The sequence below is a fragment of the Oryctolagus cuniculus genome, chromosome 3, assembly GCF_051225735.1.
Source record: "Oryctolagus cuniculus isolate XC-2025 breed Fujian yellow rabbit chromosome 3, ASM5122573v1, whole genome shotgun sequence".
In the NCBI taxonomy this organism is placed as follows: Eukaryota; Metazoa; Chordata; class Mammalia; order Lagomorpha; family Leporidae; genus Oryctolagus; species Oryctolagus cuniculus.
In genome coordinates this window covers 133606301-133678389 of record NC_142869.1, presented here as the reverse complement: position 1 = coordinate 133678389, position 72089 = coordinate 133606301, and the positions used below count along the sequence as shown (strand labels likewise).

Genomic DNA, 72089 nt, shown 5'->3' with positions numbered 1-72089 from the left:
GACATTAAGTGCAAGTCTTATTGAGAAAATGTGCATGTTAGTTAGGCTCCATTCTATGGATTAGGAGTTCCAGTAGTAACAAATCAACAATACATATTAAATAAGGTATTTTCAGACAGAAACACACATAATACAAGATTATGTAATGTTCTGTAATAATCAGTAGTGAAATGCTGCAACCAGAGGCTCACAAGAACGTAACTTTGAATTTCCTCTAGGAAAAACTGCTCAGCATTTGGTAATTCAATGTTCTTGGTGACTGTACAGAGCAAAAGACTCTTGGAAAATTAGAATTCAATCTATTTGGGAAAAAAGAAGCTTCCAGTAATGATACAGAAGTTATTGCAAATGTTGCACAGTGTGGAAGACTTGACTTGGGGCAAGATCCAACACTGAAAGACGGAAAAATAATAGCAAGGTCAATACTCTGTCCCTATAAAGACTTCATATATTAAAGGTGCAAGAACTACTGTTCAATCTACACCCAGAGTGAAAGGAGGGCTTATACACTCTAATAGGTTACAATATTCTAGAGCTATTTCATTGCACTGTAAAAACAAATTAGCAAGCAAAATTGCATTGGATTGTGAATATGCATAGAGGGTAAAATAAATAGCATTTTCTTCAAATCAAAGCTTGTCCAGTGCCGTGGCTCACAAGGCTAATCCTCTGCCTGCAGCGCCGGCACACTGGGTTCTAGTCCCGGTCGGGGCACCGGATTCTGTCCCGGTTGCCTCTCTTCCTGTCCAGCTCTCTTTTATGGCCCCGGGAGTGCAGTGGAGGATGGCCCAAGTGCTTGGGCCCTGCAACCGCATGGGAGACCAGGAGGAAGCACCTGGCGCCTGGCTTTGGATTAGTGCGGTGCGCTGGCCGCAGCAGCCATTGGAGGGTGAACCAATGGTAAAGGAAGACCTTTCTCTCTGTCTCTCTCTCTCACTGTCTACTCTGTCTGTCAAAAAAAAAAAAAAAGCTAACTCTATCAGAATCAACCCTTAAGGCATTTGGATTCGGCTGAAAAGCCCATGAGAGTATTTCAGGCATGGAAAGCCAAGACACTCTGGCAAAAAAAAAAAAAAAGAAACAACTAAATGAAAGATCTCTGTGTGTGAGATCCCAGTGGAAAGAACAGATCATCAAAGAAGGAGGTACCTTTCTCTGAAGGGAGGAGAGAACTTACACTTTGACTATGACCTTGTCTAAATAAGATCAGAGTCGGCAAACTCAAAAGGCCTCCATAGCCTTGGAAACTCATCACAAGAGCCTAGGGTGATTATTGATGCCATAAACAACAGTGTCAAAGAGATTTTACAAATAAGACCAGTGTAAGCAAATGATGAAGGATAGAATTAAAAGGAGAAAATGATCCTGCGGGGGAAGCAGGACACACAGCAGACTCAAAAAAAAAAAAAAAATAGAATAAAATAAACAACAGTGTCAATTTGTTAAGTCAACAACAGGAGTCACTGTGGGCTTACTCCTCATGTAGGAGCTCTGTTCTAAATGTGCTGTACATTGTGATTTAATGCTATAACTAGTACTCGAACAGTATTTTACACTTTGTGTTTCTGTGTGGGTGCAAACTGTTGAAAACTTTACTTAATAGATGCTAAATTGATCTTCTGCACATAAAGAGAATTGGAAATGAGTCTTGATGTGAATGGAAGGGGAAAGAGAGCGGGAGAGGGGAGGGTTGCAGGTGGGAGGGAGTTATGGGGGGGTGGGGGAAGCCATTGTAATCCATAAGCTGTACTTTGGAAATTTCTATTCATTAAATAAAAGTTAAAAAAATTGCTATGTCATTGAAGAAACAAATAATTGCTTGGTTTCCTTCTAAGGAATCAGTTTTTATTGGCTTCTCTATTGCCATTTGAATGGTTTCTTCTAAAGCACTTGTTTTATGTGCAGCATAGAGACTTTTTATGATAAATTGATTTTTATTTTTAAAAAAACTAATTGGTAAACACATACTACTTGTAAAAACTATACAAAATTACGTAGAAAGGTACTTTTAAATGTTCTTGTACAATGAAATTAAAAGGTTTTTATGTGCAATTTTTAAAAAAATTCCATAAAGAATTTTTTCATAATCCATGTTATCAAGAACATCCTAAAGATGGTTTCTATGCCTGAATTGATTTAAATTTTTGCACAAAATAAGCCTATATTGCACTTTCATTTTGTATGATGAACCTTTTGTACATCAGATACCTCCTTAAGTAGAATTTATCAAAAAGTATCACACTGAAGTCCAAATTTAAATGTGACCATCCATCAAGACACAGGAAATCCTGAGAAGTTGCAAGGATTGCTCATGCAGTTAGAGTGATTTCTATAAATTAATGAACCAGGAAAAGATAGAAAATAAATGCTGCAATGAAACAATAGCAACAACCAAAACCTTGAATGCATAAGGAAGAAATTGACATCTTAAGAATTAATCACTGTTTATAGCTCTTGTCCATATTCCTGAGGAACAATGGACTTTCTGTGTTTTACTTGTTGAACACTATATTTAGTAGAGCATTAACCCTGTTATTATAAAGTAAATTGAAAGTGTGTTATTGAAAATATTAATGGAAAAATAGAAAGGGAGGAGGAACCTAGGAGATGGATGCATTTATAATTCTAAATTTTATGTATAAAATACAAGAAATCTGTTATCTTTATATTGCTTTAAATAAAGAAAATGGGAAAAAATGAGCAAAATGCAAAGGTCATAGGAAAACTGACTGAATACTGGCTTCATGAAACAGGTAGTTAGCCTTTTTCTCCAGGGAAAAATGAATGCTATGAGGAGCTTGGGTGCTCCCTGCTCCACGTGGAAACAGGAAAGAAAGGAGACAAAGGCTCTTATGCACTCCAGTGTTATGCAGGCATTTGATTGCCTGGAAGAAACAAATTATACAAAATTTCAATGGACTGTGAAAATAAGTCATTAAACAAAATTCCAATTGCACAGCAGTACCAGATAGGTCCACTGAAAAAAATAATAAACATCACTCGTCATCAGGGAAATGCAAGTCAAAACCGCAATGAGATCTCACTTCACCAGTATCAGAAAGACTATTTTCAAAAATAGTTACAAATGCTGGTGAGGATGTGGAGAAAGGTAAACTCTTTTACACCGTCCGTGGTAATGAAAATTAGTGCAACCACTGTAGAAAGTGGTACAGAGATTTCTTAAAAGCCTAGAAATGCAACATTCATATGATTCAGCAATCCCACTACTTGGTATACACTCAAAAGATGCCAACTCACTGTGTCAGAGGTCCCTGTTTCACCATGTTTATCACAGCACTGTTCACAATGAGCAAGTTATGAAATCAATCAAAGTACACATCATCTGATGAATAGACACACAGCAAATGTGGTATATACAAACAGACAGTATTAAATTATAGTAAGGAATGAAAGCCTGTCATTTATAGCAAAATGGATGGAACTGTAAGATATCATCTTGAATGAAACAAGTCAGACACAGTCAAATATTGCATCATATGTAGGAGCTGAAAATTTTAAAAGATTCAATCTGAACACAGAATGTTGATTACTAGAAGTTGGAAGAAGTGGAATAAATGAAAAGAGTTTGTACTAAAAAAAAAAAAAAAACAGAGGGCTCTGGGTGTGGTTCACTAACTTTGAAAAAGATACTAAAAGGAGATGTTAATAAGAGAAATGGGGTGGGCAGAATACGGGAACTCCTTTGTATTACTACCTAGCAATTTTTTTATATTTATTCATTTATTTGAAAGGCAGAGTTACAGAGAGATGGACACAGACAGACAGACAGATAGAGTTCTTCTACCTGCAGTTTCACTTTCCGAATGGCCTAATGGCCAGTGCAGGACCAAGCTGAACCCAGGAGCCCAGAACTCTGTCCAGGTGTCCCACATGGGTGGCAGGGGCCCAATCTTTTGGGGCATTTTCTGCTGCTTTCCCAGGTGCATTAGCAAGGAGTTGAATCAGAAGTAGAGCGGCCATGGTGCAAACCACTGCTCATGGGATACCGGCATTAAACGTAGTGGCTTGACATGATACGCCAAAATATCAGCCCACAATTTGTGATTTTTAAATTAAAACTACTCCAAAAAAAGTTAAAATGAAAACATAAAGAATGATCATCTCAAACCTTAAATGTCTTAAAGTGCCAAGTCATAAATTCATCTTAGTAAAACTGATGAATAGGCTAGTTCTCATGATTCTAAAATAACAAATTCTTCTGTATTATAAGAAATCAAAATTATTATAATCTAAAAATCTATGAGAACACAGGGTGTAATGTCAATTGGTATTGTTTAGAGCTAATAAAGGGCTTTTTTTTTTAATTTAAGCTGACTAGAAATGCATACTGGAAGGAAATAGTTGTTTTTTGTTTTGTTTTGTTTTGTTTTGACTCAATTTTGTTGTCATGACTTAGAAAAAGACATGGTTGGGCACTGAAAGCTTATAAAGACCAATTATAGTCATAGCTCCCAGTTAAAAAATCCCAATGGTTGCATTTTAGCTGATAGCTCATATATATAATTAATCACTTAGAATAATAGGGTGTTTGGTTACTAGTCAGATAAGAGCCCATCACATAGGAGTGCAATTGCATGCTCACACATTTTTTTTAAATATGCCTCTGCCAATCTGATTTAGGACTTCCTAAATTCAGCCATCAGGCAGTTGCAGAGTTTTTAAACAACAATCAAAATTACATGTTTCAAATAGATTTTAAGAGCTCTGTTTATGATATCCATATTATGGTAAACATTAATACGATTTTGTCAACAACGTAGTGTGATATATGAGACACCAAAAAGTCTGTAAAAATAACCCAGACTTGACTACAAGAAATATTTTTGTTTACTAACTTCCTTTGAAAATATGATGAAGTAATTGCCCTCTTGTGCTTGAACTCTTGTTCCTTTAACTCCAAGGGAAAAATAAATAAGACAATAAGACCTAAGCCTTTCCTTTGTAATAAAACAGAGGAGAGAAAAGAAGGTCACATGAAAGCTAGTGCTGCTCCTCTGAAAAATGAAAGGAAAGCTACAGCCTAGACACAGACTAGGGCTCTTCTATTTGGACTGACATCCACCACGTTCCCAATACATTCATGACACCTGAAGTTCATCCAGCTGCTAAATATGGCAAGCAACATCACTGATACTATAGGATAATGGGCTTTTCTGGGTGAAGGGATGGGATAATGGGAAAATTAGTAGCTGATTTTATTTTCTTTGTATTCACAGTATGCTAATGTTATTTTATTTTCTTTTTTAAAAAGGCAGGTGGACAAAAAATAAAACAAAATAAAAAATAAAGCCACCATTATATGCCTAATTTCTATGATATCAACTTTCTTAGACTCCACATATGAGTGAGAACACAAAGCACTTTTCTTTCTTTGCTTGGCTTATAACAAAATGACTTACGTAACTTTAATTGAAATATTAAAATGCAGATAGCAGTCCCTCATTGCATTGTAGTAACAATTTCATGGACAAATAATCTTATAAATAACAATTTATTTCTACTCTCTCCATTCAGTCCCACTGGTGTATTTGCTTGTGGTTTAACCATACAATATTAATTTTTATATAAAATTATATATTTACTTTTTATACAATATTTACCTGTGAACATGTAATCCTTCTAATTTTTAACATCTTTAAGATCATCTTGGCCCTTAGAACTTACCTTTGAATTTTAAAATTGGATTTTTGATATAAGTAAATTATTCATGACTTATAGGAATTTGACTAGAATTATATTTTTTAGTTTAGAATTTTTTGAACTTTAATAAGATTTTTGGATTTATATATATAATAATTCACTGCATTTTAAAAAGCCAGTAATCTACAAAACATATAAATTATGCCCATCAATAAAGAAGTTAGTATCCATTTGTTTTTTTGTTTGTTTGTTTTAAAATTTTATTTAATGAATATAAATTTCCGAAGTACAGCTTATGGATTACAATGGCTCCCCCCCCCATAACTTCCCTCCCACTTGCAACCCTCCCCTTGCCCGCTCCCTCTCCCCTTCCATTCACTTCAAGATTCATTTTTAATTCTCTTTATATACAGAAGATCAGTTTAGTATATATTAAGTAAAGATTTCAACAGTTTGCACCCACATAGAAACACAAAGTGAAAAACACTGTTTGAGTACTAGTTATAGCATTAAATCACAATGTACAGCACATTAAGGACAGAGATCCTATGTGAGGAGTAAGCCCACAGTGACTCCTGTTGTTGACTTAACAAATTGACACTCTTGTTTATGGCATCAGTAATCAACCTAAGCTCTTGTCATGAGTTGCCAAGGCTATGGAAGCCTTTTGAGTTCACCAATTCTGATCATATTTAGACAAGGTCATAGTCAAAGTGTAAGTTCTCTCCTCCCTTCAGAGAAAGGTACCTCCTTCTTTGATGACCTGTTCTTTCCACTGGGATCTCACTCACAGAAATCTTTCATTTAGGTCATTTTTTTTTTTGCCAGAGTGTCTTGGCCTTCCATGCCTGAAATACTCTCATGGGCTTTTTAGTCAGATCCAAATGCCTTAAGGGCTGATTCTGAGGCCAGAGTGCTGTTTAGGATATCCGCCATTCTATGAGTCTGCTGTGTACCCGCTTCCCATGTTGGATCATTCTTTCCCTTTTTTATTCTATCGGTTAGTATTTTCAGACACTAGAATTTTGACTAGAATTATTTGGAATTCCTATTTAAAGTTTGGAAGACTTGACAAGGGTTTCTATCTAGGAAATGATTGATGGGTCCATTTATGAGATGTTTCAAAAATTCCTTCATTTTCTTTAAAGATTTATTTATTTGAAAGGGTTACAGAGAAAGAGGGAGAGGCAAGAGATATTTTCCAACCACTGGGTCACTCCAAATCTCCACAACCCCCAGGACTGGAATATGCCAAAGCTAGGAGCCTGTAACTCCAAGCAGGACTTCCAGGTGGGGGATTTTGACTATCCTCTGCTTCTTTCCCAGGCACATTATCTAGGAGCTGTATCTGAAGTGAAGTAGCTGGGACTCAAACCTGTGCTCATGTGGAATGCCAGTGGATGGCTAGTGATTCTGAGGATTTTTTTCATGTGTCAGTTGGCCATTTATATTTCATCCTTTGAAACATGCCACTCATGTCCTTTTCCCTTTTCTTAAATGGGCTGTTTGTTTTGTTGTAATTGAATTTTTTGAACACTTTATAGCTCCTGGATATTAATTCTTTATCAGCTGCATACATTACAAATATTTTTCATTCTATTGGTTTCCTCTTTACTTTGTGGAGTGTTTTCTTTGCAGTGCAGAAGCTTCTCAGTTTGATGTAACCTCATTTGTCTATTTTTTATTTGTTTGCCTATGCTTCCAGGTAAGTCTTTGATAAGTCGATATCTGGCAGAGAAATCAACACAGAAGGATAAATAGCATTGGTGTACACAAACAATGGATGAGAAAGAACTTGTAAGATCAGTACCATTCCCAATAGCTACAAAAGAAATTTGAATAACTTGGAATAAATTTAACCAGGGAAGTGAAAGATCTCTATGATGAAAATTACAATACATTAAAGAAAGAAATGTAAGAAGACAGAAATAAATAGAGAAATCTTCCATGAGTTGGTAGAATTAACATCACCAAAATGTCCATACTTCCTAATGCAATTTACAGAGTTAATATGATCCCAATCAAAACACCAAGGACATCCTTCTCAGATTTAGAAAAATATGATGCTAAAATTAATGTGGAAACGTAAGACACCACAAATAGCTAAAGCAATCTTAAACAACAAAAATAAAGCCAGAGGAATCACAAAACAGATTTCAACACATACTGCAGGGAAGTTATAATCATAATAGCCTGGCACTGACACCAAAACAGACATGTAGACTAATGCAACAGAAAGGAAGCCCTAGAAATTAATCTGCAACCAACTAATGTTTGAAAAAGGAGATAACAATCAATCTTTGGAGAAAGGACAATCTCTTCAACAGATGGTGGATTTTCACATACAGAAGTATTAAACAAGATCCCCTACCTTACATCATATACAAAAATTAACTCACAGTGGATCAAGAATCTAAATCTATGAGCTGACACCATCAAATTACTAGAAGAAAACAGCAGGGAAATTCTGCAATACATGGGCATATTTCTCTTTTTTAATATTAGTATCTTGTCATAATGCAAAAGCTACTGCTACTTGTACAATTTGAATAAAAGCAGAATTTCACTACTACAGTTGAAGGTTGTTGTGGAATGTGATAGGTAGATACATTGAGTAGAACTGCATAGAGAAGTGACTATTCTGTGATTCAATTCTTTCCCAATTACCAGGTGGGTGCTTGATAGTGTTTAAAGACATAATATTTTTGTAAAATATCCCTGGTTTTTGATTCCTGATTCTTTATGGTAAATAATGTGATTTTTAGACTCATGATTCATAATTTTCTAGACAATATTATAAAGCCTTTGGGATGTAAAATAGAGCTGGTTCATAACATAAGTGATATCTTCTCTAAGGGCTTTACAATTACTGTAACTTAGAAACTCCACATACTCTGGATCAAAGAACACCTGTAGGAGGGAAGAAAGGTTTTCAGGTTCTCCCTGGATGTCCCAATCCTCTCCTTGCTTTATCTCAGTCTTTCATTGGCTGCACCTTTGAAATTATTAGTAAAATTAGTCACTGAATAAGATTTATGTTTTCTGTATGACTTGACAATCTAATGTTACTTAATATAAAAATAGCCAGAAAGAAAGGTTGTGCTTTCAAAATTTATATTTTTAAAAAATATTTATTTATTTTATTTGAAAGGCAGAATTACAGAGAGGTAGAGGCAGAGAAAGAGAGCGAGAGAGAGAGAGAGAGAGGTCCTCTATCTGATGATTTACTTTCCAAATGGCTGCTGTGCCAATCCAAAGCCAGGAGCCAGGAGCTTCTGCTGGGTCTCCCACAAAGGAGCAGGGGCCAAAGGGGTTGGGCCATCTTTGACTGCTTTCCTAGGCCGAAGCAGAGAGCTGAATCAGAAGAGGAGCAGCCAGACTCGAATGGCACCCATATTGGATTTCAGCAGTGCAGGTGGCAGTTTTACCCACTATGCCACACACCGGCCCTCATAACATTTTTATCATAAATTTATTTTTAACCCTTTTGTAATAATAATATATTTTTCTTCTTGTATTTTGTATTTTTAAAAGATTTCTTTATTTGAAAGAATTACACAGAAAGAGAAGGAGAGGCAGAGAGAGAGAAAAAGAGTGAGAAAGAGAGAGTCTGTCTTCCTTCTGCTTGTTCACTCTCCAATTGGCCACAAAAGCCGAGCTGCACTGATCTAAAGGAGGAGCTTCTTCCAGGTCTCCCACATAGGTACAGGGGCCTAAGGACTTGGGCCATCTTCTACTGCTTTCCCAGAACACAGCAGAGAGCTAGAGCAGAAGTGAAGATGCTGGGACTCAAACCGGCGCCCATATGGGAGGTTGGCGTTTTTGACAGCGGCTTTACCCGCTATGCCAGAGCACAGGTCCTGCATTTTGTATTCAACTGAATCGTACTAAAGTGGTTTTCAATTTTAAGTTAACTTTACATTATTTTAATAAATTATATCAGTCATGATAAATGTTTTTGTGTTTTTAATGCAGCCTGATCAGCATTTATCATAAATATACATCAGGTGATAATATGTTTTGTTCTTTTGTTTTTCTTTATGTTGAATTACTCAAGTTACTTTATTGTTAATAATGATGCTGTTATTATTATTGGTTTCATTTTACTGTCTTAGTTTTACAATCTTGTATTAGTCCTTTGGTGTTTTCTGTAGATATTTTGTAGTGCAACCTTGAACTTACACAATTAATTACACTATTAATTGTAAATTTTTAATTTCAAATTTTTGCTGTATTTTACCCCATTTATAAAATTTATGTTTTATTGTTATAATCAAATATATAATTGCATTTGTATTTTAAGCTCAGAAAAGATATTATTTTGTCATTGTTTTAAACAGGCAATTATTCTGGGGAAACCTCACATTTACTCTTGCTGTCTGTATTTATTTCTTACTGCATTTCTGGTTTTTTTTAAGATTTATTTATTTATTGGGAAGTCAGAGTTCCACAGAGAGAGAAGGAGAGGGAGACAGAGAGAGAGAGAGAGAGAGAGAGAGAGATGCATCTTCCATCCATTGGTTCACTCCCCAATAGGCTGCAATGGCCGGAGCTGAGCTGATCCATAGCCAGGAGCCAGGAGCCTCCTCAGTCTCCTACGCAAGTGTAGGGGTCCAAGGTCTTCAGCCATCTTTGACTGCCTTGCCAGGCTGCAGCAGAGAGCTGGAGTGGAAGGGGAGCAGCTGGGACTCGAACTGGCACCCATATGATGCTGGCACTGTAGGCAACAGCTTTACTGGCTACGCCACAGCACCAGCTCCCTTACTGCATTTCTGTGTTTTTGTAAATCTTGTTTTCTTGATAGAATCTCTTTGATATTCAACATAGTCATATTCTTTACATACTCTAGTAGTTAGTCTTTGTGTGCAAATAGTGTTAAGGGTTGAATGCTATATGTTTAAGTGTTTTAGAGAAATAATTTCATTACCATCTACCTTTCATTGTTCATTTTGAATAATCTTCCATTAATCTTACTTTTATTTTTGGAATGTCCTGTTTCAGTTTTCCTCTGTCATGGCTTTCAAATTTTCACTATGTCTATGAGAAACGGTGACTTGATCAGCATAGCCCTGACTGTTAATGAACAACTTAATACATTATCCCTCTTAGTAGATTTTTTTTTGTCTGTTCTACTTAATATGACTGGTTTAATTCGGTAATTTATACACAGTTATTCTTAAGTGTTGAAATTTAACTGAAATGTGATCCCTGTTAAACATAAGAGTGGGGATAAGGGAGGGAAGAGATGTACAATCTGGACATGCTCAAGCTGACTTGCCCCAAATGGTAGAGTTAGAAACATACCAGGGGACTCCAATTTAATGCCATCAAGGTGGCATGTACCAATGTCATCTCACTAGTCCAAGTGATCAATTTCAGTTCACAATTGATCATAATGAAAGGACTAAGAGTCAAAGGCAGCACATAAACAAGTCTAGTACCTGCTAACACTAACCAATAGAATAAATGAAGGGGAGAGTGATCCAACATGGGAAGTGAGATACTCAGCAGACTCATAGAATGGCGGATGTCCTAAACAGCACTCTGGCCTCAGAATCAGCCCTAAAGGCATTCCAATCTGGCTGAAAAGCCCATGAGAGTATTTCAGGCATGGAAAGCCAAGACATGCTGGCAAAAAAAAAAAAAAAAAAAAAAAAAAAAAAATCTCTGTGAGTGAGATCCCAGTGGAAAGAACAGGTCTTCAAAGAAGGAAGTACTTTTCTCTGAAGGGAGGAGAGAACCTCCACTTTGACTACGACCTTGTCTAAACAAGATAAGAGTCGGAGAACTCAAAGGGCTTCCATAGACTTGGAAACTCATGACTGGTGCATAGGGAGATTACTGATGCCATAAACAGGAGTGTCAATTTGTTAAGTCAACAACAGGAGTCACTGTGCACTTACTCCTCATGTAGGATCTCTGTCCTTAATGGGCTGTACATTGAGGCTTAATGCTATAACGAGTACTCAAACAGTATATTTCACTTTGTGTTTCTATGGGGGTACAAACTGTTGAAATCTTTACTTAATGTACACTAAACTGATCTTCTGTTAAAAAAAAAAAAAGAAATTAGCAATTCCCTACTTGACTCTCGCTGGGATTAAGCATGACAATAAGTCTGATCTGATTTCATCATCATTTAAAAAATCATCTATTATTTTTCACTTTATGTTTCTGTGTGGGAGCAAACTGTTGAAATCTTTACTTAATGTATGCTAAACTGATCTTCTGTATATAAAGAGAATCGAAAATGAATCTTTTTTTTTTTTTTTTTTTGACAGGCAGAGTGGACAGTGAGAGAGAGAGACAGAGAGAGAAAGGTCTTCCTTTGCCGTTGGTTCACCCTCCAATGGCCGCCGCTGCAGCCGGCGCACCGCGCTGATCCGATGGCAGGAGCCAGGATCCAGGTGCTTTTCCTGGTCTCCCATGGGGTGCAGGGCCCAAGCACCTGGGCCATCCTCCACTGCACTCCCTGGCCATAGCAGAGAGCTGGCCTGGAAGAGGGGCAACCGGGACAGAATCCGGCGCCCCAACCGGGACTAGAACCCGGTGTGCCGGCGCCGCAAGGTGGAGGATTAGCCTATTGAGCCACGGCGCCGGCCGAAAATGAATCTTGATGTGAATGGAAGGGGAGAGGGAGTGGGAAAGGGGAGGGTTGCGGGTGGGAGGGACGTTATGGGGGGGAAGCCATTGTAATCCATAAGCCGTACTTTGGAAATTTATATTCATTAAATAAAAGTTAAAAAAAATAAAAAAAAAGAAATTCAAAAAAAAATTTTCACTATGTCTTTGTCACATGATAAACTTTGGGTGTCTATATTTGGCTTTCTTTGTATTTATTCTGCTTAGAATTTTTGGACAATATTGTAACTATTGATAGCTCTATTTTATATGTAATTAAACTGTATTCAGTTTTGGTTGTATACTATTCGCAGCAAATTCTCTTCTGCTTCTAGGTTCCCATATATACATGTGTCAGAAACAGTCATGATGTTCCATAAATGTCATACATTATTTTTAGTTGAATTACTCTACTTTTACTTTCTACTTTAGATACTTAAATATGGATATTTTATACTGACCAAACTTTATCTTTTTTTTGTTTTTGTTTTTGTTTTTGTTTTTTGTTTTGTTTTGTTTTTGACAGGCAGAGTGGACAGTGAGAGAGAGAGACAGAGAGAAAGGTCTTCCTTTGCCGTTGGTTCACCCTCCAATGGCCGCCGCGGCCGGCGGGCTGCGGCCGGCGCACCGCGCTGATCCGATGGCAGGAGCCAGGATCCAGGTGCTTTTCCTGGTCTCCCATGGGGTGCAGGGCCCAAGCACCTGGGCCATCCTCCAGTGCACTCCCTGGCCATAGCAGAGAGCTGGCCTGGAAGAGGGGCAACCGGGACAGAATCCGGCGCCCCGACCGGGACTAGAACCCGGTGTGCCGGCGCCACTAGGCGGAGGATTAGCCTAGTGAGCCGCGGCGCCGGCCCAAACTTTATCTTTTATATTCTGTTCTACCATATCTAATCTACTTTAAAACAATTTTATAAATAATTGACCACATGTACAATGCACGCTATTATTCTTGATTCTATTTAAGTGGAATAGATTTCTATCAAAAATGTTCTCCCCTTATTTTTGATATATTCATCAGTTCTATTAAGTGCCTATGTGATAACTCCAATATCTAGATTTCTTTTTTTCTTTTTTCTGTCGAATTTGCATCCTTTGGTATTGGTTATTGATAAATCTTGTAATTGTTTATTGAATTGAAAATGGCATAAGAAATATAAAGATATCTCACTAATATTACCTTATTTTAAGTAGTTATAAATTTACTTTTAACAGAGAGATAAAGAATAGGGCATCTGATATAGCTGTCCTTGCATTTTAGGCTTTCATTAGGCCATACCACTTTGACTTGCACTATTACTATTCTTTACTTTTATTCCTTCTGTTCTCTTATCTGAAATCGGGGCTATTTAATAAGATGTTTCTGTTTTGAAAGGTCTCCTGAAATTCAATAAGTATATTCCTAATATTTTTATCTTTTAATATATCTGATCAGATCTTTATCTGTCTACCTGCTGCTTCTTATTTGTATTTTGAGTATGTTTTTGCATATGCAAGAAAACAACACATATGCCTGGAGAGAGAGAATCAGAGGCAGACACACCCACACACACACACACACACACACACTCAGTGAAAGAGAGAGACAATGAGAGGGGGAGAGAGAGAGAATGAATCTTCTACTGCTTCGCTTCCCAAATGCCTGCAACAGCTAGGACTGGACAAGCTTAAAACCAAGCCATTGTAATCCATATTCTGTACTTTGGAAATTTATATTCATTAAATAAAAGTTAAAAAAAAAAAAAAACAGGAGGCAAGAATTCCACATACCTCTCGCATGTGCATGGCAGGGGCTCAAATATTTGCAGAATCTTCTGGCTTTCTAGGTGCACTAGAAGGCAGCTGGATCGGAAGTGGAGCAGCTAGTGGATGCCAGTATCGTAAGTGTCAGTTTAGCCTGATGTGTCACAATGTCAGCCTCCAGTTTATTTTTAAATGGTTTCCTCCCTTTCAGAATGCAGTGCCTGAAATTCTGGTGGCTTTACTGCCTGGAAATCCATTTTTTGCTTCCTCTGACGAGTAACTATACCTTAGACCCTAAACATCCTTTTGGAGTCCTTTACTCCCTGGATTAAAAATTATAGTTTTTCTCAGGGAAAAGAACATGTGAATGTGAGGATCACTCATATGTTTCTCACTTCTTTAGTAGAGCAGAATCCAATCCCCACAAGTGTTGGCTTTCCTTAGTCATCCTCTTATGATTTGAAGCAGTTCTTTTATATTTTATATCCTGCTGTCTGCATTTCTCTTTGTGAAAGACTGAGTCAGATACAAACTGTTCTTCCATGTCTGCAATTAGAAGTTCTTACTATGATACTTTTAATGTCAAGTTTATCTACACAATAAAACAAACTCTGACTTCAAATTTATTTAATAAAATTAAATCATAAAAACCTATGTATTCAAAGGCAGAAATGTGGAAAGTGATAATTTCAATTTTTACAAATTTTTACTATTTTTATGCTCTATAATTTCCCAATTATCCAAATTAAGTTCATACCTCTGATTTTAGGAAAGGATATACAAATAAAATGTAAGTTGTATCACTAGTCATGACTACTTCAATAACAAAATTTGGAAGCATATGAAATAGTCTGCTATCTTTTGAAATTTTGGAGGAATTATGCATTTATATCTTCAGCTTTCACTAAAATGTATTTGGAGCATTTTAAGGCATTTCCTTTGTACATCAGATTTGGATTCTAATCACTAGGAGGAATTTTCTTTACAACCTTTATATTCTCCTTATTTACCCATTGAGACTGTTTCAACTGTTTTTCTGCTTGATGCCACTCATTGATTTGTGACCAGTATGGCCAATATGATAAAATTTAATGTTCAAAGCATGTTTAGGAAAAGTATTTTCTGAAATTACACTCTATAGATTACTAGAGAGGAGAAAAGAACCACTATATATTTATAAATATAAAAATAAACAAAATGAATCTGTTAAAATATGATCAGTTTGTTTTTGACAAAAATATGAAGACCATTCAATGATGGAAGGATAGTCCTGTGCTTGCAATGGTGGCATCCCATAGTAGAGTGTGAGTTTGAGTCCCAGCAACACTTCTTGCAATCCAGCTACCTGCTCATTTCCCTGGGGAGGCCTGCAGGACACCACAAGTACTTTGGCCTCTGAACCTTATTTTGGAAACCTGGATGGAGTTCTGGTCTCCTGGCTTTAGCCTGGATTAACTTCAGCCATTGAGGCCACCTGGAAATCAAATCAGCAGATGGAATCATCTGTCTCTCTCTCTTTCTGTCTCTCTCTCTCAAATAATAAAGAAATATTTTTTAAAAATCTTTCCAACATAAGGCATAGGAGCAATTGGATATCAATGAACAAATAATGGAAGTAGATCTCTACCTACCTCATAACACATACAAAACATTAATTCCAAATTGCATTTACTGTCTATTCAGCAACCCACATATGTGAGGTAAAACCATAAAACTCTTAGAGGAAAACTTAAGGGTAATTCAGATCTTGGATTTGGAATGAAATATTTGATACTAAAAGCATGTGCAGCAAAAAAAGAAAAAAACTAAGTTGTATTTCATGTATGTTTAATAATTTTTAAACATCAAAAGATATTATTAAGAAGGTGAACAGGAACATATAAAATTGGAGACATTATTGACGAATTATATACATGACAAGACTATTTTCTCTAGAATATGCAAAGAATTCCCACAACTCAACCAGTCTCCACGCCCTGCACAAAAATATGGACAAATATCTTGAACAGATACATTTTTATAGGCAGAGAAGCATGTGAGAAAGTTCTCAACATCATTAGTTGTTAAGGAAATGCACACTAAAAATAAAATTATGTACCATTGACATCTAGTAAAAGAGTGATAAATAAATGAATAAATAAGAGTATTGATAAGGATTTGTAATCCCCCATTCTTTGCTAGTGTAAAATGATACTGTGGGAAAATTTGAGAATTATGCAAAGAAATAGATATAGAATTACTACATGTCTTAGAAATTCCATTCCCAGATATGAAAAATAGGTACCCAAACAAATATATATACAAAAAATTTCACAGTAGCACTATTTATAATTGCCAAAGATAGAGTAATCTTAATGTACATCAATCGATAAATGAGTAAACAAATTGAAGTTGTCATATACACATACATGGGGATGCATACATTTTATATGTATGAATAAAACAGAATATTATACATCCATAAAGTAAATGAAGACTAATACATGCTACAGCATACATAATCTTCAAAAACATACTTAGTGAAAGAATCCCGAACCAAACATTACATGTTGTATGGTTTGGTTTGCATTAAATATACAAGATAGGTAAATCCATAGAGAAAAAGAGACTGGGCTTATATGAGAGTGAAGTAGGGAATAACTACTTAATTAATATGGTGTTCTATTCAGAGATGACAAGGATGTTTTAAATAAAATATATTTGGTGGTTTCATTACATTGGTAATGTACTTAATGACACTGACCTGGTCATTGTAATTGGCTTAATGCAATGGGAATTTAATATTAAAATAGTTTTACTTACAGAATTATATTAAGGTTGTTATTACTTTAAACAGTTAATAAAATTTTTGAGAAGTAATAATAGTCAATATGAACAAACACTGAGAAGCCACACTAATCCTAGAACTTCTATACAGGGCCCCGTGCTGTGGCATGGTGGGTAAAAAAGGTGCAACCTGCAGTGCTGGCATCCCATATGGGCACTGGGTCGCGATCCGGCTGCTCCACTTCCAATCCAGCTCTCTGCTATGGCCTGGGAAAGCAGTAGAAGATGGCGCAAGTGTTTGGGTCCCTGCACCTGCATGGGAGACCTGAAAAAAGCACCTGGCTCCTGGCTTCAAATCGGCTCAGCTCTGGTGGTTGCAGCCATTTAGGGAGTGAACCAGTAGATGGAAGATCTTTCACTCTCTGCCTCTGCTACTCTGTAACTCTGTCTTTCAAGTAAATAAACAGGCCGGCGTCACGGCTCACTAGGCTAATCCTCCACCTGTGGTGCCAGCACCCCAGGTTCTATTCCCGGTTGGGGTGCCGGATTGTGTCCTGGTTGCTTCTCTTCCAATCCAGCTCTCTGCTGTGGCCCGGGAGTGCAGTGGAGAATGTCCCAGGTCCTTGAGCCCTGTACCCCATGGGAGACCAGGGGGAAGCACCTGGCTCCTGGATTCGGATCAGCGCGGTGCACCGGCCACAGTGCACTCTCCGCGGCGGCCACTGGGAGCTGAACCAACGGAAAAAGGAAGACCTTTCTCTCTGTCTCTCACTGTCCACTCTGCCTGTCAAAAGAAAAAAAATAAAAATAAAAAAGTAAATAAATAAATCTTAAAAATATTTCATACAAACAATATACAGGAAATAATTTTTTCTAAAATGTTTATTTATTTATTTATTTGAAAGTCACAGTTATATAGAGAGAGGAAGAGACTGACAGACTGAGAAAGCTCTTCAATCTGCTGTTTCACTCTCCAGATGGCCACAGTGGCTGCAGCTGGCCCAGGCTGAAGCCAGGAGGAATGAGCTCCATCCAGTTTTCCCATGTGGATGGCAGGGGCCCAAGCACATGGCCATCTTCTGCTTCTTTGCCAGGTGCACTAACAGGGAGCTGGATCAGAAGTGGAGCAGCAAAGGTTTGAGTGGGCTCTCATATGGAATGCTGGCATTGCAGGCAGAGGCTTAACCTGCTGTGCCACAATGCCAGCCGCAGGAGAGAAATTTTAAGTATGTTTGCTTGCAAGAAAAATGCAAAGTGAATTAAGCAAAAGTATACAAGGAAGGACTCCCTGTGAGGAAACAGAAAGAATGAAGTTACCCTGCAACAGATCCTTGTGTTTGTACAACAAGATGTACATAAATAACAATATTTAATATAGTTTTGAGTTTTTTATTTTAACTTAGTATTTCTTGTAATTTATTGAGAGAGAGAGAGAGAGATTGATTTTCTCTTGATCTATCAGTTACCATACAAAATTCCTAGAAAGAAAGGATATGGCATTTGTGGATTTATCCATATGGAAAATGTTTTAGTAAAAGTGATCATGGAAAAGTAAGAAGAGTTTCATGGGGTAGGCATTGGTACAGTCAGTGATTAAACCACTGCTCGGGATGCCCACATCCCATAACAGAGTATCTGGGTTCAAATCCTGACTCCACTTTCCCCTAGCTTCTTCTCTCTCTCTCTCTCTCTCTCTCTCTCTCTGCATGTGTGTGTTTGTGTGTGTGTGTAAGTGAATAAATGAATAATATTTTAAAATAAACTATTCTATCAAAAACACCCACAACCTAGGTTCATTTTTATCTCCAAATTAAGGCCTCAGGAATTGATAATATAAGCTGCCCAAACTACGTAGTTTTTGTGAATGATTAAGTGATTTTTGCGTGTGCGTGCATGCATGATCACACGGAAACACAAGAAAGCAGCAACTTCCATCCTGTTGAAGAACCTCCTAAGCACTATACAAATTGACTACTGCATCATTTTTTTCCAAGAAAAAATATTAAGTCAACCTAGAAATTGGCACAGATGCAGATATAACAGTCAATCCAGAGACGATATATGAGAAGACTTAGGTTAACTCCTTAGAGAATTTTAGCAAGATAAATTACAGGCTTCCGCAGAATGCATTAGATATATGTCAGCCGTCTGCAGATGCTTTTAAAATGAAAGCCTTGTTCAAAATGAGGGATCTGTTTGATACTAAAAGGATGTCAAGCAATACCAGTTTGTTCTGGAATTTCAGATATCACTTTTATCTCGAGGATGGGAGCGGCTGGCTTCCTGGAAGATGAGTGTTTTTTGTCAAAAACATTGTTTAAAATTATGGAAAGAAAAAGAACAGTACAACATATTATTGTTCACCATATGACAAACCTTATGTCATTAACATTCTTCAAATCATGTCTCCAAGGAATGTTAGTAGAAAACTAATGTAGAATACTGAAGTACATTTTTAGGGGTGAGAGATCACAGAACCACAATTTTATTTGTCACTATGGTTAGAACATTCTAACAAGGGAGATCTTTTTTTCTGGTAATAATCTACCATACTAAGAATCTATTTAAAATGCTAAATATTTTCAACACACACATATACAAAAAAAAGAAAAACAGGTCTTGTCATGAATTTTAAGCTATAAAAGCAAGATTGAAAATGAAAGGAAAAGACCACCTAAAATTTAAGTCATACGTTTTTAGTCCTCATTTTTTTCAAATTCTCATTGAAGTAACTAACACAAAGTATCAGGGAGAAGTCTGCATTGCAAAGTTAAGCTAAGAAGAAGATTAACTACATTCCAAGCACAAATTACATTAGTTTGTATTGCTATGTAACAATTTACCACCAATTTAGTGGCTTAAAACAGCATTCATTTGCCATCTCACATTTCTCTAGTCCAAGCGTGACTTAATGAAATTCTGTTTTGGATTTCACAAAGCCCAAGTCAAGTTTCCAGATTCATGTATTTGGTTCAGTGCCTCAGTTGTGGTTTGGAATCCTTGAATCCCATATCTCAGTGCCTGAGTCAAGTCCTGTGTTCTATGCTTTCCATCTAGCTTCCAGCTATTGTACATCCTGGGAGACAGCAGATGATGGCTCAGGCACATGGGTCCCTGCCACCCACATGGGAGATCTGGATGGAGTTTCAGGTCGCTGGCTTTGGTCCAATGCAGCTATCACCGTTGTGGGCAATTGGGGCATGGATAAGCAAATGGAAGATTTTTATCTTTCTTTTTGTGTCTCTTTCTCTCCATCTGTCTATACAATAAAAATTAATTAATTACAATTTAAAGTTAAGATTCAAGCCGGTCTGTATTTCCTTGTGTGGCTTGTTGTCTTCTTCCAGCCTTATTCAACTAGCTAGCACAATTCAGTTCCTTGGGATTGTAGGAGTCTCAGCTCCTAACTGCCATCTGTATATCCTAGACACCCAAGCTTCTTTACAGGAAGATTCATATTGTAGCAACTTGCATTATACAAAGTCATCAGTAGAATGTACATCTTAGGCTTCACTTTCTTTCAGGGAGACCACCTGATTAGGTCAGTGCCGTGTAAATCTCTCCTTTGATGAACTCAGAGAACTGTAGCATTGTCTTACACATGATATTCCAACATATAAATAGGTCTGGTCATTCCAAGAGAAACACAGATGATTGTGTGATCTCTGTATTCTAGGGGATGGGAATTTTTGAGGCCATGTTAGAATTCTACCTGCTATAGAGGTTACTGAGAGGACAGGTGGTCAAGACAACATTTTCTTTGATTTTGAATGACTCACTGATCTTGAATCAACTGTATTTGAAAGACTGAATACAAAACATAGTGGTACCCATTAGCATTTCTATTAAAGGGCCACAAATGAGAATACTGAAGGGAAAAGGATCACTAACAAATGTACAATATGTTAGGAGTAAAATACACACAGAGATGATTCTCCAGTAGATTTCATAACTTCTTTATAATATAGAGGACATAACTAAAAAGGTGAATCATTTTAATAACACTTTTTTCTTATTTGCTTAATAATTAAAATCATCTGGGGCAAGCATTGTGATCGAGCAGGTTAAGCTCCACTTGTAACACCTGCATACCTTATAGGAGTACTGGTTCAAGTTTGGGCTGCTCTGCTTCCAATGCAACTTCCTGCTGATGTGCCTGGGAAAGCAGCAGATGATGGCCCAAGTACTGGAGCCTCCCTCTCTCACCCATGTAGGAGACACATGGAGTTCCTCTCTCCTGGCTTCAGCCTAGCTGAGCTTAGCTGATGGATTTTCTCTTTCTCTCCCATATATATGTTTCTTTAAAGAAAATTAACTACTATCATATTCCATGTGATAAAATCATTAAGTAAACTGAAAGTTGATCTTTGTAAAATTAAGAATAGGAATGGGAGAGGGAGGAGCAAGAAGGGTTGGGGGGGGGGGCGGTTCCTAAATTGGTATACATGAAATACATTAAGATTGTATAACTGAAATAAATTAAATAAATAATATTTTAAGAAAGATCCCCAGGATTATATGTCTTATTACTAATGCCCTTATTTTGACTCAAACAATGCATCTGGCAGAGAATTAAGAAAAGGAATATTTATGTTCCAATTGTATATTTTTTGTATATTATGTTGGGATTCAATGGGAGATGCAATGGTTGTATATTATGATTAACTGTAAAGAAACTTTGTATAAAATATCTTTGCAAATACTTTAAGGCTTTAAATTGTTAAAAAATTCTTTTAATTCTAAGCCTATTAAATTTGCCTCATTCTTGAATAAGATAGATCCAACTAGCTATTTTAACTATATAAATAAATAAACAGAATATCAGAACACAATATATAAACATATTTAGGGCTTAACATGACAGAGTAATAACATTTATAAAATAAGGCAGCTCCAAAAAGACAAATAGCATATGTTTTCTCTGATATGCTGTAGTTAATATAGAATACAGAAAATACATAGGAACAAAGTGAACATCTTGTGGTTGCATATGCTCCTGTGGAACAGTGGTCTTTCTGCTTTTTACTTGTTGAATATTATTATTAGAGATTCATTAAGACTGTGCTTATAGAGTGGAGTGAAATTACATTTTTGCAAAAATTTTAAAAAAAAGTAGGGGAATTGATGGAGGGAGAGAGGAAGGAGGGAACATAAATACATGAAATCTGTTCTTTTGATATTAATAAAATTTTTTAAAAAAGGCAAAATAATAAAATTCAAAACAGCAAAAAAATCAGAAATACCAAAACAAAGGTAAATTCCTCAAACTAAAGAATAAAAAAGTAAAAAATAAACATTTTAACAAAAATTATATTTGGATATGGGTAGAGTTAGAAACATTAATAAGCAAATGGGTTAATACATTTTAAAAACACATAAATCATGTTTAAATAAAACCTTTCAATCATTTCATTTGGAGAGAAATGAAGCCATCATTTCTATCATCTTACAAATCCCCTACCAGAAAACAACTATTGAATTGCCAACCATATTATATTTGTTTACAAACATCTCTTTATAAAAATTAAAATTATAGAAGGTAATAGAATAACCTTCTATTCTTTATTTCATCATATTAGAGAATCAGAACTACAATTTAGATCTAAAATAATCAAATTTCTAATTGTCAAATGTCAATTTCAAATGTCTAATTTGTTCAAAATGTCATATATCTAATTTTGTATTAGAAGAGTTAACATCAAATAATGGTAAGCTCTTCAAATGAAACCACTAGGTAAGATCCCTGCATGTATATAGATATAAAATTATCGGTATCTATTAAGATTTTCCAAAGAAAGTATTCTTAAGATATAATAATATATGTTAAAGTCAGTCAGATATATTGAAAACTGTTTATCCCAACATCTTCTGAAAAATCCATAATACAATTTGGACATGATATTGAAAAGGTATCACAGCTCAAATCTGTGAAGTGAAGTCTGATTTCTCATACGTCCCTACCAGTTTGGCCTTAACACGGAACAGCTCTCATGAGCAAGAAGAAACCAATAAGTATAAGTATAAGCCTCTAATGGCAATATAAATTTATATCCTGGGCCAGGGAGTAAAATTTTTCCAAAGTTCCCAGCCCCTTCAAGACTGTGTCTCCAAAGTCGATTCTGTGAACGCCATGGTAAGGAGGAACAGTCCCTGGTTCAGCAAACACTCTTGCACAAGCTGCAGGAATAAGCTTACAGAAGGGCCTCTCATGAAACAATTTTGCTCCTCGTAGTTTGATGGTGCCTTTGTAGTTTGTAGAATGATGACTCTGTAAGACAGAGATAAGGTCCCAGGCCACAGTTCCTTTCATCCCCAGAGGCTGCCTAGTGGCATACGGAGACGGCATTGGAAGATCATCAGTAGTAATCAAATTGGAATGATTATTTTTTACTTTATAGGAAGGCTATACTCTATTTTAATTTTCTAAGAATCTATAGGGCTTAGACAAAGTCAACTCTTCTGAAGGATTAGATTCTTTTTGTGGTTCTTTATTGAACTAATTTCAAAAGGCTGTTTGATTTCCAAGCCACAGTTTCTGTATCGTTGTTTATACGCAGAATGATTTATCAGCTGCCTTGTGCTCCTCAGATAAATTTAAAAACCTTTCCCCATAAGAAGCAGAGCCTTATTTTTAACAGAAATAATTGAAGAGGCACCAGGGGCTCCTTGAGAGCTCTGGCTGTGCCATTGCAAGAACACCATTTCCTGAATCAAGTCAATAAGAGAGCAGCATGAGAAACTGTTTCTGAGCAATATAATTTCGCACAGGAACAAGCTGATACCAGGTAATACTTAGAGTACTCTGTGATCTTCAGAAGGGGAGAGAAGTATAGAACTTGCTGTTCCTACACAAGTCCAGTTGTTTGCCAGCATTGTTTAAGGCTCTGTAGATGATTCCAATTATCATGGGAAAACAGCTAATTCCCTGCTCGTTGAACTCTCTCATGATACTACACAGTAACAGTTTAATCTATCGTGACAAATCCACAGTTAATTTATGTTATTTGATACAGCAACGATAGCTGCCTTGGTGTGGGAACTAGATGCACTAACAATAGCCGCACTCATCTTCAAATACTTGGGTGTGAATTTTGTGAATCTTTTATTGCAGCTATTCAAATGGGCAAGTATGTACTCTAAATATGACAAAGACAATCAGTTTATTTGAACAAAAATGTAATGTTTTGTAACAAATGGATCAAGGTAATGAAACTGTTTCTGTGTATTTAGTTATCTATGAGAAGGAAAAAGCACCTTGGAGACAACTGGTATTGGGAGCAAGCATAAGGAATACACGAGTAGTAGTAACATTCTAAAGCCACAGCTGGAATCACATTTGTTTTTAGTGACTCAGGTGCATAAGCATAGGCAGATCTTCCTTTCTTGAAGATCATGCCTTGCACAATTTATTTTGAAACTTGGTCCATTTCTTCAGTTCCCTTTCTTTCTTCAACCCACATTTTCTTCTTTTATTCTTGCCTATTTCACTGTAAATGTCATTGCTGAAAGCGAAGTTTGTGCAATGAAAAGTGGTTATTTTTCCTCCTCTAGGTAGAACTGTGACTTTAGAGTGGCACTATAGAAAAAATTAGAGATACCTTGTTTGAGATCAAAGAAAATTGCTTTGGAACATTTCTTAATCAGATTCATTAATAGTACAATGTATTAAGAACTAGCCTTAATACACATTTCTCAAAAGGTAGGGAGGGAAAGAGGGTAGGAGAGGGAAAGAGGATAGGAGAGAGAGAGGTGAATGGATGGTCGGAGGAAAGGATGAAAGGAATATCATTATGTTCTAAAAATTGTATCTACAAATCACATTGAATCTGCTAAAATTAAAATTAAAATATATACAAAATAAATAGCTTTTATATCTTTCTTTGCAGACAAAAGTGGTAATGAATTATAAACTTTATTTCTTTATTAACCTGTTTTTTGCACCAAAAACAACAAAATAGTTTACTAAGGAATAATGAAATTACAGCATACACACGGGATCTAAAAGTAGAAATTTCACAACTACTTCATACTAATCATCTATGAGATTACACTATGTTATCTTTTTAAATATATCAGCTAAAATTTGGACAAATGCTTATTTTATTTTAAAGTAAGATATTATTTTGCATTTTAATTGACAACACTTTGTGTTTAATTCTTTATGATAATCTCATGGATATTTTTTCATTCTTAAATAATCATATATATTTATGTACAAATAGGAACTAAAATGGATGACAGAAAACATATTGTAAAAACTCCAAAAGACTTCTTGAACATGGAAATAGAAATATGAATTAGTTTCTGACCAACACAATGATAAGTTATGTTCTTGTTTCAGAGGCCTTAGATCAAACAAACAGAATGCTCTACTTCTTCTCATACTCTTGCTTCTTCCTCATGAGCTGTATGCCTCTATATTAGAATAAAAATTAAATCATTCTGTAGATTCAAAACTTACCAAGAGAGTGACTCGGGAGAGCTCCAAGATGGCAGAATAGGGAGGGAGCTCACTGATAGTCCTGGAAAAGATAGTTTAATAAATTGGGGATAATGTAGTCTCAGGGAAGAGTTAGGGAAAAAACTGCAGAGGAAACTCCTCCAGAATTAGTGGGACACGGTGGACCTATGTGGAGGGCATGATTGCCACAGCTTTGGGACCCCAGCCACCAAGTCTACACACCAGCACTGGAAAGGGAAGTGAGGCGAAACCACAGTAGCTGAGACATTGGTAGGAAAGTGGTAGGAAGAGCCTAGAGGGAATGAGGCTTGAAGCCCTGTGGGGGAAAGTACACCAGCCTAAATAGAGGAGAGAAAAATAAATAAATAAAAGGGACCAGTAAGGACAGGATTCTCTCTCTCCACTCACATTACAAAGGAGGGAAAGACAATAGAGCAGGTGCCATTTTAGACATATGTAACAGCTGCGCCAGCTCAGGGCTGCACTTGCCCACAGCCAAGCAGAAAAACCTGACTCTGGTGGGGAGAAATAACAGGAGATTAAGACCAAGTGGATGTGTGGAGCTTATGAACCAGGGCTGTGAAAAAAAAAGAAAGAAAAAGAAACAACTGAGGGTGTGTGGAACTCATGGTGTGGCTGAGACATGAGTAGTATCAGTGGGAGACCCCACAAATTCAGGCAGCTTTGGCTACCTGATGAGAGACATTGCAGGGGAATCTGAGCTTACACTGAGGACTGCACAATCCTTTGTGTGGTCCTTGGGACAGAGCAGACAAACATTATACCCACTGGGGCTAGCGTTCAGGCACTGATTGCCATCAAGGAGAATAGCTCAGCTGAGTGGAATTAATTCCCTTCTGAATAAAGAGAGAGAGAGAGAGATTTACCACATCAGTTATAATAAAAACAGCATGGTACTGGTACAGAAACAGATGGATAGAACAATGGAACAGAATAGAAACACCAGAAATCAATCCAAACATCTACAGCCAACTTATATTTGATCAATAATCTAAAACTAATTCCTGGAGCAAGAACAGTCTATTCAATAAATGGTGCTGGGAAAACTGGATTTCCACGTGCAGGAGCAGGAAGCAAGACCCCCTACCTTACACCTTACACAAAAATCCATTCAACGTGCATTAAAATCTAACTCTATGACCTGACAGCATCAAATTAGTAGAGAAAATTGGGGAGACCTTGCAAGATATGGGCACAAGCAAAGACTTCTTGGAAAAGACCCTGGAGGCACAGTCAGTCAAAGCCAAAATTAGCAATTGGGATTACATCAAACTGAATCGTTTCTGTACTAAAAAGAAACAGGAAAGTGAAGAGACAACCAACAGAATGGGAAAACATATTTGCAAACTATGTAACTAATTAAGGTTTATTAACCAGAATCTAAAAAGAGATGAAGAAACTCCACAACAACAACAACAAAAAAAAAAACCACTTAAGAGATGGGCCAATGAGCCGTGGGACACTCCAGACCTGCCGGAGCCGCAGAGTCTGCAGACAGCACTGGAAGGGGAGGTGAGCTAAAAACCTCTCTGTAACCTGAGACATTGGCGGGGAAAGGCAGAAAAAGCCTGCAGAGAATGAGGCCTGAAACCACATTGGGGAAAGTTCACTAGGCTGGCTGGAGGAGAGAAAAAATCGAATAAATAAGGGGAAGCTGCACAGACATTTAGCCTCTCTCTCCACTCACCTTACAAAGCTGAGCAAGACAAAGGGCAGGCGCCATTTTACATAAGTAAAGCTGTGCGTGTCATTTTGCATATGTAAAGAGGGTGTCTCTCATTAGCCAAGCAGAAAAACCTGACTTTGGTAAGCAAACGAACACCCACAGGGGCCAGATTTCATACATCAACTACTCTCAATTACACTCAGCTGTGTGGAATTACTTCCAAACTGAGTCAAAAAAAAAAAAAAAAAAGAGAGAGAGAGAGTGAGAGCGAGCAAGAGAACAATCAGGGTGAATCACCTTTGGCATACCCTTAATCCTGTAGAACCAGAGCTCTCTGGCCACACCCATCACAGCCTCTAAGGATCCATCAAAAGCAGACAGTCCTCTTAATCTAGAGTCACAGTATAACGAGAAAAAAACAAAGAATATCTCCAATATGACAAACAAACCCAAAAGCCGAGGTGACAACAAGGAAAACACTATGACGCCCCCAAATGAAATAGACACCCCAATTCAAGATTATGAAGATGATGACATAGAAGAAATGCAAGAAGCAGATCTCAAAAAATTGATAAGAACATTAAGAAGTTCTCAAAAACAAATTCTCGAACTACAGAAATCATTAATGGACAAGATAGAAAATCTCTCATGAAAATGAAATATTAAGGAGGAATCAAAATGAAATGAAACAACTAGTAGAACATGAAACTGTGATAGTGACGAGAAATCATAATGAAGTGAAGAATTCAATAGATCAAATGACAAACACATTAGAGAGCCTTAAAAACGGAATGGGTGAAGCAGAAGACAGAATATCAGACTTAGAAGACAGAGCACAGGAAAATATACAATCAAACCAAAGAAAAGAAGAGGAAATTAGAAATCTAAAAAATATTGTCAAAAATCTTCAGGATACTATTAGAAAACCCAACATTCGGATTCTAGGAGTTCCTGAAGGCATGGAGAGGGAGAAAGGATTAGAAGGCCTCTTTAGTGAGATATTAGCAGAAAATTTCCCAGGTTTGGAGAAGGACAGAGACATCCTAGTACAGGAAGCTCATAGAACCCCTAATAAACACGACCAAAAGAGATCCTCACCACGACACGTTGTAATTAAACTCACCACAGTGAAACCTAAAGAAAAGATCTTAAAAAGTGCAAGAGAGAAACGTCAGATTACTCTCAGAGGATCTCCAATCAGACTCACAGCTGACTTCTCATCAGAAACTCTACAAGCTAGGAGGGAATGGCAAGATAAAGCCCAGGTGCTGAGAGAGAAAAACTGCCAGCCCAGAATGTTATATCCTGCTAAGCTCTCATTTGTGAATAAAGGTGAAACAAAGACCTTTCACAACAAACAGAAATTGAAAGAATTTGTTGCCACTGGTCCAGCCCTTCAAAAGATGCTTAAAGATGTGTTACACACAGAAACACAGAAACACGGTCATCAATATGAAAGAAGGTAAATGAAGGAAATCTCACACCAAAAGATCACAGGAAGTTCAAGTCATATATCAGAAAATATCTTTGGCAAATGGCAGGGCAAAGCTACTACTTATCAATAGTCACATTGAACATTAATGGCCTGAACTGTCCAGTTAAAAGACACTGATTGGCTGATTGGCTTAAGGAACAAAACCCATCTATTTGCTGCTTACAAGAAACACATATTTCCAATAAAGATCCATACAGACTGAAAGTGAAAGGCTGGAAAAAGATATACCATGCCAACAGAAATGAAAAAAGAGCGGGCGTAGCCATCTTAATATCAGACAACATAAACTTTACCACAAAAACTGTTAGGAGAGACAAAGAGGGGCACTATATAATGATTAAGGGATCAATTCAACAGGAAGATATAATGATTGTCAAGGTACATGCACCTAATTACAGGGCACTGGTTTATTTAAAAGATTTGTTAAGGGACTTAAAGGGAGACTTAGACCCCAATACAATAGTACTGGGGGACTTCAATACCCCACTCTCAGAAATAGACAGATCAACAGGACAGAATATCAACAAGGAGACAGTAGATTTAAACGACACTATAACCCAAATGGATCTAACAGATATCTACAGAACTTTTCATCCTACACAGAAAGCATTTAAATTCTTCTCAGCAGTACATGGAACCTTCTCTAGGATTGACCACATACTAGGCCATAAAGCAAGTCTCAGCAAATTCAAAAGAATTAGAATCATACCATGAAGCTTCTCAGACCATAAAGGAATGAAGTTGGAAATTAGCAACTCAGGAATCCCTAGAGCATATGCAAACGCATGGAGATTGAACAACATGCTCTTGAATGAAAAATGTGTCATAGAAGAAATTAAGCAAGAAATCAAAAATTTTCTGGAAGTAAATGAGGATAACAGCACAACATACTAAAAATTATGGGATACAGCAAAAGCAGTGTTAAGAGGGAAGTTTATATCAATAGGTGCCTACATCAAGAAATTGGAAAGACACCAAATAGATGAGCTTTCACTGCATCTCAAGGATCTAGAAAATCTGCAGCAAACCAGACCCAAATCTAATAGGAGAAGAGAAATAATTAAAATCAGAGAAGAAATCAACAGGATTGAATCCAAAAAAATTACAAAAAATCAGCCAAACAAGGAGCTGGTTTTTTAAAAAATAAACAAAATTGACACCCCATTGGCCCAACTAACTAAAAAAAGAAAAGACCCAAATCAATAAAATCAGAAACGAAAAAGGAAACGTAACAACACACCACAGAAATAAAAAGAATCATCAGAAATTACTACAAGGAATTGTATGCCAGCAAACAGGGAAACCTATCAGAAATGGATAGATTCCTGGACACATGCAACCTACCTAAATTGAACCAGGAAGACATCAAAAACCTAAACAGACCCATAACTGAGACAGAAATTGAAACAGTAATAAAGGCCCTCCCAACAAAGAAAAGCCCAGGAACAGAGGGATTCACTGCTGAATTCTACCAGACATTTAAAGAAGAACTAATTCCAATTCTTGTCAAACTATTCAGAACAATTGAAAAAGAGGGAATCCTCCCAAATTCTTTCTATGAAGCCAGCATCACCTTAATTCCTAAGCCAGAAAATGATGGAGCATTGAAACTTAATGTTTATTGGAGTTCAATTCACAAAAGCTAAGTCCTGGAACCAACCCAATTGCCCATCAACAGTAGACTGGATAAAGAAATTATGGGACATGTACTCTATAGAATACTATGCAGCAGGCAAAAACAACGAAACCCGGTCATTTGCAACAAGATGGAGGAATTTGGCAAACATCATGCTGAGTGAATTAAGCCAGTCCCAAAAGGACAAATATCATGTTTTCCCTGATCGGTGACAATTAACTGAGCACCAAAAAGGAAACTTGTTGAAGTGAAATTGACATTATGAGAAACGGTGGATTGATCAGCCCTTGCCCTGACTGTTGATGAACAACTTAATACATTATCCCTCTCAGTATTTTTTTTGTTTATTTGTTCTATTTAATACTTTTGGTTGAATACTGTAATCAATACAGAGTTATTCTCAAGTGTTGAAACTTAACTGAAAAGTGATCACTGTTAAATATAAGAGTGGGAGTAAGAGAGGGAAGAGATGTGCAATTTGGGACATGCTCAAGTTGACTTACCTCAAACGGTAGAGGTAGAAACATAACAGGGGATTCCAATTCAATCCCTTCAAGGTTGCGTGTACCAATGCCATCTCACTAGTCCTGGTGATCAATTTCTGTTCACAATTGATCATAATGATAAGACTAAGAGCCTAAGGGAGCACATAAACAAGACTAGTGTCTGCAAATACTTGCTGATGGAATAAAAAAGGAGAGAATGATGCAACATGGGAAGCGAGATACACAGCAGACCCATAGAATGACAGATGTCCTAAACAGCACTCTGGCCTCAGAATCAGCCCTTAAGGCATGCGGATCCGGCTGAAAAGCCCATGAGAGTATTTCAGGCATGGAAAGCCAAGACACTCTGGCCAAAAAAAAAAAAAAAAAAAAAAAAAAAAAAAAAACAAAACCCTACATGAAACATCTCCGCAAGTGAGATCCCAGTGAAAAGAACAGGTCATCAAAGAAGGAGGTACCTTTCTCTGAAGGGAGGAGAGAACTTACACTTTGACTATGACCTTGTCTAAATATGATCTGAGTTAGCGAACTCAAAAGGCTTCCATAGCCTTGGCGACTCATGACAAGAGCCTAGGGTGATTACTGATGCCATAAACAAGAGTGTCAGTTTGTTAAGTCAACAACAGGAGTCACTGTGCACTTACTCCTCATGTAGGATCTCTGTCCTTAATGTGCTGTACATTGTGATTTAATGCTATAACTAGTACTCAAACCGTATTTATCACTTTGTGTTTCTATGTGGGTGCAAACTGTTGAAATCTTTACTTATTGTATGCTAAACTGATTTTCTGTATATAAAGAGAATTGAAAATGAATCTTGATGTGAATGGAAGGGGGGAGGGAAAGGGAAAGGGGAGGGTTGCAGGTGGGAGGTAAGTTATGGGGGGGGTAGCCATTGTAATCCATAAGCTGTACTTTGGAAATTTATATTCATTAAATAAAAGTTAAAAAAAAGAGATGGGCCAAATACCTCAATAGACATTTTTCAAAAGAAGAAATCCAAATGGCCAATGGACACATGAAAGGATGTTCAGGATCACTAGCAAACAGGGAAATGCAAATCAAAACCACCATGAGGTTTCACTTCAACCGGTTAGAATGGCTCACATTCAGAAATCTACCAAAAAACATGCTGGTGAGGATGTGAGGAAAAGGGACACTAACCCACTGTTGGTGCGAATGCAAACTGGTGAAGCCACTATGGAAGTCAGTTTGGAGATTCCTCAGAAACCTGAATATAACTCTCCCATATAGCCATCCCACTCCTTGGAATTTACGCAAAGGAAATTAAATTGGCAAATAGACGAGCTGTCTGCACCTCAATGTTTATTGCAGCTCAATTCACAATAGCTAAGACATGAATTCTACCTAAATCACCATCAACAGTAGACTGGATAAAGAAATTATGGGATATGTACTCTATAGAATACTATACAGCAGTAAAAACAATGAAATCTGGTCATTTGCAACAAAATGGAGGAATCTGGAAAACATCATGCTGAGTGAATTAAGCCAGTCCCAAAAGGAAAAATATCATATGTTCTCCCTGATGGTGACAACTAACTGAGCACCAAAAAGGAAACCTGTTGAAGTGAAGTGGACACTATGAGAAACAGTGACTTGATCAGCCCTTGTCCCAACTGTTGATGTACAATTTAATACTTTATCCCTTTTAGTATTTTTTTTCTACTTAATACTATTGGTTGAACTCCTTAATTAACACACAATTATTCTTAGGTGTTTAAATTTAACTGAAAAGTGATCCCTGTATATAAGAGTGGGAATAAGAGAGGGAAGTGACGTACAGTTCGGCACATGCTCAATTGGACTACCCCTAACAGTAGAGTTAGAAATGTGCCAGGGGATTCCAATTCAATCCCATCAAGCTGGCATGCATTAATGCCATGTCACTTGTCAAAGTGATCAGTTTCAGTTCATAATTGATCATAATGATAGGATTAAGAATCAAAGGGATCACATAAACAAGAATAGTGTCTGCCAATACTAACTGATATAATTAAAAAGGAGAGAACAATCCAACATGGGAAGTGGGATACACAGCAGACTCATAGAATGGCAGATGTCCTAAACAGCACTCTGGCCTCAGAATCAGCCCTTAAGGCATTCGGATCTGGCTAAAAGCCCATGAGAGTATTTCAGACATGGAAAGCCAAGACACCCTGGCAAAAAAAAAAAAAAAAAAAAAAAAAAAATCTGAATGAAATATCTCTGCGAGTGAGATCCCAGCGGAAAGAATGGGCCATCACAGAAGGAGGTACATTTCTTGAAGGGAGGAGAGAACTTCTGCTTTGACTATGAACTTGTCTAAATATGATTGGAGTTTGTGAACCCAAGTGGCTTCCATAGCCTTGACAGCTATGAGCCTCAGGTGATTACTGACGTCATAAATAAGAGTGTCAATTGTTAATTCAACAACACTTCAACATACACTTACTCCTCATGTAGAATCTCTGTCTTTAATGTGTTGTACTATGCAAATTAATGGTAAAACTACTACGGAAACAGTACTTTATACTTTGTGTTTCTGGATGGGTGCAAACTGTTGAAATCTTTACTTAGTACATACTAAATTGATCTTCTGTATATGAAGATAATTGAAAATGAATCTTGATGAATGGGATGGGAGAGGGAGTGGGAGAAGGGATGGTTGCGTGTGGGAGGGTGGTTATGGGGGTAAAAGACACTATAATCCAAAAGTTGTACTTTGGAAATTTATATTTATTAAATAAAAGTTTAAAAAACTAACCAAGATATAAATCATATTTTATACACAGTTTTCCAGGATTCTTACATAGATTTAAGAATTCCCATAGTGGTGGGAGAGGCTCATCTCTTTAAATTATCACCACTGCCTCCCAAGGTGTGCATATGCAGGAAGCTGGAATTGGGAGTGGACTGGAGATTCCAACTCAGGCACTCTGGCGAGTTCAAAGAGAAACCCAGGCCCCACGTATGACAATTTGTGAAAAAGCTAAACTTAAATTTAAGTCTCCAATAATCTGATACAAAAGAAAATGGCACTGTTAGCAGCCTCAAATGCAGCATGCAATTTAAGCCTTATGCAGCATGTAACAGATGTCACCAGACCTCTCATATGAGCTTCTAAACAACCAAACAACATAAAAGTCATTATTACACAATTTTATGTATAAGAAAACATTTTTCTTACCACTTCACTGGTAAATGTCACAACAATAACACACATGCAAGTGTTTAGATTATAACTTCAATATTCACCATTCTTTGGGATAGAGATACTAACAAAGGAAACATATAATGCCCTCCAGTTGCTGACAGTCTTGCGTCTGGAATAAACTTGTAAAACAGATCACATCGACTGCCATAGAATTATGCCGACAATATAAATATTTAATTTAATTTGACCTCCTCTGGAAAGACACTGCAAACTGTCGTCCTGGTCAGACTTTCAAAGGCTGAATAAAAGTTGCATAGGTGGAGCATGTAGCAAGGAGACTGGCAGGTTCTTTCCACGTGGAGGGAACAACTGCAGCCAATTTCCAAAGCCAGAGGAGGCATGAACTAGAAAGTGTCGGTGGATAAGCTGGGGAATGAAGGTAATTAGGGATTAGGAGAGATTTTGTTTTTATCTGATATGTTGAGTGACTTTCAAAGTGCTTTATGAAAAGTGCTACATGTACATGCTTGTACATGCTTTAAATTTCTGACAACATGAATAGATTTCACTCCAGCAAGCCTGCAGAGAGGAGGTCTGTCTAGTCATCTTTAACACTTGCCCAGCAAGAGATGACAGACCAAAATAAATATATTAGGAGGACTGGATAGGAAAAGCTTTTGAGTAATACTACAGTGGTAGGAAACTGCAAGTAATTGGATTTGTTTTTTTTTTTTTAAAGAATTATTTATTTTATTTGAAAGAGAGAGAAGGGGAGACAGAGAGAGAGAGACAGAGAGAGAGGGGGAGAGACAGAGAGAGAGAGAAAGAAAGAGTTCTTCCATCCACTAGTTCACTCCCCAATTGGCCACAATGGCCAGAGCTGCGCCGATCCAAAGCCAGGAGCCAGGAACCTTCTCTGGGTCTCCCACGTGGGTGCATGGCCCCAAGGGCTTGGGCCATCTTCTACTGCTTTCCCAGGCCTCAGCAGAGAGCTAGATTGGAAGTAAAGCAGCTGGGACTCGCACTGGCGTCCACATGGTTTGCCGACACTGCAGGCAGCGGCTTTACGGGCTACGCCACAGCGCTGGCCTCAAGTAATTAGATTTGAAGATAAGACACATGATAGATGCAACATTCAGATTAAATTGAAGGGAATGGGGCCCCTACTCAATGAAAGAACATAGAATAAGTTTTAGGGAAGAAAGTTTTCTGTTTTGGGGGGTCATATATTGTGAATATACACAATTCAAGATATTAAAATATTATATATATCTTTTGAACAGCAGGTAAAGATCGGAGGATGTAGATTTTTCAATAAATACTAGGGTTTTTTTAATGTTGATGGAAACTCACATTATGAAAAAGCTATGCATGGATTTCACAAATTTGACACTAAACTTATCTTAGAATCCCACTTTTCCACAAACTTCAAAAATACAGTCCCATTTGTTAAAATTAAAGTGAAAGCAAATTGTATTTTTCAGGAATCTTTTGTCATGTGAGAAGGACAATGAACAGAAAAGACATCTCCAGAACACCAAGAACTGGGGAAAAGTCAGATTCAAGAAAGGAAAAAAATGGCATGGTAGGAAGAAAATCATATTGAGTTTCAAGAAAAAAGAGACTGGCAACAGCTTCAAGCTCAGTAATTGGAAGTGATACAGGACTTGGCATTGGCTAAAAATCAGGGAGGGGGAAATCTTTAGATGTTTGTTTTCCTTTGAATCCTCTGGGAAACATCTACTTTTCAGTAAGGCTACAAAATCATGATCATTTTCTTTGCTTTAATAATTTTGCATTGAACCATAGAAACTGATGACAGAGCAATGAGGACTTTCTAGGTCCCTTACTTCCCACTTAGACCTGGCCCTTTCTCCCCTGGGAAATACAATGCTCACTTAACAACCGCCTTTGACCATGGAATTTCTAATCCAAGCAAGGGAGTCTACTGCAGTCTGCAGTTCATCTCGATATGACGTAAGGGCTATATATTCCAGCACACTGTGCTCCTAATCCTCTTCTTTTTTTTTAAGATTTATTTTATTTATTTGAAAGACAGAGTTTCAGAGAGAGGTAGAGCCAGAGAGAGGTCTTCCATCCACTGGTTCACTCCCCAAATGGCCACAACGGCTGGAGCGGTGCCGATCTGAAGCCAGGAGCCAGGAGTTCCTTCTGGGTCTCCCATGTGGGAGCAGGGGTCCAAGGACTTGGACCATCCCCCACTGCTTTCCCAGGCCATAGCAGAGAGCTGGATCAGAAGAGGAGCAGCCGGGACTAGAACCGGCTCCCATATGGGATGCCGGCGCTTCAGGCCAGGACGTTAACCTGCTGTGCCACAGTGCCAGCCCCCTAATCCTCTTCTTGATAGTTTGTCATCAAAGTTCTCCCTGTGCTCACTTTTCCTCCTGGGGAGCATTACCTTTGAATCACCATGTATTCTATTTCTCCTGTTATGGGTAATGAATATACACGGAGGCCTTCTTCCAGAGCAGAAATTCTCACCTGTGAGTCCTCATGAGAGGTAGAACTTAGAGCTTCTGCTGAAGTTGACAATTCCAACTATTGTGCCGGTTCTCCCATGACTCAGATGACTTGTCCGGGTGTGTCGGGGGAGGCAGATCCATGTCCTTCCTTTCTCTGCTCAGTTCTGCACAGGACTACAATGCATTTACGGGGAGGTTGGAAAGTGGGAACCATGGTGAAGCTACACAGGGTGTTCCTGTCTCTCGTTCTTTCTCAGGCAGCATGTTCTCTGAGTCTTCATGACTCAACTCCTGAGATGGTATCTCCCCTATGATGTCAACATTTCAACATTTCTAGGCATCCCTCAACTTTAGTTTCAGTTCCAGAGAGATTTCATCTCTTCTAGATTCTAGTAGCCCCCACTGTTCTTCTAGTCTCCATAAGTAATAGTAGCTTCCCCTTGTTGCTAATCTATGGAATGAATCATTGTCCCGTTTGAATGCCCTGATCCAATTGCTTTTGATATTTATTGCCTAAAGTTGTAAAGACTGTGGGGTTTCTAGGACTTAAAAAATAGACTACTTCTGAATGTCTCTTTTCATCTTCTTTGTTAGGTGGATTTCAAGTTTGTGCTTCAGGGCCCATCAACAACTGTACCCATGCTGGACCACAGAAAGGTTGTAGTTGCCATGATAATGAGAGCACTGGGCCACAAAGAACTTCTCTGGCAGTTACACAGAATGTAGTGGGATTGCAATGCCAGTGGTGCTAATGATGGTGTCCAGTGCCCCATTTAAGAGTCGCCAGGGGTACAATCTTCCATGTTTGCTGTTTAGTGATATCAGCAATAGATGGAAGTGTGGTTTAGGGTGCTCTCTGTGTGCTTCTCAGCCTTCCAGGAAACTTTATACACTGTCTTTCCAATAAATTCTATCCTAAAGCAATATAATTTGTTTTGCTTGTCACTAAAAACACTGACTTATAGTTGTAGTTACACTGAAACCAATATGGAGCATGAAAATGCAAAAGAGATTGTTTTAAGTAATAAGCCTGATTCTGACCTGCTCAGATGTTTCAAAGCAATTCTCCTTGGAAACATTTTTGAATTCCAGATATGTGGACATTCTGGAAGCTCAGATTTAGAGACAGCAATGTGGGATGCTCTGGGCCAGATGGTGGAGAAGGCACAGTGCATATATGTCCAAATATCTTCAGACATCATGTTCTTTTACCTCTTCAGTCCATAGCAGAGTTCCAAGAATTTGTATATCTGTTTTCAGAGCTATTTCAGTGGGATCTCAGGAGATGGCTTGACATTACTCATCAATTAAAATGTCACCACAATGCCCATTTCCTATAATATCATTGTGCTATTTATTTTCTTTTTTATTCCTGTCCCCCTGCTAGTACAATGAGCTCCTTAAAAGTAAACACAATGCCATTAAGTGCTCCATGTTCTAGCACCTAACAGGAAACAGTGAAGATATTTAGCAAGTGTTTACTGAATGCATGAAAGGATTTTGGAGAAACAGACTGAGAACTTAAATTTTTGTTCAGTACGGTGTCTGAAAAAATAGCCATACAATTGAGAACACTGTGTATCAAAAGAGTATACAATGCTCTTTAGTCCAAGTATTCTCCATCCCCTCCAGACTTCCTCCCTGAAATTGCTTTACAACATTCCTCTCATAATTATTCACTAACAGGGCAGCTCTCCAAAAATTCCTGATAAAGGGTCAGTGGTACTTTCTCTGCGGTACTGTATCTCTTTACACTTATGACAAACTATAAGAATTATTATTTTTGCACTATAATGATTTTCCAATTTTAGCCTTTGCTACCATTAGATTATTTAATTCCAGGGCCATATTCTATGAACTGTACATGCAATAAACCTTGATCATGATCTCTGGCACATTTTAGGGTTAAGGTTGTTCATTGATTATGAATGACAGAGTCAATGGAAATGTCTTTTTGAAGTACATACAGAATTGCATATGCACACATGCACTTTCTAAAGAAAAGTCCATAGTTTTTGGAAATGTTTGTTTCATTTAATTTGATTAAACTACACATGAAATGTTTTATTATGCTTTAATTTTTCCTAATACAAAGTAATTACAACATCAAAATTGATAGTGTTATTGCCATAGATATTATTCACATAATAATTTTAAAATTAGGAGAAGAAAGGGGAAAATAATAAGAAAATAATCTGTTCTCTAGGGAAGGTTTTGCCTCATTTATTTCTTATCCATGAGGCAAAGGATTTCCCTGTTCTCTGTGTAGAGGTGTTACCTGATAAGGACAGAGAATCAGTGAAGTAATAGCCTTCATTTGATGTTATGGAGTCAATAAAGTTGCCTCAATTATATGCTCAATTTAAAGATATATTACTGAATCTTTATTGCCAGATTTTTCAGGCCATAATTCTTTATATGAACTCCTTGAGATCAGGCCAGTTTTCAAATTTCAGAAAGTCTTAATGTTACAAAGATAATACAGAATATTCAGTACATATTAGTCTACACGTTAGGAGAATATAAAGAGCCCAACACATTAACAATTCAATAAGAAATAAAGAATGAAATTTCAGCTAAATATCACAACTCAAATATTTCAATTAGATAAATTTTGGCTACAAATATGTTTTCAGAATTATTTATGTTTGAATTAAAAACTTTCATTGGGTTTTTTCCACTGAAGTCTTTATTATGAATGTTACAACTGAATCATTTCTCCTACACTAAGCCAACTCCAGACTCATATCAGAGATAATGGGAACTTATCATGGCCAAAAAATAAATAATGGAAAACGTGTGATGATTAGAAGGAATGAGGAAGAAAGACCCTTTGGTATCATAAAATTTATTTATTACACAAAATCTTCAAAGTGCTAAGGGTTACATATGCTTTATATGTTATACCTAAAACACATAAATTTTTATGTACACTAAACTAACAGCAAGCATTTAAAATAAAAGGGTATATAACTTTATTAGTTAAAATAAAAAGGTATATAACAAAATAATTTTGCATGGATAGCCTTGCTATGAATGATGCTATGATGACTGAGAAATTAGGGGAAAAACATATATAGAACAAAAAGATTGCAATAGGCTCTATTGATGATTTTTAAGCTTTCCATAAAGAAACCAGGGGACACTCATGATCCAGGTTAAAAATAAAAGATAGAAACAAACCAACCAATAAACAAAGGAAGCAAACAAGCAAGCAATGAAAGGCATTGCATTTCTAGGAAACCAACTGACAGAAAACTTCAGTAAAGAAGAATAAATACCAAACAGACTCTAAAATCCAGAAGAGAGGGAGGAACAAACCACAGCAGCTCTGAATGCAGCCCCTTATCCGTTGGGTTGGGGAGGTGGGAGTAAATACCATCTTGATGGGAAAAGGTAGGTGGAAAGTTTGATGACCAGCAGCCCTGACTAAAGGAGAATCCCACAGTCACAGTGGCTGTAAATCCAGTCTAGAAAGCTAATTGTTTACAACCCTTGTCTCCACTGTTGAGATATATTAGCTGTTGAACTCTTTACTTACTGTAAGGTTAAACTTATGAGTATAAAGTTAACTGAAAATTAATCTTTGTAAAAATTAAGTGTGGGAATAGGAGAGGGAGGAGGAAAAAGGGTGGGAACATGGGAGGGAGGGACGGTAGGGTAGGAACATCACTGTGTTCCTATATCTGTGAATAGGAAATAAATGAAATTTGTATAGTGTAAATCAAATTTAAAAACAAATTTCCAGCAAAGAATATTATTTTCAAGGAAGCTATCTTTCAGAAGTGAAGGACAAATATATTTCTAAGAAAACAAAAACTTAGGGAATTCATTACCTCCAGAGCAGCCCTAGAAGAAATCATGAAGATAGAAGCAAAATCATAAAATAATAAAATAACTGTAAAAGTGCAAAATTCACTAACAGAGCAAATACACAAAAGATGAAGAGAAGTGAACCCAACATTATCATGACAGAAACTACCTAAATATAAAGATAAATAATAAGAGAGGCAGGAAGAAACAGAATATATAATGGAGTCAATAAATAATAATAAAACAACAGCACTTAGCTCCTATCTATTAAGATTAATCTTGATCTAAATGGACTATATTCCTCAATATATATTTGTTCAATGAATTTTAACCAGCTGGAGTACCTACAATCACATCAGATAAAACAGGCTTTAAATAAAAATACACTGTAAAAAGAGATAAAGAAATACATTATACATCTATAGCAGGATCAATTCATCATGAAGATATAACCATTTTAAACATATATGAATCCAACCCAAGACCACCCAAATATATTAAGCAATTATTCTTAGAAAAAAAGAGATTAGAGAGCATTGAAGAAACCCTGCAAGATATAGGTACTGGCAAAGACTTCTTGGAAAAGACCCCAGAGCAAAGGAAGTCAAAGCCAAAATTAACATTTGGGATTGCATCAAATTGAGAAGTTTCTGTACTGCAAAAGAAACAGTCAGGAAAGTGAAGAGGGAATCGACAGAATGGGAAAAAAATATTTGCAAACTATGCAACAGATAAAGGGTTAATAACCAGAATCTACAAAGAGATCAAGAAACTCCACAACATCAAAATAAACAACCCACTTAAGAGATGGGCCAAGGACCTCAATAGCACCAAAAAGGAAACCTGTTAAAGTGAAATGAACACTATGAGAAACGGTGACTTGATCAGCCCTTGACCTGACTGTTGATGAACAACTTAATATGTTATCCCTCTTAGTATTTTTTTTTGTTTGTTCTACTTAATAATTTTGGTTGAATACTGTAATCAATACACAATTATTCTCAAGTGCTGAAACTTAACTGAAAACTGATCGCTGTTAAATATAAGAGTGGGCAAAAGGCTTCCATAGCCTTGGAAACTCATGACTGGAGCATAGGGAGATTACTGATGCCATAAACAGGAGTGTCAATTTGTAAAGTCAACAACAGGAGTCACTGTGCACTTACTCCTCATGTAGGATCTCTGTCCTTAATGTGCTGTACATTGAGATTTAATGCTATAACGAGTACTCAAACAGTATATTTCACTTTGTGTTTCTATGTGGGTACAAACTGTTGAAATCTTTACTTAATGTATACTAAACTGATCTTCTGTATATATAGAAAATTGAAAAAAAATAAGAGTGGGAATAAGAGAGGGAAGATATGTGCAATTCGGGACATGCTCAAGCTGACTTACCTCAAATAGTAGAGTTAGAAACATACCAGGGGATTCCAATTCAATCCCATCAAGGTGGCATGTACCAATGCCATCTCACTAGTCCCAGTGATCAATTTCTGTTCACAATTGATCATAATGATAGGACTAAGAACCAAAGGGATGACACAAAAAAGAATAGTGTCTGCTAATACTAGCTGATAGAGTGAAAAAGGGAGAGAACAATCCAACATGGGAAGCGAGATACATAGCAGACCCATAGAATGGCAGATGTCCTAAACAGCACTCTGGCCTCAGAATCAGCCTTTAAGGCATGCAAATCTGGCTGAAAAGCCCATGAGACTATTTCAGGCATGGAAAGTAAAAACACTCTGGGGGAAAAAAAAACCTAAATGAAAGATCTCCGCGCGTGAGATCCCAGTGAAAAGAACAGGTCATCAAAGAAGGAGGTATCTTTCTCTGAAGAGAGGAGAGAACTTACACTTTGACTATGACCTTGTCTAAATATGATCTGAGTTAGCGAAGTCAAAAGGCTTCCATAGCCTTGGCAGCTCATGACAAGAGCCTAGGGTGATTACTAATGCCATTAACAAGAGTGTCAATTTGTTAAGTCAACAGCAGGAGTCACTGTGCACTTACTCCTCATGTAGGATCTCTGTCCTTAGTGTGCTGTACATTGCTATAACTAGTACTCAAACAGTATTTTTCACTTTATGTTTCTGTGTGGGAGCAAACTGTTGAAATCTTTACTTAATGTATGCTAAACTGATCTTTTGTATATAAAGAGAATCGAAAATGAATCATGATGTGAATGGAAGAGGAGAGGGAGTGGGAAAGGGGAGGGTTGCGGGTGGGAGGGACATTATGGGGGGGAAACCATTGTAATCCATAAGCTGTATCTTGGAAATTTATATGCATTAAATAAAAGTTAAAAAAAAGAGATGGGCCAAGGACCTTGATAGACATTTTTCAAAAGAGGAAATCAGAATGGCCAACAGACACATGAAAAATGTTCAGGATCACTAGCAAACAGGGAAATGCAAATCAAAACCACAATGAGGTTTCACCTCACCCGGGTTAGAATGGCTCACATTCAGAAATCTACCAACAACAGATGCTGGAGAGGATGTGGGAAAAAAGGGACACTAACCCACTGTTGGTGGGAATGCAAACTGGTGAAGCCACTATGGAAGTCAGTTTGGAGATTCCTCAGGAACTTGAATATAACCCTACCATACAACCCAGCCATCCCACTCCTTGGAATTCACCCAAAGGAAATTTAATTGGCAAATAAAAGACCTGTCTGCACCTCAATGTTAATTGCAGCTCAATTCACAATAGCTAAGACCTGGAACCAACCCAAATGCCTATCAACAGTAGACTGGATAAAGAAATTATGGGACATATACTCCAGCAGTAAAAAACAATGAAATCTGGTCATTTGCGACAAAATGGAGGTATCTGGAAAACATCATGCCAAGTGAATTAAGACAGTCCCAAAAGGAAAAATATCATATGTTCTCCCTGGTGGTGACAACTAACTGAGCACCAAAAAGGAAACCTGTTGAAGTGAAGTGGACACTATGAGAAACAGTGACTTGATCAGCCCTTGTCCCAACTGTTGATGTACAATTTAATACTTTATCCCTTTTAGTATTTTTTTGTTCTAGTTAATACTATTGGTTGAACTTTGTAATTAACACACAATTATTCTTAGGTTTTTAAATTTAACTGAAAATTGATCCCTGTTAAACATAAGAGTGGGAATAAGAGAGGGAGGAGATGTACAATTTGGGACATGCTCAATCAGACTTGTCCCAAACAGGTGGAGTTAGAAATGTGCCAGGGGATTCCAATACAATTTCATGAAGGTTACGTCTATCAATGCCATCTCACTAGTCCAAGTGATCAATTTCATATCACAATAAATCCTACTGATAGGTCTAAGAGTCAAAGGATCATATAAACAAGACTAGTGTCTGCTAATATAACTGATAGAATAAAAACGGGAGAGAACGATCCAACATGGGAAGCAGGATACACAACAGACACATAGAATGTCAGATGTCCTAAACAGCACTCTGGCCTCAGAATCAGCCCTTAAGGCATTTGGATCTGGCTAAAGAGGCCATGAGAGTATTTTAGGCATGGAAAGCCAAGACACTCTGGAAAGAAAAAAAAAATCCTAAATGAAAGATCTCTGCAAGTGAGATCCCAGCGGAAAGAACAGTCCATCAAAGAAGGAAGTACCTTTCTCTGAAGGGAGGAGAAAACTTCCATTTTGACTATGACCTTGTCTAAATAAGATCGATGTCGTCAAACTCAAAAGGCTTCCATGGCATTGGCAACTCATGACTAGAGCCTAGGGAGATTACTGATGCCTAAACGAGAGTGTCAAATTGTTAAGTCAACAACAGGAGTGACTGTGCACTTACTTCTCATGTAGGAGTAGGATCTCTGTCCTTAATGTGTTGTTCAATGTGAATTAATGCTATAACTAGTACTCAAATAGTATTTTACACTTTATGTTCTGTGTGGGTGCAAAGTGTTGACAGCTTTACTTAATATAAGCTAAATTGATCATCTATATAGAAAGATAATTGAAAATGAATTTTGATGTGAATGGAAGAGGAGAGGGCGCGGGAGAGGGGAGGTTTGCAGGTGGGAGGGAAGTCATGAGGGGGAAAAAGCCATTGTAATCCATAAACTGTACTTTGGAAATTTATATTTACTAATATTAAGGTGCAGACAGCTTTTTTGTTTACCAATTTAATTTCCTTTAGGTAATTATTTTTACTAAATTTATTATTTACTAAATAAAAGTTAAAAAAAAAAGAACAAAATAAAGAAACCAACTCTAGTACAATACAGTGGGAGGGCTTCAACTCTCTCACTGTCACCAATGGGTACATAGTCCAGACAGAAAATCAGCACAAATATATCAGAATTCTATCATAATATTAATATATCTAATAGACATTTATAAAACATTCCACTCAACAGCTACAGAATATAAAATTCTTCTCACTCCATGGAATATTTAGTAAGAGAAACCATTCATTAGGCCACAAACCAAGTCTGAGTGGATGAAAAAATGAAACTCTACCATATATACTCTGAGACTACAAAGGAAGAAAACTAGAAATCAACAAGAAGAACAATACAAAATTTACAAACATAGTGTTGAACAACATGCTCCTGTATGGCCAGTAGAATTAAAAAAGGAAATCAAAACATTTCTTGATATAAATGAAAATAAAACACAACATATTAAAGTCTATGTAACATAATAAAAACAGTATTAAGAGGGAAGCTTAAAGCCACAAATGCAAACATTGTAAAAACCGACAGATTAGAAATGAACAATGTAATGATTAGTCTCAAGGCCTTAGAAAAGCAAGAACAAACCCAACCCAAAATTAGCAAGAAGCAATAAATATAATGATCAGAGAAAAACTAAATGAAATTGAAACAAAAAATACAAAAAATCAACAGAATGAAAATCTGTACTTTTAAAAACAAACAAAATAGTCAAAACTTTAACTATATTAAATAGGAAAAAGATAAAATAAATGAAATTAGATATATAAAAGTAGACATGTCTAATACCACAGAAATACAAATGGTTATAAGAAATAATTAGCAACAACTATATGCTAATGAATTGGAAAATCTTGAAGAATCTTTCAAATAAAAATTTAAGAATATAATTTTTAAAAACTAGAAAACCAGGAATAAACTAAACCAAAACTTGTAGAAAGAAAGAAAATTCAGAGCTCAAATAAAATGATATAGTTTAAAATTAATACAAATAATTAATGAAACAAAGAACTCAAACTTTGAAAAGAAAATCAAAATTGACAATGTTAAATATCAGCTATATTAAGAAAAACTGAAGACCTAAGTCAATAAAGTCAGATATGAAAAAGGAGACATTATAATTGATACTACAGAAATACATAATATTGTTGGAATTCATTGTGACTATTATATGCCAAAATATCTAATATTCTAGAAGAAATTTTAAAATTCCTGGAGACAAACACTTTACCAAGAATGAATCTTGAAGACATAGAATACCTAAACAGCACAAGAAATGAGTAGTCACATAGAATTAATAATATAAAGTCTATTGTCAAAAAAAGCCCAGGACCAAATTGATTTACTATTGAATTATATCAAAATTTCAAGCAAATGAGTGCCAGTTCTTCTTAAATTATTCCAAGAAATAGAAGAGGGCAGAGTTATTCAAAATTCATTTAATGAGGCCAAACCTATCTTAAAACCAAAATCAGATAATGGCATAATAGTAAAAAAAGCTACAGACCAATATTCTTGAGGAATACAGACACAAAACCCCTCACCAGCTTATTAATAAACAGAATATAAAGGCATCTGAAAAATATTATTCAACATCATCAAATGAGATGCCAGGGATGCCAGTATTGCTCAACATATGTAAATCAGAGACTTCTTTGTGATAAAGTGGGTTAAGCTGCCCTTATAATATCAGTATCCTAAACTGGAATGCCAGCTCAGTTCCCAGCTGCCCCACTTCTGATACAGCTTCCTGTTGATATGTCTAGGAAGGCAGTGGAAAATGACGTAAGTGTTTGGGCCTCTGCCACCCATGTGGAAGACTAGGATGGATGTCCTGATTCCTAGCTTCAACCTGACCCAGACCTGGCTATTGTGCATTTGGGTAGTCAACCAGTGGACGGATGACCTCTCTTTCTCTCCAACTCTCTATCATCCTGTGCTTCAATAAAAAATATCCATAGTAATAAGTGAGGTATTACATCAATGTTAAATCCAGAGAACCCAAATTCTATTTTTAGCAATTTCACTAACAAGTTAATCAAATTAAATCTCTCTTTGCTTCAGTTACCTATCTGGACCAGAGAGATGACACATGACTTCTTTGCTACTGCAATCATTAATATGTAGGTACAGGTATTTGACATAGAAGTTAAGATGCTACTTGGGTTGCCTTCATCTCATATCAGAATGTCTGGGATTAAGTTCAGCTCTGCTTCCAATTCTTGCTTCCTGCTAATGGGTAACATGGGAGGCTTTAGGCAGTAGCTGAATTACGGCCATTTGGGGAGTGAACTGGCTGATGTAAAACCTTTCTCTCTCTGTCTCTCCTTCTACCTCTGTGACTCTACCTCTCAAATAAATAAATAAAACGTTTTTAAAAAATGGATAATGTATCTAAACAGACACTACTCATAAGAAGACATGAAAATGACTAACATGTACACAGATATAAAAATACTCAACATCACTAACCACCAAGGAAATGCATATCAAAGCTACAGGGAACTATCACTTCACATCAAGTAGATTGGTTACTATCAAGAAAGTCAAAAGGTGGCGCCGGCGCCGCGGCTCACTAAGCTAATCCTCTGCCTTGCAGTGCTGGCACACGGGGTTCTAGTCCCGGTCAGGGTGCCGGATTCTGTCCCGGTTGCCCCTCTTCCAGGCCAGCTCTCTGCTGTGGCCAGGGAGTGCAGTGGAGGATGGCTCAAGTGCTTGGGCCCTGCACCCCATGGGAGACCAGGATAAGTACCTGGCTCCTGCCATCAGATCAGCGCGGTGCGCCTGCCGCAGCGTGCCAGCCACTGCGGCCATTGGAGGGTGAACCAACGGCAGAGGAAGACCTTTCTCTCTGTCTCTCTCTCTCTCTCTCAGTGTCCACTCTGCCTGTCCAAAAAAAAAAAAAGAAAGTCAAAAGGTAACAAATTCATGTGAGTATCTAGAGAAAAGAGAACACTTACACCCTCTTGGTTGGAATGTAAATTACTGCAGACACTGTGGAAAGCAATATGAAGTTTCCTTGAAAAAACTAAAATTAGAACCATCATATGATCATTCAATCTCCAAACTGAGGACACTTTCAAGGGAAATCTCTTTGTTGACATGATATCTACATTCTATGTTCAAGAAAGCATTACTTACAGCATGCAGGAAATGGAAACAAACTAAATGTCATTCACTGATACATGGATAAGGAAAATGTGTGGGCATATACACAGTGGAATATTATTCCTTCATAAAAACTGATGAAATCTTGTTTGCCACAACATGGATAACATATTATTATATTTTTAAAAGATTTATTTATTTATGTATTTATTTGAAAGTCAGAGTTACACAGAGAGAGGAGAGGCAGAGAGAGAGCGGGGGGTGGGGGCGGCAGTTTTTCCATCCGTTGGTTCACGCCACAATTGGCCTCAATGGTCGGAGCTGCGCCGATCCGAAGCCAGGAGCCAAGAGATTCTTCCAGGTCTCCCACACAGATGCAGGGGCCCAAGGACTTGGGCCATCTTCTACTGCTTTCCCAGGCTATAGCAGCGAGCTGGATAGGAAGTAGAGCAGCTTGATCTCGAATTGGCACCCATATAGGATGCCAGCACTTCAGGCCATGGCATTAACTGGCTGCACTACAGCACCAGCCCCTCATTATATTAAGTGAAATAAAACAAGAATAACATGTTTACTCATACATGAAATCTAAAAAAAGTTGAAGTCATAGATGCTACAAGTATAATGGTATTTACCAGAGGCTGGGGAGAGTAAGAGAAGTGATGGTATCTCATTGTAGTGAGATAGGGGTGGTTCAGCACATAGTAGGGTAACTGTAGATAATTAGAATGTACGGTATATTTATTTCTCTAAAAATCTACAAAAATGAATTTACATTGTTCTACCATAAATAATTGTTAAATATTTGTAAATTTGAATGTTTATCCAGATTGGACCTTACAAAATATACACATGTATTGAAAGACCAGATGATACTCCATATATGTAAACAATTTTGTGTCAGTTAAAATTTAAAAAAAAATCTAAAAAGAAATAAATGAAATACCAAACCTTTCTGAACACAATTAGTCTTCAGAAAACCTCAACTTATAGCTTGAACTTAGTAGTTGGCTGTCTTTGACAAGTAGTAAATGTGAGGTTATGGCTGGCACCGTGGCTCAATAGGCTAATCCTCCACCTGCAGAGCTGGCATCCTGGGTTCTAGTCCCAGTCGGGGCACTGGATTCTGTCCCGGTTGCTCCTCTTCAAGGCCAGCTTTCTGCTGTGGCCCGGGAATGCAGTGGAGGATGACCCAAGTGCTTGGGCCCTGTACCCGCATGGGAGACCAGGAGAAGCACCTGGCTCCTGGCTTCGGATCAGCACAGTGCGCTGGCCACAGCACACCAGCCGCATCAGCCACTGGGGGGTGAACCAACGGAAAAGGAAGACCTTTCTCTCTGTCTCTCTCTTTCTCTCTCACTGTCCACTCTGCCTGTCAAAAAAAAAAAAAATGTGAGGTTAGATGGGTCATATAGTTGAGAATTTTCAATTACTTTTTCATAGAATGATTTGTTCTAAATGATGCCCTGTTAAAAATTATTGGAACAGATAGAATTGAAAACATAAAGAGTTGGGGCCAACACTCTGGTGTAGCAGAATAAACCACTGTTTGCCCTGCCACAATCCCTTATCAGAGTGCAAGGTCACATCCCAGTTGTTCTATTTTCTGTCAAAATCTCTGCTAATACTCTGGAAAGGCAGTAGATGTTGGCGTAGGACCTTGGGCCCCTCCCGCCCATGTAGGAGACCAGGATACAAGTTCCTGGACGCCAGCTTCTGCCTGGCCCAGCCTCAGCTCTTGTGGCCATTTGAGGAGTGAGCCAGAGGATGGAAGAAAGATATCTCTCCCCTTACTCTCCCATGTCCTTCATTCAGCCTTTGAAATGAACAAATGAATGAATGAATGATCTTTTTTAAAAACAAGAAAATATAAGCGTTACAAGTATCCTAATAAAAAAGTAGAGACAACATATACTAAGAAAGTGAACAAGATTTATTTATCCCCTTCATGAACAATGATTTAAAATTTCTATTATTTTAGATGCAATAACAGAGAGAAAAAAAACTCCAATCTGTTGCTTCACTCCCAAACATCCAAATGTCCTGGTCTTGGCCAGGAGCAAGAAATACCATTCGGGTTTCCCATAGAGCTGGCTGAATCCAACTACTTGAGCCTTCACGGCTCATCTCCCATGGTCTACATTCATAGAAGTGAGAGCTGGTAACTAAAACTAATACTCCAGTGTGGTACAAGGGCATCTAACAGCAATTGCAATAATCAATAGAGTGAATAGACATCAACACAATGGGAGAAAATGTTTGGAAGCTACTTATCTGACAAAGGATTAATACACAGAATATATCAGGAACTCAAAAAACTCAACAACAATGATAACAGAAATCCAGTGGAAAGCTCTATGGAGATTTCTTTAAAAACTGGAAAAATAAAACTGCCATGCAACCCAAAAATCCCACCAATAGGCATATACCCCAGAGACGTTAAATCATTATATTAAAGAGACACTTGCTTCACCATGTTTAGCACTGTCCACAATAGCAAAGAAACGTGAATAACCAAGGTGCCTTTATCATATGAATGAATGAATAAAACGGCACACACACACACATACCAGAAGACTATTTTGTCATAAAAGAATGAAGTCCTATCATTCATAGCAAAATGGATGTAACTAGAAGATGCCATGTTAAGTGAAATAAGTCAGACACAAATACTATGTGACTCCCAAAAATGTGGAAGCTAAAAAAAAAAAAAAAAAAGGCTCAATACGAACCCAAAATGTTGTTTACTGGAAGCTGGGGACAGGAGGAGATTTAGGGAGTTTGGATTAAAAAATAGGGGAAGTTGGGAGTGTTTTCTGAATGATGACAAATATACTAATATAAGATACTAAAATGAGAAGCTGGTGGGGCCTTAGCTGTGGCTTAGCAGGTAAAGTTGCCACCTGCAGTGCTGGCATTCCATATAGGTGCCAGTTCTAGTCCTGGCTGCTCCACTCCTGATCAAGCTCTCTGCTATGGCCTGGGAAAGCAGTAGAGGATGGCCTAAGTCCTTGGGCCCCTGCACCCACATGAGAAACCCAGAAGAAGCTCTTGGCTCCTGGCTTGGATCAGCACAGCTCCAGCTGTTGAGGCCAGTTGGGGAGTGAACCAGTGGATGAACCAGCAGAGGAAAGATTCTCTCTCTCTCTCTCCTTCGCTCTCGCTTTCTCTCTCTCTCTCTCTCTGCATCTCTTTCTCTTTGTGTGTAATTCTTTCAAATAAATGAATAAATCTTAAAATAAAATGAGAGAGGCCAGTGCCGTGGCGCACTAGGTTAATCCTCCGCCTGTGGCACCGGCATCCCATATGGGTGCCGGTTCTAGTCCCAGATGCTTCTTTTCCAGTCCAGCTCTCTGCTGTGGCCTGGGAAGGCAGCGGAGGATGGCCCAGGTGCTTGGGCCCTGCACCTGCATGGGAGAGCAGGACGATGCACCTGGCTCCTGTCTTCAGATCTGCGTAGCTCCAGCCATTGCAGCCATTTGGGAGTGAACCAACAAAAGGAAGACCTTTCTCTCTGTCTCTCTCTCTCACTGTCTGTAACTCTACCTGTCAAATAATAAAATGAAAGCTGAGTGTAGGATATGGGAAATCTTTTTATAACTCTACAGTTTTTGCTTTGTAGATTTAAAACTTCTGAAATAAAAAGTTTAAAAAGTAAGGGAATTCAGAAATTTAGATTTGATTTGGAAATATTTTCTAATATTATAGTATGCATTAATTACTGTAATTATGTTGTCGATATTCATTAATGTATGTATAAAGCATATTGAAGACTCTATTGGGGTAGAGTTCACCACAAGAAAAATTAGTAAATGTTTACTAATCATTATTGTTTAAGAGTTTAGCTCAGTCATGTATTACTGACCAAGTTAATAAGGATTGAATTTTCTAGCAAAAGAACTGAGTTATATTAAGTGTCTTACTGGTTATCATTGGTGGAGAGCATGTTCTAATAGTTAATGTTTTACTGTTATGCCTGAGCCCTCTTATTTATAATACATAATTACTAAAATTTTATTAGACCAAACTCACTCTGAATATGAGTAATATACTTATATGAGTCCTAAAACATAATAATAATATAAAAAGCAGTGAAACATTCCAGATTTATGAACTAGAGTATTATTATTATCAGCTTTAGAAATATCTGTGTATATTCAAGTATTTCTCCATATCTCATCATTCTATACTAACGGGAACCATCCTCCTGAACATTTTGCTTATTCTTCTTTTATTTTGTTTTTAGGCTTTCTAAAATATACATTTTAACAGGGTACAGTTTAATTTTTCTCATTTTGTCTTATAAAATTGAATCATTCCACATGGTTACTTTTTCCCCACATAGGTTTCAGTCTCATCACACTCACTCATGTGTAATATTCCATTATGTAACTATATCCTCTTTTATTTATCATATTTTCTGTTAGTGGAAAATTGAGTTCAGTGTTATTTTGCTGTATAATAATACAATTGTGAATATTACTGTGTCTGTCTCGTGATCCAGGGTGCATATGAAAAGATTTCTCTAGAAGACTATTTGGAATGGAAGAATTTGGATATAGGATTTTATATTGAAATAGTAAATTGATTTCCAATTACTTCCCTAACACCTGTGTACAAGAATTTCCATAGCTCATATTCCTGTTAATGAGGTTCTCATATTTAAGTATTATGTGTCCGGTAGATACAAAACAGTGTCTCATTATACTGTTACCTGACCTGACATTGTGTTACTGTTAATAGTTTTATCATCTTCTATAAATTTCCAGTCATTCAATTTTATCCTCTGAAAAAAAAACCTGTTTATATATTTTGCATTTTTTCCTTTAGGTTTTGGTCTTTTCTTAAAGATATGAGGAAGCCTACAGGTTGTTTTTGTAGATATAATCTTCTGTCAGCCTTATGTGTGACTGCTGTCTGCTAATTTGTATCTTGTATACTTACTCATCATGGTGGCTACAACAAATTCACATTCTTCACTTTGATATTTATAACAAATATTAATTCTTTCCTAAAAGTTATGAACTTGTACTTTTAGTTGATGCTTTTTGTGTCTTGTTGAAGAAATCACTTGTGCCACAAGATGCTGATTAAATTTTGTTTTAATCTTCTTAAAGCCTTTAAGTGGGCCGGTGCCACGGCTCACTAGGCTAATCCTCCACCTTGCGGCACCGGCACACCGGGTTCTAGTCCCAGTCGGGGCACCGGATTCTGTCCCGGTTGCCCCTCTTCAAGGCCAGCTCTCTGCTATGGCCAGGGAGTGCAGTGGAGGATGGCTCAAGTCCTTGGGCCCTGCACCCCATGGGAGACCAGGAGAAGCACCTGGCTCCTGGCTTCGGATCAGCGCGGTGCGCTGGCCACGGCGGCCATTGGAGGGTGAACCAACGGCAAAGGAAGACCTTTCTCTCTGTCTCTCTCTCTCACTGTCCACTCTGCCTGTCAAAACAAAAAACAAACAAACAAAAACCTTTAAGTGAAGATTACTACAAAAGAGAGACACATAGAGACTGATACACATAAAGAGACTGATGAAATGAAGAGAAAGGAATTTAGATGAAGTTTAAAAGGAAAAGGCATGATTAAATAATTACTTAAGGTCATCAGTGGGAAATCATAGCAGTCTTTAGAACAGACATGTTCTGGAGCTTTTTAAAGTTAGTAGATGAAATACTGAGGCTTCTGAAAACTTCCCAGTGGCAATAGTTTGTATGAAGTGGACACAGAAGTAGAGAAGTGGTTCTTCTCAAACCTCTTTGTACTCTTCAACACACACACACGCACATATGGTGTACCATTATAACATATTATAACACATCAAGAAGACAGTATCTGTGAAATAACAAAATGGCATAGAAATGAACTCATCCTTTTCTTTGGATCATAAGCAACTAATATCACTACAGAGTTACAGTAGACCCCAAGGGAAATTTCATAGCAAGAATTTAATATTTGAACAGGTGACTGACCAATTAAAAATTCATAAGATGAAATATACTCTGGCATGTCAAAAACATATAAATCTTTTTTAAAAATTTATTTATTATTGAAAGAGTTACACAGAGAGAGGAGAGGCAGAGAGAAAGAGAGTGGTCTTCCACCCACTGGTTCACTCCCCAGTTCCCGCAACAGGCAGAGCTGCACTGATCTGAAACCAGGAGCCAGGAGATTCTTCTGGACCTCCCACGTGGGTGCAGGAGTCCAAGGACTTGAGTCTTCTTCTACAGTTTTCCCAGTCCATAACAGAGAGCTGGATTGGAAGTGGAGCAGCCAGGACTCAAGTTGTGCCCATATGGGATGCCGGCACTGCAGGTGGCAGCTTTACCCACTACACCAGAGCGCAGGCCCCATATCAATCTTAATTAAAAGAAAAATCTCTTTCTGCCATGGTTGAGCTATTCAAACGATGCATGTAATGGTTAATTCTAAGGTGTCAGCTTGACTGATTAAGGAATACCTAGAGGCCTGCAAAATGCTCTTTGGGATGTAACTGTGATGGTGGCGCCAAATGAGATTTGCCTGTGAATCTGAGTGGCCCTGGTGGGGATCTGGCCTGAATGTTGGCAGGACCATCAGTTGAACGAGGGGTCTGGAGAGAGTTAACATGAAGTGGGCCGGCACTGTGGCACAGTGGGTTAAGCCACAGTCTGCAGTACTGGCATCCCTTATGGGTATCAGTTCAAGTCCCATCTCCTCGCTTCCATTCCAGCTCCCTGCTAATTACTCTGGAAAAGTGGCGAAAAATGACTCAAGTGCTTGGGTCTCCACACCCACACAGAGACCCAGAAGATGCTCCTGGCCCCTGGATGCGGCTTGGCCCAGCCCTGGCCATTGCAGCCAGTGAACCCCCAGATGTAAGATCTCTCTCTCTCTCTCTCTCTCTCTCTCTCCCTCCATCCCTCACTCCCACCCTCCCTCCCTTCCTTTCTCCCTCCCTCTCTCTCTCTCCTCCTCCTCTCTTCTGTAACTCTGATTTTCAAATAAATAAATAAAATAATCAATACAGACACTAAATTGATGTCTCTCAGAGCTGAGGCAAGTTTGACTCCTATGGGTCATGACACTTGCCTGCCTTGGAACTTCAGGACTTCAATCCAGTGGCCCTGTTGCAGACACTCAGGCTTTTTAACCGCAAACTGGGAGTTACACTATTGGCTTCTTTATTTATTTTTTTACATTTTTTAAACTTTTATTCATTAAATATAAATTTCCAAAGTACAGCTTATGGATTACAATGGCTCCCCCCCCCCCCATAACTTACCTCCCACTCGCACTCCTCCCATCTCCTGCTCCCTCTCTCATTCCATTCACATCAAGATTCATTTTCATCTCTTTATATACAGAAGATCAATTTAGTATATATTAAGTAAAGATTTCATCAGTTTGCACCTACACAGAACATAAAGTGTAAAATACTGTTTGAGTACTAGTTATAGCATTAATTCACATCGGACAACACATTGAAGACAGAGATCCCACATGAGGAGTAAGCCCACATTGACTCCTGTTGTTGACTTAACAATTTGACACTCTTGTTTATGGCATCAGTAATCTCCCTAGGCTCTAGTCATGAGTTGCCAATGCTATGGAAGCCTTTTGAGTTCTCTGACTTCGATCTTATTCAGACAAGGTCATAGTCAACGTGGAAGTTCTCTCCTCCCTTCAGAGAAAGGTACCTCCTTCTTTGATGGTCCGTTCTATCCACTGGGATCTCAATCGTAGAGATTTTTTATTTAGGTTTTTTTTTTTTTTTTTTTTTTTTTTTTTTGCCAGAGTGTCTTGGCTTTCCATTCATAAAATATTCTCATGGGCTTTTAGCCAGATCCGAATGCCTTAAGGGCTGATTCTGAGGCCAGAGTGTTGTTTAGGACATTTGCCATTCTATGAGTCTGCTGTGTATCCCGGTTCCCATGTTGGATCGTTCTCTTTCTTTTTTATTCTATCAGTTAGTATTAGAAGACACTAGTCTTGTTTGTGTGATCCCTTTGACTCTTAGACTTATCAGTGTGATCAATTGTGACCTGAAATTGATCACTTGGACTAGTGAGATGGCATTGGTACATGCCACCTTGATGGGATTGTATTGGAATCCCCTGGCACATTTCTAACTCCACCATTTGGGGCAAGTCCGATTGAGCATGTGCCAAATTGTACATCTCCTCCCTCTCTTATTCCCACTCTTATGTTTAACAGAGATCACTTTTCAGTTAAATTTAAACACATAAGAATAATTGTGTGTTAATTAAGGATTTCAACCAATAGTATTAACTAGAACCAAAAAAAATACTAAAAGGAATAAAGTATTAAATTGTACATCAACAGTCGGCACAAGGGCTGATCAAGTCACTGTTTCTCATAGTGTCCACTTCACCTCAACAGGTTTCCTTTTTGGTACTTGGTTAGTTGTCACCATCAGGGAGAACATATAGTATTTGTCCCTTTGGGACTGGCTTAATTCACTCAGCATGATGTTTTCCAGATTCCTCCATTTTGTTGCAAATGACCAGATTTCATTGTTTTTGACTGTTGTATAGTATTCTATAGAGTACATGTCCCATAATTTCTTTATCCAGTCTACTGTTGATGGGCATTTGGGTTGATTCAAGGTCTTAGCTATAGTGAATTGAGCTGCAATAAACGTTAAGGTGCGGACAGCTTTTTGGATTCCTTTATTTTAATGCCTTCAAACTCGGAATGAACCAGACCACCAGAATCTCAGCAACTCCAGTCAGCAGATGAGCTGTCATGTGACTCCCAGGTTGCCATGATTTAATAAGTCCCATTCATATACCTCTATAAACATCCTATCAACTCAGTATCTCTAGTGAACCCTGATCAACACATTGTACAAACAAAATCATTTTACAATGGGTAAAAGTAATACTGGGATTAGTTTTCTTATGTAAACTCATAGGTCTCCTAAGCAAATGTCACCATTAATGTATATAGGACATTTCTAATAATTCAAATCTCTGCATTTATAGAATTATGCTTAGGAATAATGAAAGTTATGTGTGCCAATGCCTGTACTAATAGTCTACTTTAAATAAATCTCCCTAGGATTCACCTCTATCTTAACAAAGAACAGGTGAATCTGAATATTCATTTGGCAGAGTCTCAGGGAGTAGAGGGAGTTCACTGCAACAAGTTTAAAATTTGGTTTAATTCTATTTATTCTGAATTCAGATCTGACCGATTCTATTTAGATTCTAAGCCAATACCTAAAGTGATTTGGACTAGATTGGCAAGTTATCAAGGAAAAGCCCATGGGGGTGCAAGTGGGGGAAGATGATGATCTTGAACAATAACCCAAAGGGAGAAAATGTATGATTGAACACATAACAGCAAATGCAAATTTCTAAGTAATTAACTTATAAGTGACAGAGAATGATATGTCAGGTGGGGGTCAAATGAGGTTCATCACAGTAGGAATGTTTTATCCTGTGATTGTGAAGCCAAGAAGAAAGAGACATTTATACACTATTTTCTGTCATTGTTGGTTGAAATCATGGAAGGTGAACTAAGGTTCTTCAATTCAAGCTATTGAAGCCTGCTTAAAGGTGAAATGCTGATTTCTTTTTTATTTATTCATTTTTTAACTTTGAATTAATAAATATAAATTTCCAAAGTACAACTTTTGCATTATAGCAGATTTTCCCCCCATAACAACCCTCCCACCCGCAATCCTCCCCTTTCCCGATCCCTCTCCCATCAGTTCTGCATCAAGATTCATTTTCAGTTATCTTTATATACTGAAGATCAATTTAATATATACTAAGTAAAGATTTCAACAGTTTGCACCCACACAGAAATACCAAGTATAAAGTACTATTTGAGTACTAGTTATAGCATTAATTCACATAGTACAACACATTAATGACAGAGATCCTACATGGGGAGTAAGTGCACAGTGACTCCTGTTGTTGATTTAACAAATTGACACTCTTATTTATGATGTCAATAATCGCCCAAAGCTCTTGTCATGAGCTGCCAAGGCTATGGAAGCCTCCTGAGTTTGACAACTCCAAAATATTTAGAAAAGGCCATAATCAAAGTGGAAGTTCCCTCCTCCCTTCAGAGAAAGGCACCTCCTTTTTCGATGGCCCATTCTTTCCGCTGGGATCTCACTCACAGAGATATTTCATTCAAGGTTTTTTTTTTTTTTTTTTTTTTTTTTTGCCAGGGTGCCTTTAGGGCATCTGCCGTTCTATGAGTCTGCTGTGTATCCCGCTTCCCATGTTGGATTGTTCTCTCCTTTTTAATTCTATCAGTTAGTATTAGCAGACACTAGTCTTGTTTATATGATCCCTTTGACTTTTAATCTGATCATTATAATCAATTGGTAACTGAAACTAATCACTTTGGTGAGATGGCATTGGTACATGCCAGCTTGATCGGATTGAAATGGAATCCCCTGGCATGTTTCTAATGCTCCCATTAGGGATACATCAGTTTGAGCATGTGCCGAACTGCACATCTCTTCCCCCTCTTATTCCCATTCTTATGTTTAACAGGGATCACTTTTCAGTTAAATTTAAACACATAAGAATAATTGTGTGTTAACTGAAGAGTTCAGCCAATGGCATTAAGTAGAACAAAAAAATACTAAAAAGAATAAAGTAGTAAGTTGTCCCTCCATAGTCAGGACAAGGGCTGATCAAATCACTGTTTCTCATAGTGTTCTTTTCACTACAACAGGTTTCCTTATAGGTGCTCAGTTAGTTGTCACTGATCAGGGAGAACATATGACATTTGTCCCTTTGGGACTGGCTTATTTCACTCAGCATGATGTTTTCCAGATTCCTCCATTTTGTTGCAAATGACCAGATTTCATTGTTTTTACTGCTGTATAGTATTCTAGAGAGTACATATCCCATAATTTCTTTATCCAGTCTACTGTTGATGGTGATTTAGGTTGATTTCATCACTTAGCTATAGTGAATTGAGCTGCAATAAACATTGAGGTGCAGACAACTCTTTTATTTGCCAATTTAATTTCCTGTGAGTAAATTCCAAGGAGTGGTATGGCTGGGTTGTATGGTAGAGTTATATTCAGGTTTCTGAGGAATCTCCAAATTGACTTCCATAGTGGCTTCACCAGTTTGCATTCCCACCAACAGTGGGTTAGTGTCCCTTTTTCCCCACATCCTCGCCAGCAGCTATTGTTGGTAGATTTCTGAATGTGAGCCATTCCACCGGGGTGAGTTGAAACCTCATTGTGGTTTTGATTTGCATTTCCCTGTTTGCTAGTGATCCTGAACATTTTTTCATGTGTCCGTTGGCCATTTGGATTTCCTCTTTTGAAAAATATCTATTGAGGTCCTTGGCCCATCTCTTAAGTGGGTTGCTTGTTTTGATGTTGTGGAGTTTCTTGATGTCTTTGTAGATTCTGGTTATTAACCCTTTATCAGTTGCATAGTTTGCAAATATGCTTTCCGTTCTTCGATTGCCTCTTCACTTTCTTTTTAGTACAGAAACTTCTCAATTTGATGCGATCCCAATAATTAATTTTGGCTTTGACTACCTGTGCCTCTGGGGTCTTTTCCAAGAAGTCTTTGCCGGTACCTATAACTTGCAGGGTTTTTCCAATGCTCTCTAGTAATTTGATGGTGTCAGGTCGTAGATTTAGATCTTTAATCCAAGTTGAGTGGATTTTTGTGTAAGGTGTAAGGTAGAGGGTCTTGCTTCATGATTCTGCACGTGGAAATCCAGTTTTCCCAGCACCATTTATTGAATAGACACTCCTTGCTCCAGGAATTAATTTTAGATCCTTGATCAAATATAAGTTCATTGTAGATGTTTGGATTGATTTCTGGTGTTTCAATTCTGTTCCATTGGTCTATCCATCTGTTTCTGTACCAGTACCATGCTGTTTTGATAGCAACTGCCCTGTAGTATGTTCTGAAATATGGTATTGTGATGCCTCCGGCTTCAATTTTGTTGTACAAGATTGCTTTAGCTATTCGAGGTCTCTTGTGCCTCCATATGAATGACAGCATCATGTTCTCCAGATGTGAGAAGAATGTCTTTGGTTTTTTGATTGGTATCACATTGAATCTATAAATGGCTTTTGGGAGAAGGGACATTTTGATGATATTGATTCTTCCAATCCATGAGCATGGAAGACTTTTTCCAGTCTGGAGATTCCTCAGAAACCTGAATATAACCCTACCGTTCGACCCAGCCATCCCACTCCTTGGAATTTACCCAAAGGAATTTAAATTGGCAAACAAAAAAGCGGTGTGCACCCTAATGTTTATTGCAGCACAATTCACAATAGCCAAGACCTGGAACCAACCTAAATGCCCATCAACGGTAGACTGGATAAAGAAATGATGGGATATGTACTCTTTAGAATACTATACCGCAGTAAGAAACAACGAAATCCAGTCATTTGCAACAAAATGGAGGAATCTGGAACACATCATGCTGAGTGAAATAAGCCAGTCCCTAAGGGACAAATACCATATGTTCTCCCTGATCGGTGACAACTGACTGAACACCAAAAAGGAAACCTGTTGAAGTGAAATGGGCACTATGAGAAACGGTGACTTGATCAGCATAGCCCTGACTGTTAATGAACAACTTAATACATTATCCCTCTTAGTTTTTTTTTTTTTTGTCTGTTCTACTTAATATGACTGGTTTAATTCTGTAATTAATACACAGTTATTCTTAAGTGTTAAAAATTAACTGAAATGTGATCCCTGTTAAACATATTAGTAGGAATAAGAGAGGGAAGAGATGTACAATTTGGGACATGCTCAAGCTCACTTGCCCCAAATGGTAGAGTTAGAAACATACCAGGGACTCCAATTTAATCCCATCAAGGTGGCATGTACCAATGCCATCTCACTAGTCCGAGTGATCAATTTCAGTTCACAATTGATCATAATGAAAGGGCTAAGAGTCAAAGGGAGCACATAAACAAGTCTAGTACCTGCTAATACTAACTGATAGAGAGATTACTGATGCCATAAACAGGAGTGTCAAAAAAAAAAAAAAAGAAGCAATTATCAATTCCCAACTTGACTCTCACTGGGATTAAACATGACAATAGTTCTGATCTGATTTCATCATCATTTAAAAAATCATCTTATTTTTCACTTTATGTTTCTGTGTGGGAACAAACTGTTGAAATCTTTACTTAATGTATGCTAAACTGATCTTCTGTATATAAAGAGAATCGAAAATGAATCCTCATGTGAATGGAAGGGGAGAGGGAGTGGGAAAGGGGAGGGTTGCAGGTGGGAGGGACGTTATGGAGGGGAAGCCATTGTAATCCATAAGCCGTACTTTGGAAATTTATATTCATTAAATAAAAGTTAAAAAAATTAAAAAAAAGAAAATTAAAACAAGTGCTCTGTAGCATAATATAATAGCCTGATTCATGGAACTATTTTCCTAATTGTCATCCAAAAAACCACGTGACAAAGCTGAGTTTACCTGATTTTTAAAAGTATGGAAAGCAACTAACATCACAAAGTTTTAACCAACAGGGAAAAAAAAAATAGACAGCTAACTTGGACTCCAAATGAGAAAAATGTATGTTTTATATTTTGTAAGTTAATATAATAGTAATTATATTATAATATATAATATAATATATAATATAATATAATATAATAATATAATATAATATAATAGTAATTAATATTTTGGTTATTAACATTTTGAAACTTAAAAACTTAAATATAATTGGTTTCATTTTTAATGAGAATCTAATCACTGTAATTAATCTCCTAGTTTTCCTTTCTGTATTCTTATTTTAAGTACAAAGTTAACGTTACTGCCTTACATAAAATGGCTTAGCCCCTAAAATGAATGAAACCCTGTCTTTTGCAACAAAGTGGATGAAACTAGAGAATGTTATGCTTAATGAAATCAGCCAGTCCCCAAAAGACAAATATCACAAAATACCATATATTTTCCCTGATTTGTGTTAACTAATACACAGAGTACCAAAAAAAAAAAAAAAAAAACTGATGTCTATATGAGAAATTGACATTATCAGATTTGATTATTATTCACAGCCCTTGTCTATACTTCTGAGGAAAAGTGGTTTTTCTACTTACTACTTTGAATTTTGTATTTAGTGGAGGGTTAAGCTTATGAATCTAAATAAAATTGAAAATATGTCATTGTAAAAATTAAAAGAAAGCAAGAAAAGGAGAAGGGGAACGGCACTGTAGCATAGAAGTTAAAGCCACTGCCTGCAATGCTGGCATCCCGTATGGGTGCCTGTTCGAGTCCCAGCTGCTCCATTTCCAATCCAGCTCTCTGCTATGGCCTGGGAAAGCAGTAGAAGATGGCCCAAGTCCTTGAGCCCTTGCATCCATATGGGAGACCTGGAAGAAGCTCCTGGCTCCTGGCTCCTGGCTCATAGCTTCAAATCAGCACAGCTCCGGCCATTGTGGCCAACTGGGGAGTGAACCAGCGGATGGAAGATCTCTCTCTCCATCTCTCTCTCTCTCTCTCTCTCTCTCTCTCTCTGCCTTTCCTTCTCACTCTGAGTAACTCTGACTTTCAAATAATTAAATAAATTTTTAAACAAAAAAGAAAAGGAGGAGGAGGAAGGGAGGGAGGATATGGTAGGAAGTATCATTATGTTCTTAGAACTGTATATATGAAATGCAAAAAAGTTGTTCCCTTTTTATAAATAAAAATTAAAAGAAATGAATAAAAGAAAGGATGTCTTATTAAAATATGGTATAAAACTGCTCTTCATATTTCTATGGAGTAAGTAGAAAGAATAGCAAGATATAATATACTTAAAATATGAAAGTATTGGAAATTATGAAGTGAGTTGTAAGGAATTTTAAATCATACTTAAAAGGGAACTTTGAGTTAAAATATTCATATTAGTTATCCTGTTAGAGAGATAGTACAGCATAAAATTGAATATAGCACATATATTTTATTCATCATATGCTAAGTAAAATGTAAAAAGCTGAAATAATATCTTAGATACATGCTGCAAAGATAAATATGAATGAATAACTTTTTGTACAACAGATAAGAGAAAACACATATCAGCAAATGAGTATAGGTTTCTTTTTTTCCCTTTCCTTTTTCCTGCTCTATGACTTCAATACAATTAGAACTCTGAACTTTTTACCAGGATCCGTATGTTATACAAATTTATAAGTGAAGTTCACCTGGCAAACTCTAATGTCACATCCATCTTTGATCACAAAAACAAATATCCACAGTTTTTACTCTTCCAGCATAGAGGTGGAATCTCACTCTCTACTGGACCACTGTACAAACACATTAGCACTTTATAATGCAATTAATGTACTTTTAACATTTATCAATCCTATATTGTATTTATTTGTATCTCCTACTGCTAAGAACAGTGCATTTAATATAACTCAACTGCTAAATTAATTAGTATTTCCAATTGACTTTAAGTTCTAATTTATAAATGATCACAAAATATGCTTGCTAATGATATATTTCTGTGTAGAACTTTAGGAGAGCTCATGCAAAGCAAATTCATAATTTTGTATTCTTCTAAATCCATAAGCAGGATTGGTGATGAGAACAGAGAGGCTAACAAAGAACAAACTCTAATACCTGACTCCATGAAAGTGAGGAAATTGACCCCAAGAAGCCCTGAAGACAAGCATCCGCCAGCATTTAAATTTTGTCAGCATGCTATCTACCACTAAGAAAATAAGTATGCTTGAGACATAACTGTGTCTTATATTATTACTAATAAAACATTTATTTTTAGGATGCATTACCTGGCACCAATGTATGCTTGATTTAAATTGTTCATGTTTTAGACTTACCATAATGCATTGTAAAGGTATTAATAGAACATTATTTTTCTCAGAATAAAAAGCAGTTTTTTCAGATAACATGCGTGTTTTTGTGTTGCTTTTCATAAGGGCTAAATCTCATGCTATTTGGATTACAACAGAATGAATGAAATTTCAAAATGTCATTTCAATCAATATCTTATTTATGTTTAGATTCCTTCTAGTCCAGGATACAGCGGATTTTTTTTTACTGCAATAGGTACTTCTAGATATTTTAAAATTAAAATCTGTTTAGGGGATAGGAGATGTTCATTTATAATAAATGGTCAGAGATGGAGAGCTTTTTATAGATAGCCTGCATCTCTACGTGACTGAAAAATAGAATTATCTGAACAAAAAATCATGGAATGCATGGTAGCTGGGAAACAATCTTTGTTTTTTTTATTTTTTTTCTGTTGTTGTTTACAGATTAGGAATTGGGGAACCCAACTGAGAGGGGAATTCTCTATACTCTCTTCTGTGACTCTATGGTGGAAACTTAAACCATATTTACCAATCTGCTACAAGAAATCACCAAGATTGGAAGGTTAGAAAATAAATTTTTGCCCCCCTTTTTTTTTCTTTCTACTTCTGTCAGCATCCCTCCTGTAAGTGAGCTGACTCCAGATTTCAGTTTTTGAAGGACCCTCCATACCAACTGCACATATATGATCTCTTATGAAAACCTGGACAATTCATGTAGTCCCATCTCTGAGGCCCTAGAATCAAGTAACACTACCTCCTCTTTGCACTCAAAGCCCCAGGTAGCTCTTTCCTGTAGTTAACATTTCTAGCTTTTGTCAGGGCACACTTTTTGATCTATCAACGTTTCAAACCTTCCTACATAACCTTGTCTGCTCAATTCTCACAACTGGAAATACCTAGTGCAGCTCTTGTTTTTCTGACTAGACATTTATGGACAAAATTATATTAAACATAGTATTTCTCTGATTTCTTTAATACAAAGTATATAAATGTGATTCTATTTTTTTTGTTTCTCATAGAAATTGAAGATATAGATGTGCTTGGAAAACAGTGTAGAAGACAGCACTCTAATAGGCAATTTAAAGATCAAAGCATCTTTTATATTGGGATCAGTAAACATTTTATCAGTAAGCATCAAGATAGTAAATATTTTATATCTGCAAAGGATAAAAGGAAAATATCTTATGCTTTGCAAGCACTTGTTTTTAAAGAAAAAAATAACAAAGTTATCATCAACAATGGGCAAAACTTTATATACACTCTAGCTTGAGTTTCTATTTTTTTGCAATTTGCAAAATATTAGTCTACCTTTCATTTCCTTCAAACATGTAAAAATGGAAAAAAATATTCTTAGTTTCCAGATCAAACAAGCACAAATAGAAAACAGATTTTGGCTGCAAGATGCAGTTTGCTGATCCTTGTTCCATATTTTTGTTTCACCATGCTCCAAAATGTTGGCTTTTCCTCATGATTTCAAATTGGATCAACACATGGTTTGTATTCTAGCCAGGGTTAAAGAAGAAAATTTCTTTTCAGGGACATTAATTAAATATTTTAGTTTTGGGGGAACTTTACATAAATGAAAATATATGAATTATTTTATGTCTTCTTTAACTTAAAATTATATTTGACATCCTATTTTATGTATCTCTATATCATTAACATTAATTTATATGTAATATTTAGCTTCAAGAATATAACACAAATTATTTATCCAATACAACATTGATGGTCATTTGGGTTGTTGGCAATATTAGACTATTTCAAATATCACCTCTCTCCTTTTTATATTGAATAATTCCTGTGCACCTGTCTTTAGGTGAACTAATTCCTTTGCCATCTACATTCTTCCATTGAATATATCAGTCCATTATTTATTTCTAACATATATGATATATAAATGCTAAAATATTCATCACTCCATTTTTTATATTTCCTATCATACAGCTGATATTTCCTAGGTTTTCACTCATTGCATGCACTTTTTCATTTTTTATGTCCAGCAAAATCCAAATATGTTCTTTTCTGAGAATTTAATCGTCTGGGGCATATTCAGATTGATCTCAGTAAGTTTAGTTCTCCTTTGAAAATAATAACATTTGTCTTGTCCTTCTTATATTAAGTAATTACATTTTGTTCTATTTCTCTGAAAAGTGTTCTTACAGTTAAGGAAGCAAGTAACTGAGAAATTAATCTGTAATTACATTCTCTTTCATCTGAAACAAGGGACAAGTCAAGTCTCAGGACTAAATATACACATGTATATTTACTTGGTAGCTAAGATGCCCGCTTGTAGATAAGGTACAGACTTAGATAATGCCTGTACACAGAATGAAGAGCGTTTCTTCTACACTCTCCTTTCCAGGAAACCCTTCTCACTATTCAACGTGAGATGGCCTTTTTTAAAACTAGAACTTTTTTAAAATTAGAACTTCCAACTACCCCTCCTAATGCTGTGAACATGGCCCACTCCTAAAACAAACTCCACAAAAGTGGGAGTCATCTATATCAATAACTTTCTTAAAGTTTCAAATATCCTCCAAAACCTGCTAACTTTTGCTAATTTACTGGAGCTTATGGTAGGTGTGTCGGTTTGTGTGTATGTGTGTGTGTGTGTGTGTGTATTAATCAAGAATCTGTTCACATTATATTTAGGATGTTCAGTATAATAAAGGTTTACTCTGTCAAAACGGCAGTAGAACTCCACTAATCTCCTTTAAGGGAGTTTCTGTTTAATCCATATTACACATTCTAGAACTGGATGACAACCACTTTCTTATGGAGCTTTTTGTTATTTTACACTTGATCTGGTAATTTTTGATAAATTCTTACTTTAGTTTCCAAATCTATATTTTGCTTCCAGTAATAGAATCATAATTATTTCATATTACTTATTCACTTATTCCAACCTCAAGTGTTCTCAGACATACAAATAAACTATTGCTGACTCTCACAGTAAATGTCTTCATTTTTGTATTTGATAAAATTTGTCATACATTCTTATTATCACTTTTAGGGAGATTTTTTGAATGTCTTCTGCTTCTAGCAATGCTTGATCTCTTTAATTGTTCCATTTAATATCTTCTGGACTTTGAAATCAGAATACATTTAAATTGCAATTAATGTAAGGAAGGTCTATGGTTATAAATTCTCAGATCTATGTTGTTTTGTTTTCCTATTGTGAATCTGCCTGAAGTAGTCATCTATCTTGTTATTTTCATTGGCTGGCAGGCTATATTTCCTATTACTCCTGCACTGACACTGTGGCCCTTTGGAGGTTTTTGTTTTAGGTGTGGGTCTTAATTCCCACATGTCCCTTTGTAAGAGGCCTAGATAGTATATTAATTACAGAACAGTATATTTAAAACTCAAGTCTAATTAAAGGTAAATTCCAAAAGCAGCTACGGATTTCATGTTTGCTGGTTTCTTTGTGTTTCTCAATGTGTTTGAGTTCAACTATTCACTTTAATTATTTAAGTTTCCTACACATAGAAATTTTATAGTGAAAATATTTTTAGCATTTATTTAGTAAATATAAATTTCCAAAGTACAGTTTACAGATTACAATGGCTTCCCCCCACCCATAACTTCCCTCCCACTCACACCCCTCCCATCTCCTGCTCCCTCTCCCATTCCATTCACATCAAGATTCATTTTCAATTATCTTTATATACAGAAGATCAATTTAGTATATATTAAGTAAAGATTTCATCAGTTTACACCCACACAGAAACACAAAGTGTAAAACACTGTTTCAGTAGTAGTTATAGCATTATTTCACGTTGGACAACACATTAAGGACAGATCCCACATGAGGAGTAAGCCCACAGTGACTCCTGTTGTTGACTTAATAATTTGACACTCTTGTTTATGGCATCAGTAATCACCCTAGGCTCTAGTCATGAGTTGCCAAGGCTATGGAAGCCTTTTGAGTTCGCTGACTTTGATCTTATTCAGACAGGGTCATAGCCAAAGTGGAAGTTCTCTCCTCCCTTCAGAGAAAGGTACCTCCTTCTTTGATGGCCCCATTCTTTCCACTGGGATCTCACTTGCAGAGATCTTTCATTTAGATTTGATTTTTTTTTTTTTTTTTTTTTTTTTTTTTTTTTTTTTTTGCCAGAGTGTCTTGGCTTTCCATGCCTAAAATACTCTCATGGCCTCTTCAGCCAATCCAAATGCCTTAAGGGCTGATTCTGAGGCCACAGTTCTGTTTAGGACATCTGCCATTCTATGAGTCTGCTGTGTATCCTGCATCCCATGTTGGATCGTTCTCTTCCTTTTTTATTCTATCAGTTAGTATTAGCAGACACTAGTCTTGTTTGTGTGATCCCTTTGACTCTTAGACTTATCAGTGTGATCAGTTCTGACCTGAAATTGATCACTTGGACTAGTGAGATGGCATTGGTACATGCAACCTTGATGGGGTTGTATTGGAATCCCCTGACACATTTCTAACTCCACCATTTGGGGCAAGTCTGATTGAGCATGTGCCAAATTGTACATCTCCTCCCTCTCTTATTCCCACTCTTATGTTTAACAGAGATCACTTTTCAGTTAAATTTAAACACCTAAGAATAATTGTGTGTTAATTACAGAGTTCAACCAATAGTACTAGAACAAAAAATATTTTACCTAATGTGTAGCCTTTGATATTGGTAGAAGCAGAAATTCTATACACACACAACCAATAATGTATTGCCTACTCTGGCAATTTAGTATTTTCATTATATCCTATAAATTATAAAAATATTTTGAAATTTTAAGCTTGGTCTTTTTATTTATTTATTTTTGACAGGTAGAATTAGAGATAGAGAGACAGAGAGGACAGAGGAAAGGTCTTCTGTCCGTTGGTTCACGCCCCAAATGGCCGCTACAGCTGGCACTGCGGTGATCCGAAGTCAGGAGCCAGGTGCCTCTTCCTGTTCTCACATGCGAGTGCAGGGCTCCCAAGCACTTGGGTCATCCTCCACTGCACTCCCAGCCCACAGCAGAGAGCTGGACTAGAATAGGAGCAACTGGCCCCTAAACTTGGTCTTACTGTAAATTCTTGCTAACTCATCAATGATTCATTCACATCCAATTGATCACTTTCTCCATTCCCTTTACATTTCCAATTCCTTTTAGAAGATGGTCTAGTCTACTATTTTCTGAAGTGATTGTTTAGTCATTCTATTATTCTGCCTCAAGCAACTGTATTTCAAACATTCTCATTTGTTTAACTTCAGTCCATATATATATATATATCCTACTTCTATCCTTCCTTCTTCATTTGGCTTGAAGATTCCTTTAAGCGTGCTCTTAAATATATCTCTATTCCATCCCACTCTCCTATTCCTTCACTCTTCTAAAGCTCCTCTTCAACATACTACTCATTCAAAAGGCTATATTTCCTTTTCTCTATCATCAAATATCTTAGCAATGTAGTCTCCCCTTTATTATCCCCATTTGAGAATGTGTTGACACAATTTCACTAATGATCCACTCTCCCCAAGACCTTTAACCTTTGTCTCAAATGTACTGGACTTGCCTTTCATAACTCCATGTCATTAAATTTTCTACTTTATAAACCTCTTCTTATTAAACGGCTGTTTTATTCTTGTTCTTTTACAGGATGGAGACATGCCTCCAGGTTTCAGGTTTTGTTGTCAACTCTCTATCCCCATAACTCTCTACATTACATCACATACTGATCTCATCTTGTGATTCAAGACAGGATGTCCATGAAATTAATTCCTAAATTTAAAACCCAATGTCCTTTATTTTATGGAAGTCATTCAAGCAGTAATTGTGTTAGGCTTTCTTTATTCATTCCTCTAATTCTGATGTTCAAGTAGTTGACCCACTGAGATAATTCTTCCACAAAATACTTTTCACGGTTACTGTTTTCACTTGATTTTACAGCTACATCTCTTGTTGAGTATCATGTTCCTAGTTGATTCTCTTACTTCAATCCATTCTCCTTATCGAAATTGAGTTGACTTTTCAACAATATAGTTCTAACCATGTCATATCTTGTTCAGGAACTTTGTTTTGTTGTTTCTAGACTAGGGTAGAAAAACTGGAATCAAATAATTCAATAAAATAAGCACATCTTCCCTTGCAAGCAGCTGCCACTGGTTTATTTTAGGCACTCTGGGAACTAACCAAACTGGATGCATTATCTGAATATATCTTAGTTGAGACTGACTTCAAGGAACGAAACCCACACAAGCCAGTTCAAATAAAGGAGTGGTTATTGAAAAGACACAGGACTTTTGAACAGAATCAAAATACAACAACATCCCATGAAACCTGGAGATGAGACTTTGGAAACTACCAAACAATAACAATCAATTGCTCAACGCTTTATTTGCGTCTCAGTCACTTGAGCTTCCTCTGTCATGATGCCACGTGATATTTCTATGAATCAATGTCTATCATCCTACCACCGTGTTTTTGTTTCTTAGTCATATGTTGTAAAAGCCAAACTTTGATTGAATTGTTGGCCAATGAATAGGATGACTCAACATTAGGTTTTATGTCCAAAGAAGGAGTTGTAAGGTAGATAGGTAGACAAAATGTGTTAATGTGAGAGCATACACTGTTTCCTGTACTCTCCACCTGATATTGTATGTGGTTCCCCTTCTTTCCTCATTTTTCCAAATACCCAAAGCTAGTCATCCTTCAAGACCCTGCACAAATGCTGTATCTACCTTAAAGTTGCCTGATTCCTCAACTGAGAATAATCTCTTCTTCCTACAAACTCTTACTCTGAATCAACGCTGTGGTGAGTCTTATCTCAGACATTAGCTAAAAGCAGAAATTACTGTGGTAACCCACAATGCTGAGCTCAGTACCTGGAACACAGTCACTCCTTGATAAGTGTTTGGGGCATGGAAAATACATTTTAAAGGATAATTAAAGGCAGGAAGTGCTTCTGTACATGAAAGTGAAGTCTTTTTCTCAGAAAGTATGTCATAAATATTTCTGTAAGAGAGGGAAAATCGTGAGCATTAAAACACATCTAGGGGGCCGGCGCCGCGGCTCACTAGGCTAATCCTCCGCCTAGCGGCGCCGGCACACCGGGTTCTAGTCCCGGTCGGGGCGCCGGATTCTGTCCCGGTTGCCCCTCTTCCAGGCCAGCCCTCTGCTGTGGCCAGGGAGTGCAATGGAGGATGGCCCAGGTGCTTGGGCCCTGCACCCCATGGGAGACCAGGAAAAGCACCTGGCTCCTGGCTCCTGCCATAGGATCGGCGCGGTGCGCCGGCCGCAGCGCACCGGCCGCGGCGGCCATTGGAGGGGTGAACCAACGGCAAAGGAAGACCTTTCTCTCTGTCTCTCTCTCACTGTCCACTCTGCCTGTCAAAAAAAAAAAAAAAACAAAAAAAACAAACCAAAAACAAAAACAAAAAGACACATCTAGGAGCAGGCGCCGTGGCTCACTTGGTTAATCCTCTGTCTGTGGAGCCGGCATCCCATATGGGTGCCAGGTTCTAGTCCCGGCTGCTCCTCTTCCAATCCAGCTCTCTGCTGTGGTCCTGGAGGGCAGTGGAAGATGGCCCAAGTAGTTGGGCCCCTGCACCCACATGGGAGACCGGGAGGAAGCACCTGGCTCCTGGCTTTGGATCGGCACAGTTCTGGCAATAGCGGCCATTTTGGGGGGTGAACCAACGGAAGGAAGACCTTTCTCTCTATGTCTTTCTCTCTTGCTGTCTATAACTCTACCTGTCAAATAAATAAATAAATAAAACCACATATCTAAACCAAGTCAGTCTGTTTATTTGCTTTGTTTTATTTTTTATTGAGACTGCATTTATATCCCAAGTGGAAGGCCAAAGCGTCAAATTTATTTTCACAAACCAAACAAACAAAAATCTAATCATTCAATAAGAATTCACCATAGACTTTGGGGGCTATACTCTTATATTAACACTTTGCTTCCAGTAATAACATTCTTTGTTATCAGTTACCAAGGTAACTATTCTAAAACCCTCCTATAGTTAGTACAACTGGTAAATTCTGTTAGATTGTTCATTAGTATGCGAACTGGAAGCCACATGCTAAAATACATATTGCAATCTCTTAGTTTCTGCTAGTACTTGAAGCTCTAAATTACACACACTTACTACTCATTATCTAAGGGAAGAGTTGCTGTGCTGAAAACGAACAGTAATTTGTCATTTAGCAAGGGCTATGCAGATACTAAATTCTCTTTATAACCAAAATGCTGAGATTTCTTAAAGTATTAAGATATAGCTATTCGTGTGCTTAAGCATGGTGACATAAAAGGTATGTCTACTCTAAGTCGCTCAGTTGCTATATAATGCATAGTATGCTAGAGTTTTGTGATGTGTTCTGTTGGCTCTTAAGATTATTAATACTTCAGTGTGACTTGGTCTCTGAGAAGTTCATTCTGCCCTTTCTGTTTCTCAAAAATATATCATAAGATGTATTTATTTGAACGGTAGAGTGACAGGTGAGACAGAGAAAGAGAGAGAGGTTGGTGAGGCAGGCGAGAGAGAGACAGACACACACACACATACACAGAGAGAGAGAGAGAGAGAGAGAGAGAGAAAGAGAAAATCTTCCATCTGGCGCTGGGCCAGGCTGAATCCAGGAGCCAAGATTCATCCAGGTCTCTCATATGGCTGCCAGGGATCCAACACTTGGAACACCATTTGCTGTGTTTCATCTGCACATTAGCAGGGAGCTGGATCCTAAGCAAAGCATCTGGGAATTGAACCGGCACTCTGATAAAGAACATAGCAATCCCAAGTTAAGGATTAATCATCTGTAAAATTTTGCAAGTCATCTCAAAATTTTACTTCCTCATCTAAGCCCCTGCCTGGCTTATTGGAATAGTTCGTCTTTCTCACATATTTTGAATTAAACTTTTGAACTGTACTCTTTGAATTGTATTTGTGATCTCTGTACTCAAGGGTTTAAACTGAAACATCTTCTATTTGACTTGTAAGTATAAAAAGATAA

At 37.3% G+C, this 72089-nt stretch overlaps 1 protein-coding gene across 8 annotated transcripts; it reads right to left on the bottom strand.

The window, feature by feature from the left end:
* Positions 1-15251: 15251 nt before the first annotated feature.
* On the bottom strand, positions 15252-28170 carry LOC149127520 (uncharacterized). 8 transcript variants are annotated; one of them, XR_016231279.1, is made up of 3 exons: positions 26961-27091; positions 25253-25313; positions 15252-15499 (listed from the first exon to the last, which is right to left on the bottom strand). XR_016231279.1 is itself a non-coding variant. In XM_089328743.1 (3 exons), exons 1-3 carry the CDS (start codon positions 27029-27031, stop codon positions 22820-22822), a joined length of 372 nt encoding a protein of 123 aa, XP_089184869.1. In that variant the 5' UTR covers positions 27032-27091; the 3' UTR covers positions 22766-22819. The 8 variants fall into 8 exon arrangements, 1 of the variants encoding a protein (XP_089184869.1); XR_016231281.1 differs by lacking the exon at positions 15252-15499 and adding an exon at positions 16762-17575; XR_016231278.1 differs by lacking the exon at positions 15252-15499 and adding an exon at positions 17708-17901.
* Between the last annotated feature and the right edge of the window lie 43919 nt (positions 28171-72089).

Excerpts from the sequence above, each read along its gene's own strand:
- LOC149127520 (XM_089328743.1), bottom strand. The coding sequence starts at position 27,031 with ATGCAAAATGACACGCACAGCTTTACTTATGTAAAATGGCGCCTGCCC. Across the intron at positions 25,314-26,960 it reads GTCTTGCTCAGCTTTGTAAG|GACTATCAGTGAGCTCCCTC; the intron begins GTGAGTGGAGAG and ends TATCTTTTCCAG. Across the intron at positions 23,060-25,252 it reads TCTCCCGAGTCACTCTCTTG|AGTCATCATTCTACAAACTA; the intron begins GTAAGTTTTGAA and ends TCTGTCTTACAG.